Source organism: Peromyscus maniculatus, chromosome 8 (genome assembly GCF_049852395.1).
Source record: "Peromyscus maniculatus bairdii isolate BWxNUB_F1_BW_parent chromosome 8, HU_Pman_BW_mat_3.1, whole genome shotgun sequence".
Taxonomy (NCBI): Eukaryota; Metazoa; Chordata; class Mammalia; order Rodentia; family Cricetidae; genus Peromyscus; species Peromyscus maniculatus.
Window position 1 is genome coordinate 88,980,319 of NC_134859.1, and position 71,122 is coordinate 89,051,440.

At 51.1% G+C, this 71,122-nt stretch overlaps 1 protein-coding gene across 1 annotated transcript; it reads right to left on the reverse strand.

Annotated features, from left to right (window-relative positions):
- Positions 1 to 8,104: 8,104 nt before the first annotated feature.
- Meox1 (mesenchyme homeobox 1) lies at positions 8,105 to 31,358 on the reverse strand. The gene is made up of 3 exons (XM_006970626.4): positions 30,786 to 31,358; positions 10,982 to 11,154; positions 8,105 to 9,317 (listed from the first exon to the last, which is right to left on the reverse strand). Exons 1-3 carry the CDS (start codon positions 31,246 to 31,248, stop codon positions 9,195 to 9,197), a joined length of 759 nt encoding a protein of 252 aa, XP_006970688.1. The 5' UTR covers positions 31,249 to 31,358; the 3' UTR covers positions 8,105 to 9,194.
- Between the last annotated feature and the right edge of the window lie 39,764 nt (positions 31,359 to 71,122).

Genomic DNA, 71,122 nt, shown 5'->3' on the forward strand with positions numbered 1-71,122 from the left:
TGTCCTCTGGAAGAGCAGTCAGTATTCCTAACCACTGAGCCATCTCTCCAGCCCCCATTTTAAAAGACAAGTTCTCTCGCTGGACCTGGAGTTCACTGATTCGGCTATACTGGCTGGCCAGCGAGTCCCATAGATCCCTCTGTCTCCTCCTCCCCGGCACTACCATTACAAGTGCGTGCTGCTGTGCCTGGATTTTAAAGTGGGGGCTGGGGATTTGAACTCAGATCCTCAGGCTTGCACAGCAATCACTTTACCAGCTGAGCCGTCTCCCTGTCCCCTTCTTTGTTTTCCTTTTTCTCTCTTTTTTAGGTAGGATCTCACTGTGTGGCTCAGACCGGCCTTGAATTGACTGTGTAACACAAGCTGACCTTTGACTTGTGAGCCTCTTGCCCCTCCCCCCTCACTGCTGGAAGTACACAGACAAATCATTACACACTGCTTCAGCATTGGCTTTTTTTTGAGACTTTTTTTTCTCTGCTCCTCTTAGGGACCTCAAGCCTGTTTGTCAGACCATCTCTTCAGGACCCAACTTGCTGAAATGTCGTCGTCGTCGTCGTCGTCGTCGTCGTCGTCTGTCTGTCTGAGTTATTTGGTTTTCGGAGCCAGTGAGGTCTTGCCTGCCTCCTTCCAGACTCCCAGATATTTCTCGTTGGTCACTTCTGCCCTGGTTGGGGAAAGACAAGAGCCCTCGACCCCCAGCTCCCTGCCCCTCTACCCCCACCCCGAGAACTGGCTAGAGGCCAGGCCCAAGCTACTCAGGGTCATGAGAAGCCTTAGTTTGGATGAGGAAGCAAAGCCATGGCTTGGGATACTTAATGGTAGGAAGAGGAGGGCACTCAGACTGGATCTGTTGGACCCTAAAGCCATATACCGTATCATTTTTGCCCCCAAGTGACCCTGTCATCCTGGTTCTTCGTGGCAGAGACCTGCTCCTGGGAGAGAATTCTGGCTCCCTGGGGACAGGAAAAATTGATGACAATAAGGGCAGAGTCAAGTGAAGGGCTTGCTCAAAAGACCCACTCTTCCGGCAGCCAGGCCAGGAGAGCGAGCACATGAAACGGGAAGCATCCAAGTCCCGGCTCACAGTTTTATAGATCCGCAGGACTCCTTGCGAAGCCCGCATTGAGCAGCGCAGTAGCCGAATGGACGCAACCTCAAGCTCCATTTCTAGCACACGGACTCGACCCTGTGCAAGTCCCTCCCACTCTCAGCTTCTTGGCTTCTTAGCCTGAGATTACCAGCCCATCTCAAATGGGGGTGGCGGGGCGAGGGCGAAGGACCCTCCGTGGCTGCCATAGCAAGAACTCGTTTTCCTCTTTGCACTCACGGCACCCCTGGTGTCAACATTTTCATACCTTCAGAGTCTTTCATCATCCCTCCCGGAAGGCAGGGCTGCCTCTGCTTTCAGCTCAGCCGAGGGAAACTGAGGCTAATCCTTTAGGGTTCGAGTCTGAGGGAGAACTGAGGTCTCGTTACAGCATGCTTGCTGCCAGCTCTCTTTCTTCTGGTCCTGTGGGGAGAGGGGGTCTCCATGGGCAGCTCAGCAACCAGCTGTGGCCCAGATGTGGAGACCTGGCTGGCCACAAAGGAGGTGGGTGTGTGGGAACATCTCCCACTTCCTCCCTTGAAGATAAATGGTTCAGGGGCCACTGGAGGTGTCGAAGGCCACAGCTGCCCCAGGAGCTTTCCCAGGACGGGAGCTTTGCTCCAGCCCTGGAAACAGTTCCTACCTTGTGAGATGGATGTCTTAGAAGACAGAGTGAGAGGCCTGAGCGCCACCTCATCCTCTCACAGCATGGCTCTCTAAATAATTTTGTATAGGCCCCAATTCCTGTGTGTCTGCAGCTGGGTCTATGTAAAGGAATGGATGCTAAAAGTGGATGCCATCTTGCTCTGTACTTATTTTTTTGTATGTGTGTGTATATGATGTATGCGCATGTATGCATTCTCATGTACAACTGCAGGGTGCATGTAAGCTACAGCTTGTGTTATGGCATGCACGTGGCAGTCAGAGGACACGTTCAGGTGTTGGTCCTTGTTTGAGACAGAGTTTCTTTGTCATTTGTCACTGAGTATGCTGAGCTAGCCCCGGAATTTCCAGGGGTTTCCTTGTCTCTGCCCCTGACCTCACCATAGAGGCGCTGGGATTGTAGACATATACTACCTTTCCCAGACTTACATGGGTTCCAGGGATTCGAACTCAGGTCCTCATGATTGCATGGTAAGCTATCTCCCCACCCCCTTGGTCTACATTTTGATCATTTGGCCCAACATTTTTAACCCTTTTCTCTGACCATAGAATGAGCAGAAACACACAAACACAAAAAGCAGCCACGCAGTACACCTGTGTGTGCGTATACACAGTCACACATTCACATGTGCGTATGCACACACACACACACACACACACACACACACACACACACACACACCCCTCCAGGAGCAGCCATGAGCTCCCTCCAGCCCCTCAAGAGATGAGGGAAGGAAGCTGAGTGCCATATATCATTTCTCTCCAAACAAGCAATGTCCTTTTTGCCCGGAGTGGGATGGGGGTGGTCTGCAGCCATGACTGGCCTCGGGAAGGAGCCCCTCTGGCCCATATTTCACAGACACCCCAGACAGAAACTGCTGTCAGGAGCACTGTCTAATTTCCTCCCTGACTGCCGGCCCAGATCCCCCCACAAAGAGGGGCATTGTATCCCCCCTTGCACCCTTGGCATCTGCTCCGCAGAGATCCTCTGGGAGACTCGGGGAGGGGATTTGGGGGATGAAGGCACCACATCCTGTGCCACAACCTTTAGAAGGGTCACAAATTCTTGAGTTGAAAGAGCTTGGTCCTGGCTGAGGATCCTCCATCCTCCCCCATCCTCTCATAGTCCTCTTAGGTACCGCAAGGCTCCGACTAGAGCCCCGAAAGGCCCTTACCATTCATTTAAAATAGGCCAGGTCCCCACATTCTCCCAGAAGAGACATAAACTTCATACTTACTTCCTACATCTGCAGGGAGACTCGCTCACGCGGCGGGGCACACTCAGAGGTGTCTACACTACTGGCGAGATCTTTCATAAGATGATTATTCTGGGAAGAAGCGCAGGGTCCAAGAGGGTAGAGCTGTGGGAGGATGGAGGGGAGGAAAGGTGGACTGGAAAGAGACAACAGTGACTGAGTGAGCAGCGGACAGACTTTTTGGGAGGATGCTGCGACCTGGGCCTTCGCTCTCTCATTCTTACCAGGGGACATCACTGTAGAAGCTGCCTCTCCCTAGGTCTAAGTGAGGAGAGGAGCGAAGCTCATGCCCACAGAAAGCCCTCTCCCCGAGCCAGGTACTGTGCTAGGTTCTACAGACGTGACCCTGCCGTCCCGGGGCCGGGCTGACTCCGCTTGCGCTCACCCTTCTGCCTCTGTTCACTGTACCAAGGACTCGACAGAGTCAACACTAGAGACATACTCTTGTGAAGTGAACGAATCTCGTCCTCCTCTCACTGTTACTGAAGCATGACCTCCAAGTATCACAACTCCTACAGGCCTAGAGATAGGGAAACTGAGGCTCAGGGAAGGTAGATGACTTCATAAAGACCATACAGCTCATCTCTACAGAGCCTGTGCTGGTCCCTAAGCCAGTTAGTCTGGGGGCGTGTGTGTGTGTGTGTGTGTGTGTGTGTGTGTGTGTGTGTGTGTACACGCAAGGGGGGAGCCGAGGAGGAAGGCAATGAAGAATTTGGATTTCTTTGCCTACAGTGCAGAATGTGAAAGGGAAAAAAATAACTAAATCCAGCTTGCTCCCCGAGACAGCCACAGGCTCAGACACTAGCCTGCAGCTCTCCAGCCAGGTGCACTGGGTGCTTTAGAGAGGATTTGTGTTCCTGGAAAACTGGGTTTAAATCACCTTTAAGAGCACAAAGAAAACCATCCCTGTAGCCACCAGGGAACCTGCAATGTGATCCAGGAACCCTTCAGAAAATGTGGGTTTGTTTCCCTCAAACATGACATCTGTTTGGTGGGGGAAGCCAATGCCGGCCAGGAAGAGCTCCGACTCCATGGTGGGTGCCCTTCTCAGTCCCAGCTCAGCCTGCTGCCTTCCTAGTCACGCTGGAGTTAAGCCCGGCCACGGGCCCCAGCTCTGGGGACAGCCTGGAATTCTGAGCCAGCAGCTCCAGTTAGGAAATTAATAAAGACAAGCTCTCGCAGCCAGAACCATGGTGAGAGACGAGTTAGGTCATGTCTCTCTGTGTTCAATCGGATATGACTCCCAACCCTGATGTCACCTTTAAGTTATTAAGCATCACCCTTCCAGATGTGTGGAAACGGTTGACAAGCCTCTTATCAGGCATGCCCCTGAGGTTTGTTGGTGGCAGGGGTCAGGCCCTGGAAGCCGATTCTTTGCCAAATATAGGTCAGAGGTAAAAAGTCTTGTCCTAGATTCAGAGAGGGCTGGGAAGGTGAGTGATTGGCAAAGAATCTCGGTCTTATGACCACAGCAAGAGAGAGTTCTCCTGAGCTGTAGAATCAGGGTGGTGTCCCCTTGTCAAGGTCATGGCCTGCCAGATTTGTGATCCCTGAAGGCCTGGACTGTGTCTCATCATCTAACTAACCTTCAGGTCAGAGCTTCCAGTTAGTGGTCTATTTGTCTTGGAGCCAAGAAGCCAGGCAATACCACAATTTAACAGTTTCTCCATCCATTCAGCCACTCAGCCACTTACCCATCCATTTTTCCACCTATCCATCCTTCTGTCTGTTCATCCATTGGTTTATCTATCTACCCGTCTGTCCCTCCACCTGTTTGTCTATCCATCTGTCCATTCATATACAGTTTGTCCATCTATCATCTATTCATTTATCCATCTGTTTGTCTATCCATCTATTCGATTACTACATTTTGATGCAATATGTTTCAGGCATCTCACTACTAGCTAGGAATAAAATGGTCAGAGAAATACATTATCTCCCCCACCAATAGAAGAATGATAGATTGAAACGGTGGCCATAAATGCACAGACATGACACAGGAAGTCACAGATGAAGGGCCGCTGTGGATGGCATAGCAGCGTTAGCTTGGGATGTGCGTTTGAAATCATTTTGAAGGTGTGTAAAAATATGAATAGGTTCAGGGTTTGTGGGAAAATGGATTTGAGGACATCCAGGGGACAAAGGAACATGGGAGGTGGCCCAGGGAGTACACTTGCCTCATTAGTGATGGGAAGGGATGCTTAGCTGCCACATGCTCCTCTGCATGGCTGGAGAACACATAGCTCTTAATGGACAAGATTTCCATGCAAACGTAGAGATCCAAGTCACGTAAGATAAGCCAGGGCTTATCTTGATTGTCAACTTGCTGGGATCTGGAATCATCTAGAGAACACAAGGCACGTCTGTGAGCGAGTTTCCAAAGAGAACTGACTGAGGTGAGATGACCCACCCTAAGAACGGGCAGCCCCTTCAAAGATAGACCAGATATAAAAAGGCAGGGCGGGGCATGTTGCCTGGCTGAGCGTGTCTATTGCTGCTTCCGCCGCTGCCTCCGCCTCCGCCGCCGCCGCCGCCGCCGCCGCCACCGCCGCCATTCTCTCCTGACATCAGTTCAGTCTTTCATGAACTGAATGAATATTCTGTGCCTTCAGAGGAAGACTTTTGTGGACTGGGTAACTACGGGGTTCTCAGTCTCTCCAGCATACTGAGGCCATAGCTAGACTACTCCACTCCTTTAGTTTTAATCTGATAAATCCCATTTTCTCTCTGTCTCTGTCTCTGTCTGTCTCTGTCTGTCTCTCTCTCACACACACACACACACATACACACACACACACACACACACACACACACACACACACACACACGCACACGCACACGCACACGCACACATAATGGGTTCAGTTCCTCTAGAGAAACCTGCTTAGGTCACTTGGTTACTTGGGGTCTGGACAGGCAGAGAGGATTCACACGCGACACCGGTTTTCTTACGGGTAGAGGTGCTGTCAGAAAGGCCGAGGGTGGGCAGCATTCTGAAGCCCCGAGTCCCTTGAGGGGCTCTCATTTGGAAGTGGATTCTTCTCTTCCTTCACCACTCTCTCATCTCTCCGCCTCTCTCAGAAGGACAGACATACACTTGCTTGTCCCAGATGCTTTCCCAAGGACAAAAAAGTCATTATTAAAAAGGTACCATTTGCAAATTCTCAGTTGTTTGGATTCCTATGGTTTCACCAACTCTGGCCACAGTCAGTGGCTGCCATTACCGAGTCACCAGGGGCTGGGCAGTGGTGGCACAAGCCTTTAATTCCAGCACTTGGGAAGTAGAGGCAGGCACATCTCTGAGTTTGAGACAGCCTGGGCTACAGAGTGAGTTCCAGGAAAGGCTCCAAAGCTACACATAGAGACCCTGTCTCAAAAAACAAAGCAAAACAAAACAAAAAAAGAGTCACCAGGGGTGGCCTTGCTTCCCCGGCACATCTTTGCTATTAAGAGACAGCAGAGGGATTTTATTCTCTCTCTCTCTCTCTCTCTCTCTCTCTCTCTCTCTCTCTCTCTCTCTGTCTCTCTCTCTGTCTGTGTCTCTCTCTGAGGTTCTTAAGTAGCCCACCTAGCCTCAAACTCTTGATGTAGCTAAGGCTGGCCTTGAACTCCTGATCCTCTTATCCTCCTGCCTCAGCCTCCCAAGTGCTGGGATTACAGGGAAGTGCCAGCGTACCCAGTTGGTGGACAGTTTTACCAGCATGAAGAGCAATTGGCCCCAGCATTGACCAATCAGTTCACCCTGCGTTGATCGATCAAATGATGGGGAGGCGGACAGGTGCAGGGAGTGTGCAAAAGAACCCGGAGAGCATTTGTGTGATGTATATGCGAGCATTCATTTCACTGCCAGACTCAGTAGATTTAGTCACTGTGGGAGTTTTTGAGGAATTACAACTCTCACACTGAAGGATTTTTTTTCTGTTTCAGAAATGAATGTTGTTGGCTAATGTTGGGCATTGCCTTCTGACTGAAAAGCAGTTGGCCCACCTTCACACAATTATAATTTTTTAAATTACATTTATGTATGTATGTATGTATATGTGTGTGTGCATGGTGCCTGTGTGGAGGGCAGAGGTCAACTTGCAGGAGTCAGATCCCTCTTTCGATGTGGGTCTTGGGGACCAAACGCAGGTTGTCAGGCTGGGTGGCAAGGGCTTTTACTCACTGAGCCAGCTCACCAGTCCTGTTTCCAATTCTTCTCTGTGCTTGTTCAGGTGCATGCATGTGAACACGTGTGGGTGCACATGCATTTGTGTGCACATGCATGTGGAAGCCCCAGGATAACCTCTGGTGTCATTTTCTGGACACTGTCCATTTAAATTTTTTTAAATGTTTATATTACGTGTACGGGTGCTTTGCCTGCGTGTATGTATACACACCACTTCAGTGCCTGGAACTCAAGGAGGCCAGAGGAGGTGTCGGGTCCCCTGGAATTGGAGTCACAAATGGTTGTGAGCCATGATGTGGGTGTTGGAAATCAAATTTGGGTCCTCTGGAAGAGCAGCCAGTGTTCCTAACCACTGAGCCATCTCTCCGGCGCCACTTTTTTTTTCTTTCCTTCAACTAAGTCTCTCACTGTCTGGAAAATCATCAAGTAGGCTAGCTCGAGCTGTCTCCCCAGCCCCAGTTTGAACAGATGTTTAAATTACATTTATTTATTCAGAGAGAGGAGAGAGACAGAGACAGAGAGACACAGAGAGAGACACAGAGAGACAGAGACAGAGAGAGACAGAGAGACACACAGAGAGACAGAGACAGAGAGAGAGGGGAGAGAGAGAGAGAGAGAGAGAGAGAGAGAGAGAGAGAATATACACATTTGGGTGCGGTGCCCATAGACAGTACAAGACGATGTCAGATCCCCCTGGGAACTGAACTCTGACCTCTGAAAGATCAGCAAGTGCTCCTAGTCACTGAGCCATCCCTCCAGCCCGGCACCCACCTTTTGAAGAACCTGCGGGAGGGTACTTTGGTCTAAGTGACTTCTCTCCCTTCTCTCTTTCCTTTTCTAGACACATTCTGGGTAATCATTAGATGAGGATCAGCATTACACATGAGAGCCATGACTCCACATTCTATAAAGAAAAAGGCCAGAAACCTTGCATTTTTCATTGATTTATTTCTTTGAGAGTTTTTTTACAAATTGAATTGACCTTGCACAATTAGCTTGATGTAATCTTAGGGAAAAAAATCTGAAGTATGCTTTAGGGATAAATGATACATGCTCTAACCTGCCAATCCATTTGACAATCATTTTCCAAGCTTTTGTCTTTATGGAGGGGCGGGGGAGGGGGGAGGGGGAGGGACTTGGGTTGTTTTTTAAGCATCCATGACCAAATCTACATGCAAGAAATTAAAATACTTGCTGGCCTCCTTCTGCAACATCAGCAGGGACTGGGAGGCCCAGCATCTAATACTGAGGCACACAGGGGTCTCTTCCAAGGCTGCTGTTGCCGGAGGCTCTTTGCCCACCAAACCTTGAAGCAGCAGCAGCCTTAGAAGACGGGTGTGTGAACTGCACATGTGTGTGAACCTGGGAGTTCTCACAAAACTGCCTTTGGGGAACACACAGGATAGGCCAAAATGCATCCCAAGGAGGAAGGGGGATGGTTTTCCTGTCCTGGTTTGTAGAGAGTCCACAGGATGCTGCAGCCTGAGAACCTTCTACTCCAGAGGTCCACGTGTCTGGGTCGGTCCTCGTCCACCAGCTTTTATGCTATCTTCTCCATCCTCAGATACAGGAGCCACTTTCTAGCCTCCAGCTCAATGGTGTGAACATCTGGAGAGGGTTTTGCTTTCACAAGTCACCAGCTGGAACCAAGGAAGGGATTCTGCACAATCCAGATGGGGGCCAGACCCAGAGGAGACCTTGGTGGAGGAGAGGGATGGCAGGATGTGTGGGGAGCCGCCAAGAGACCCAGAAAAAGAGTGCCCCCGATGCTGTTTCTAGATCTTCCCAGACCAGCAGGTATAGCGGAGTCCAGGAGAGTGTGGGAGGCTGAAGCCCTGGGGGAGGGGTTACAACCTCTGGGGAATTCAAGGCTCACACACACTGGGTAATTCCACATCTAAGAGTCGTAAGGTGTGCAGAGGCTCCTCAGGGTCGGTCCGGAAGAGGTGATCGTGGGACTAGGTGGAGGGTGGAGGAAAGGGGGTTCAGTCTTCCTTGGCTTTTTGGTCTTTGGCGCATCTCACTCTGAAGTTGGAGAAGCTGCGGAGTCCCCGTCCTCTGGGTCCTGCTCATGAGGGGACACAGGCTGACCCCCCTTCACACGCTTCCACTTCATTCTCCGGTTCTGGAACCACACTTTGACCTGGGGGAGGAAGCAGAGGAGTAGGGTCACTCCAGGGTCACTCCGGGGCCAGGGTGACCCCTCACAGTGCTGTTGCTCATGCTGAGTGGGTCCAGGATCTGGAGCCCTCACCTGTTGCTCTCCATCCCCCAAGGATCCAGGGAGTGGGAGGGGAGGGAGAACAGGCAGATCTGCCCGGAAGGAGGCCTGCCTGGCCCTCCAGATGTCAGGTGGGGTGGCGGTGGGGAGTCTCTGAAAATCACTCTACATTGTCCTTTCTTCTACGCTCCCTGTCTGCTCCTCCACAATGGGCCCCCCAGTCTCTCAGTCTCTACTCCCCAAAGAACTGAGAACAGGACCGCCAGCCTCATCCTTCAGCACATTGATAAATCACCTTTGACTTTCCGTAGCTCTGATCAACACGTTTTAAAGGCTCTGACCTTCATTATCACATGACATTGGGTTTATGATCCTATTGCAGAGATGGAAACCCGGAGGTCACAGGGGCCAGGATGCGGCAGAGGCAAGATTTGATTCTAAGCGTCTGATTCCAAACCCAACATTCTTGCAGAGCACTCCAGCAGCTGAAGACTGCTATTAAATGTTGTTATTACCACTGTTATGGCACACAAAAGCAGGTGTGATGCTTCAAGGAAATGCCCAAGCCAAGGGCCAGAGAACTCTCCCTCAGTGTTCCAGGACCCAGTTGCAAATCTACTACACCTGAGAACTTAATTCAGATGCAGGTTCCCAGTCCCACTCATTATTACTGCAAAATTGTTCCCTGGAATCTGCATTTTGTTTTATCTTTTTAAAAAATTGGGTCTCATGTAGCCCAGGCTGGCCTCAAACTCACTATGTAGCTAAGGATGGCCTTGAATTTATGGTCCTCTGACCTCAGCCTCCCCAGTGTGCTGAGATTACAGACATGATACCATGCCCTGTTTGTGGTGTGGCGATTAACCCAGGGCTTCCTGCATGCTAAGCAAACACTACCAGTGAGCTACATCCCTAGCCCATCTTTCGATTTCTTTGAAGACAGTTCCTTAGGCTGTCCTCAGCTCACTATGTAGCCCTGGGTGGCCTTGAACTCACAATACTCCTGCCTCTACCTTTCAGGTGCTGAGTTTACAGGTGGGAGGCCCAACACCTGGCTTTCAGAATCCCCATTTAAACAGTTGCCTGGGTGAATCAGAGGCAAACACGGGTTCAAGTTTGGGGGAAATCAGATCTCAGATGTTCTTTTTTTTTTTTTTTTTTTTTTTTTTTTGGTTTTTCGAGACAGGGTTTCTCTGCGTAGCTTTGCGCCTTTCCTGGAGCTCACTTGGTAGCCCAGGCTGGCCTCGAACTCACAGAGATCCACCTGGCTCTGCCTCCCGAGTGCTGGGATTAAAGGCGTTCGCCACCACTGCCCGGCCACAGATCTCAGATGTTCTAATCCTTGTTCCCATGAGAAGTACCCCGGGGGACCTTCGGAAACCTGGGCTGCTCAGACTCCATCCCAGACCAATTACAGTCGTCTCCATGGGTGGGACTCAGCTAATTCTCCCCGGGATGGTTTATTGTCAGGTGCAGCTGTGGTTGAGAACCATGGCTGGGTAGAGGACAGGAAGGGGGTCCAGACAAGGGCGATGGGAAGGAGGTGAGCAGACAGCAGTGGAACACTGACAAGCCATGGGCCCCACCTGCCGCTCTGAAAGGTCCAGGTTGACTGCGATCTCATATCTTCGGAGCCTGGTCAGGTAGTTATGGTGGGCGAACTCAGCCTCCAGCTCCCGCAGCTGCTCCTTGGTGAAGGCGGTCCTTTCCTTCCGGGCCTTGCTGCCTCCTTCTGGCTTTCCTCCATTCTCCTGGTTGTCTGTGAAGAGAAGGCCCCAAATGGGGGAGACATGAGTGAGCCGAGGGGGGGCTCAGTTCCCTCCCATTAGTCCGCAAACAGCTGGGCAGCATTCTCTGGCATCTCTCATTTAAAATACACTGAAAAGCTCTGGTGTTCCTCATCCTTCTGGCATCTTGTCCTTAAGAGGGCCAAGAAGTGTTTTCAGTCCCAGGAGCACTCAGCAATCCCCCCACCCACCCAGATTTTTCCTTCCCAAGGCACCTGAAGGCTCTGTCCCGCTGTTTAAAGTCCCTGGCTCCAGCCTGCCTCCAGGAAGGCCTCAGTAGCCTGCAGCTTGAGGGGCCCTGCACTCCAAGACAAATTCTTTAAGTTCCCAGGGATGGAGGTGTGGCTGAGGGGTACCCTGCAGCCTTGCCAGGGCATTCTGGGTATTGGGTATTCTGGCCCTGGGGCCCATGCCTGGTCTGGTCAAGGCACTCAGCAGTGAGACAGGAAGGGGAGAGCTGCCGGCCACAGGACCTGCAGCAACAGCTTTGATGAAAATGTGTGTGAAACAGAAATCACTGTCCACCAGAAACTGCCGGCCATGGGACCTGCAGCAGCAGCAGCAGCTTCCACTGAAAACTTGTGTGAAATAGAAATCACTGTTACAGCCGAAACTCACACAAGTAGGATGGGAAACTCAGCAACCTTTGTGTGTGTGTGTGCACGTGTATGCGTGTGCATGGAGGCCAGTGGTCAACATTGGCTGTCTTTCTCTGTCACTCTCTATGTTCAGCTTTAAAACAGCAGATGTTTATTTAGTGTGTGGGAGGGAGTCAGAGGACAACTCTTGGGAGTTGGTCCTCTCCATTCACTGTGTGGTTCCAGAGGCTGAACGTAGACCATTGGGCTCTTCCATAAGTGCCTTATCCCCTGAGCCATCTCACTGGCCCTCTATCTTATTTTTGGAGACAGGGTCCTTCACTGAACCTGGAACTAACCAATTTGCCTAGACTGGTTGACCAGTAAGCCCCAGGAATCGGCCTGTCTCCTCTACCTGCTCAGTCCTAACATTACAGGCATTCATCACTTTGTCTAGAATTTTTGTTTGTTTGTTTCCGAGACAGGGTTTCTCTGTGTAACAGCTCTGGCTGTCCTGGAGCTCACTCTGTAGACCAGGCTGACCTCGAACTCACAGAGACCACCTGCCTTGTCCCCCAGAGTGCTTGGGATTAAAGGCATGAGCCACCACCATCTGGCCAGAATCTCCCCCCCCCCAAACATGGGTACTGGGACTTGAACTCAGGTCATTGTTCTTGTACAACAAGCACTTTGTCAACTGAACCGTCACCCACCCAGCCTCGCCCCCCCTCTGCCTCCACCCCCCCGCAGGGTCAAGGGTATACACCACTGCTTTAAGAGCAGATTGTTGGGGTGTCCCCAGGCCCCAGCAGCATCGCCATGACAGGGAAGCTGGTCTCACACACACTGGAGTCTGCCCTAGAAGGCCAAGTCTGGAGAACCTTCTGGAACCCTGGGGCTTCCGTTAGATACCGGGGCTCAGTCCTAACCCGTGACAGGGCCAGGAAACAGTGTCCACCTGCATTTGCCTCTTCCTCTCCACACTAACCCAACCGAGTGGTTTCAGCATTGACCATACTTCACAGACCAGACAGGAACAGCTTTGCCTAACGGCGAAGCAGGGGAGGCAGGGCTCAGACCCGGGCGGTTTGGTTCATACACCGTCCCGATATGAGATGTCTTTGAAGAGTTCACAAGCTGTGAAGTCTGGTGCAGCTAGGAGAGACCCACTCTAGGATGAAACGTCACTTTTTTTTTCAAGAGCAGGCGGCTGTGCCTCTCCCTTAGCAGCGGCAGTGGCAGAGAGGCCACAGGCAGGGGACTAACACACCCGCACAATTAACTAACAATTGACAACGTTGGACAGGCAACTGCCCCAGGAACTGTTCCTGCCTGGGGAGGGGCACGTAACTCATCGGGCTTTCTCTTCCATGCCTCTTTTTAGTCTTGGAGACCTGGGGTCAGGAAATACGCTTTCTGTGAGCTGAGCCCTATCTACGTTCATTCTCTCGAGAGAATCGGCCCCCACCTAGCTGAGGTCCTCGGTCCTGAGAGCCTTGAGCCTAAGCCTCCTGCAGGGTATGTGCGTGGAAGGATGCAGGCCCATGAGTCAGGCAAGGGAAATCGTTCAGATCCTCAGCTGGGAGGCCAGCTTGTGGAGATGGCTGGGGACCCCACTTGAACCCCGAGATCCAGTTTGCAACTCTGGTCCTGGCTGCTTCCCTTCTCAGGCAACCTGTTTGTACCTCAGTTTCTTCAGCTGTCTTCTCATCATCCTGCTGCCTGAGAGAAACGCTCAGGAGGGCGACTGGAAGGCCAGGGAGTGGGGTGGGGGAGGGTACTTGTGGCTCAACTCTCCATGGGGTCCGTGATGGGACGCCCCCCCTCCCAGGCTAGGGGAGGGGACGAGCCGGCCACCGGCTCTCTGCCCAGTGGCCGCCGGCTCAAGGCCGGGGAAGGCGGGCCCAGACCCCGCCCGGATGCCGGAGCGTGGGCTGGACGGGAAGGACGTGTAGTCCCGGGGCCGGTCCCCTAGGAGTCCTTCGGCCTTGGCGGCTGCCAGCGCCACTAACCCTCCTGGCGGCGGGCCCGGGAGGGTCGGTCACGCAGCGGATGCGAAGGCCTCCCCGGAGCACATCTGACCCGGTTGAGGCCAGGAAGCCCGGGAACCACTGAGATTCACGGTGTCCACAAACTCCTGTCCCGGGGGCCCCACGGTGTTTCCCAGCCCCTCCTTGTCACAGCTGCGGGAGCGGATAAGCCAGGGGACTTTTACTGCGGATTCAGTCTCCACTCTCTTCTTTTCCAAGAAATTGGAGAAAATAAAGCACCTAGTTGCAAAGCTAATTTTTTTTTTTAAAGACAGAATTTCATGTCGTTTGGGCTAGCCTCAAGCTTGATAGGCGGTGGAAGATGACCTTCAACAACTCATCTTCCTGCCTCCACTTCCCAAGTGGTGGGTCTGTAAGTCAAGGCACCACCAGGCCAGGCTTGCCAAGGCTAATATCAAAACAACACCGGAGTCTTCGGGAAGACCCGGATAAGCTAATGTGTGTGGGAATGCTCTTAAAACCTAAGTTACAGGGCAAATATCAAGATATTGATTGTTCCAATGTTTCAATCCCATGAGATGCCATTGAAAACTCTGGGATGGGATTAGTGACAGCTGGTTTTTTCTCTTCCATTCTTTCTTTTTTTTTTTTTCAGACAGAGTCAATTCATGATGTCCCGGGCTTTCCTCAAAATTATGATTCTCTTGCTTCAACCCTCTCTGTTCCGGAATTACACGCGCTGCCAGGTGTGGCTAACCACTGGCATGCTCTCTGCAACCAGATCCTCGATCCTCACCAAAACCCCACTGCCAGTGGCTCCTCTGATCACCCCTGTTTCTTGGCATGGTCGTGTGGATTAGCTTGGATCCTCTGGCTAACGCTCTCTCTCGGGGTTGTGACTACTGCCTGGTGGATAGGAGGCATCTGTTTAAACTACTCCTGGGTAGAGGGAGGAAGCTCAACAGAGGCCTAGGAGCTTACCCAACTGTGTTTACGTGAGAAAAGAGAGATCTGAATCCAGATCCACCTGACTAAAGTCACGGTTCTCAACCATGACGTCAGAGTCTCCATCTTCAGGCTGGATGCCCCCAGGCAGGGCCTGGAAATGGGACATAGCCTGTCTCCACCTCTATGGTTCCCCGGGGCCCCACTTTGGGGTTTCCATCCATATCCACCTGCCTCTTCTCCCAGGCCTGCCTCCGTGTGCAGAGCTGCCCTACCACACCTCACAGAACAACGCCTTATGCCCCTAAGTCCTGAACACAATCCTCTCTAGAAAGAAGAACTGGGAGAAAGGGAGGGGGCCCTCTGCAGCCGGCTGTGGACAGATTGCCATGGAGACAGCCTATCTCCTGCATCTCACTGTCCTGATTTGGATTGTGACATTTCAATACAACATTCCTCCTACAACAGGGACACTTGTGTCCCTCATCAACTTCCCAGAGTGGGACAAACTCTTGTCCCTATCGCAAATGATGAGATGGCCAGAAGTCGGAGAAGGAGCTGGGAAATGGGAGAGGGAATTTGTGTTGCAACAGTATGAAAAAGCCTGCAACATTTTATCAAGACAAGATAGTGAGGACTTCCCTGACTCTTCCTGCCTGAGATCCACACACAGTTCAGGTGCACAGTACTGCAATCAAGGAACTCACGCGCCCTGACCACAGAGTACATCGTTCATTTATTTTTTTAAGGTTATGTATGTGGGTGTTTTGCCTGTATGTATGTTTGTGCGCCGTGTGTGTGCCTGATGCCAGAGGAGGCCAGAAGAGGGCATGAGATGCCCTGGAACTGGAGTTACAGAAGGGTGTGAGCCTCCATATAGGTGCTAGGAAATGAGCCCTGGTCCTCTGGAAGAGCAGCCAGTGCTCATAAGCCCTAATCCATCTCTCCAGCCCCTATGAAGTGTGTCTCTACTGAGAGTCTCCTGCCCCTCCACTTTCTGGATCTGTCTCCCCGTGTATAAAGTGATAGGATTAGATGGGATCCTCATCCCCATGAAGAAGTGATGTCAGAGTTCTCTCCCAAGCCGTGAGCCCAACACCCTCCCCGGCTTCCCCTAATTCTTTTGCTTTTCCTCACTGGCCCGGAGGAACTGGAGGCCCTTCCAGCCTTGGACACTCTTGTTTTAGCTCGTCCCCCCTGTTCCCTTGAGTCACAGCTGATGGTCTGCTCATTGTTTGCCCACAAAGCCCCCTCTCATCTTTCCATGGCCCTCAGCCCAAAGATCAGAATGCCCCAGGGAGTTTCTCTTCCATGTGCAGAGCTCCTGTCCCTGGCCCAGGGGAGGGGAGTGGAGGGGAACTGTGTTGGCAGAGGCATCGGAAAACCCTTTGGAGAGCCTGGGTCTTGCCACCTGCAGGTACTGGCCTCAGAGAGGAGCTTCCTGACCTCAGCAGAGTCTCCCTGCAGTTCTCCAAGCCTCAGTTTCCTCATTTGCAAGGCAAGAATAGTTATACCCGTCATGAGCATAAGGCTGCTCGGAAGGCAAAATGAGACTGGTGACGTGTTAGCCCGTTGGATGGCGCTTGGCAAATGGCACACAGTTGAGCCTGACTGAAAGAACCGGCAGGAGACACCCTGTTGGACGTGATGTTTGAAAGATGATTCCACAGACCTAGAGAAGGAGATCAGAGGGTACCACATCCCCAGATCTGTGTACGAAGGATGCATGCCTGCCTGCCTACCTACCTGCCCATCCTCTCTGCCTTCCTTCCTTCCTTCCTCCCTCCCTCCCTCCCTCCCTCCCTCCCTCCCTCCCTTCCTTCCTTCCTTCCTTCCTTCCTTCCTTCCTCAAGACAGGGGATGGGCTGTCCCAGAACTCACTATGTATCTCAAACTGTCCTTACATTTATGTTGAACCTTCTGCCTCAGCTTCCCAAGAATGGGAATTACAGGCACGAGCTAAGGATGTCTTTTGAACATCTGTCTTTGCAGTGCATCTTTCCCGTTTTCACGTCTTTTCAGTAGGTCAGCAGCTGTGGCCACCCTCAGCTGCCTATTGCGTGAGCCTTCTATGGGACTCAGGCTTCCAGGCACCATGGCAGAGTAACCGTGCTCTGTTCGGGTCTGTGTAGGGAGGAGGTGAACACACTGATGACTTCCTCTGTGGTTAGTGAGGAGCTGCCCCCACCCCCGGTACTGCACAGCCCTCGGATCAAGCAGGACCACAAGGGGATACTCAATAGTGCCCAGAGAAATGCAGACAGGATGTATGTGTGATTGTGGTTCCCACTGGGGGCTTTTACATCATTTCGGCAGTAGCTGTCAGACCTGGCAGCGTTTCCTAAAGTTAGCGGACAGCCATATCAGGGTGACAGAGAGGCTCAGGCAGACTCAGTGGAACCCGCCTCTCTGGAGTGCTGTATCTCTGCTCTCCAACTCTACCGCACCGTTTTGCATCATTTCTAACAGGCCGGGCAGAACACATGGTGCTCTAGACTCAAACAGCATTTTGCGGTGAATAAAGCATTTCTTTCTATCAGACAGAAACGTCTGGGCTTTTAAATCAACACCTGGATCACAGAATGGTGGAGCAGGAAGAAAAGGGGACTCAGGGATGCCCTTACGTCCTTTGCTGATTTTACAGCTGAGCAGAGGGTTGGCAAGGGACCTGCCTGTAGACACACAGCAACCTAGTGGTCGAATGGGCCCAGAACTCAGGGCTCCTCCATAGGAGGTCGTTTACACAGAGATCAGCCTGCTTCCTGTTACAGCCTCTCACTAGGATTATTATTTTTTTCTTTTGTAGTGCTATGGACAGAACCCAGAGCTCATACACTAGGCAAGTACTTTCCCACTGAACCACATCCCAGCCTCTCCTGTTAGTTATTCTGTGTGGCAGGAAAGTACACATGAACCCATTGAACAGATAACGAGATTAAGACCCAGAGACCACATGGCTTGCTAAGGGACATGGGGTCAGTTTAAGGCAACAGCTATTTGTCACACTACCTCAGGGAATGATGAGTATATAGACTGTACTTCAAGGTGCTCTGGGAACAATGTCTGGGTCAGGACCTTGGTCTGTCTCACTGGGACACCCCAGGGAGGAGAGAGGAAGATCTATTTGGGGTGATACCTTGGCAAGCCCCTGAAAGAGGAGTCTGTGGTTTCCTGAGCTGTCTTGAGGCTGATACTTTGCACACTCCTCGGGTCTGACACCTTTAGCTGCAGAAGGAGAATGGAAAGTCCCCTGAGGCAGGCAGGAATCAGACACAGACAGAGAGAGGCCAGTTGGATGCTCACATCTGGGACCTGCCTGTCCCCTGAGCTCGGCTTGACCTTTTCACCAGGTGCTACACCATCCAGTGTCTAGACCCCACCATGGTCCTGCAGGTGCCAGGGAATTTACAGCAGGGAGGGGGCCCTGGGTCCTTCTGGAACAGGAATGTCAACCAGGGGAGTCTTCACTGAGAGTCCCTGCTGGGGTGGAGCAGTGAGGGTGGGCAGTATTGATGGAGAGAGGAGGACCAGGCCAGGAGGGGCCGGGGAATTATAGACGGGTCCAAGGTGCAGTGAGCTGAAAGCGGGGTGCATGAGGGGGAGGGGTGGAGAAGGAGGTGGGAGCATCAGCGTGTGTGTGTGTGTGTGTGTGTGTGTGTGTGTGTGTGTGTGTGTGAAAATGGATATGTGTGTGTCCACCCCTACACCCCCCCAAATATGTTTCTAGAGAGCAGGCCCAGGTCCTCACAATCTAGGTGAGCATTTTATCACTGAGCTACACCCCCAGTCTGGGGAACAGCCTTTGAGATAAACTGGGAAGGCACAGGCAGTGCTGGGCTTTGGGTTTTTAAGTTTTAGATGTCATCACTGGCTGTCACGGAAGAAAGTGTGGCCCTCAGGACCCAGGCCGCTATCCACACGGTTCCTTTACACGGAGAGGGAAGAGAACAGGAAAATACCATGAAGCAGTCAAGGATGGCGTGCATCTGGGCCAGAGGCAGAGAGATGGATAGGAAGGGCCGGTGTGGGGGCCAAGAGGAGGCTAGGGTAAGGCGCTGCCTCTGAGGCCTGCAGGGAACATAAGACCTGCTTCTCAATCAGCCACTCCTCCCTGCACCCAGGTGTCCCTGGTTTATTCAAGCCAGAGCGACAGGTCAGTGGGCAGGCAGCCCCTGAGTTCTACCCCGCCCAGACAGTGGGCAGCCCTAAGGTTGTCCTTTGGCTGGCCTTTTCATGGTCTAATGGTTCTTTGGACCGTCCCGTCTTAGATGATTGGTAGACTCTGCTACCTCAGCAGAAACTCACTCTTTCTAGAACTTTGCAACTATGCATGGTCAGGAGCCTGAGCAGGTGCAAGAATTGCGCTCAGGCCTCTGAGTTCAGACACGGTCGAGGCTGGAGGGCCTATCTGGACCCTGGTCTGTTTTTCAGAGGACGAGTAACTAAGAGACAAGGGACACTAGCAAAGTATAAAGTTGCTCTCTCCTCCCACACTGGCCACGCAGGGCTCTAGGGCTTCTCCTTGCTGGGGGTTCTGGGTTTGAGATGGAATAAGAGGAGCGGCAAAAGCTGTATGTCCCTCAGCACTCACCCTGCCCGGCACTGCACCAAGAACCCAGAGGGCCTGGCTGAGAGCAGATGGCAGTGACTCTCACAGAGCTCAGGTCACTGTCCATGGTCACCCAGGATGCAGCCTGTCTCAGGGAGAGACTGTGCAGAGAGAAGGGTGCTTTGGCTCATCTGAACCCCTGCCCCACGGGGGATCCTTCGGTCAGCTCAGCCCACATGTCTATGTACCTCGATTCTGGCCTGGTTTTGGGATTGAAGTTTGTTGCTTTTGAAAACACCCTTCTAAGTGAGGCTTTCAGAGTCCCGATGCACTTTAGATATGCATGGCACAGGATGGAAACCTTCCTGCCAGGCAGTGTGGCATGCTCTCAGAGAGAGGGCAAGACAATCAAGAGTGAATGAAGGAATGAAGGAGTGAATGAATGCTGGGCTTCAATTGAGTGGATGTTAAAATAGTGCCTCCTGTGTGCCGCGCGTCATCAGGAAGACTTCACAGAGGAATCTGACCTCCTTTTGGCCTTCTAGATCTTTCTATTTGAGGGAAGGTGTAGAGTCACAGGCATCTGGATGCAAGGCCACCTGGGGTTGATGACATCATGGAGCTAGGAATATGGCCCAGTTCAAGCCTGCAACAGGGGAGGTCAAGAAAGAATTCCTGCTGGGAGGAGTGGTGCACGACTTTAATCCCAGCACTAGGGAGGCAGAGCCAGGTGGATCTTTGTGGATTCCAGGCCAGCCTGGTCTACAGTGCAAGTTCCAGGACAATCAGGGCTACCCAATGAGACCCTATCTTGGAAAAAAAGAAAGGAAGGAAGGAAGAAAAAAAGAAGAGAGACAGATAGATAGATAGAGATGACCTCAACCCCATAAAGGCCCTACATGAAAAGTCCGCTGCTAGTGTCATACTCAGTGGTGAAAAATCTCAAGCTTCCCCTCCAAGATCAAGAATAAGGTAAAGATAGCCGGGTGGTGGTGGCGCATGCCTTTAATCCCAGCACTCAGGAGGCAGAGGCAGGTGGATCTCTGTAAGTTCGAGGCCAGCCTGGTCTACAGAGCAAGTTCCAGGACAGGCTCCAAAAGCTACTAAGGTGAAGAAACCCACCAGGCCACCTCCAGCACCCTGGCACCAGAAGTCCCAGACAGAGCCATCAGGCCAGAAAAGAAATGAAAGAGTGAAACGAGGGGCTGGAGAGATGACACAGCTGTGAAAAGCACTGGCTGCTTTTCAGAGGTCCTGGGTTCGGTTCCCAGCACCCACACGGTGGTTCACAACTAACTGTAACTCCAGATCCAGGGACTCCCTCTTCCGGCCTCCACGGACACTGCACATGGATAATACACACAGACAAAAACACCCATACACAAAAAGTAGAAAGTTTTAAATCTTTAAAAAAAAAAAAAAAAAAAAAAAAACCGAGCAAGGTAAAATTATCTTGACAGGTGCCACAGTCTTACATGTAGAAAATGTTACGGGTCCCACAAGCAAGAACTTAAGAGTTGATAAATTCATCAAAGTTGTAAAAGAGAATACAAGAAGTCACTTGTGTCTAAGTATATGAACAACCCAAAAGGTAAATTAAAGTAATAGCATTAAAAATACTTCAGAATAAGTTGAGCTAAAGAGACCAAAGGTCTCTATCCTGAAAGCCACAAGATGTTGCTGGAAGAAATTGAACATGAATAAACAAAAAGACATCATGTGCGCAGACTAAAAGACAATATTGCTAAAATGTCCACACTATGCAGAGCCCTACAGCAAATTCCATTTAAACCCTGTCAAAATCCCAATAACATTTTGGACCATAAACAAAATCTTCCTTTTTTTTTTTAACATGAACGTTTAAAAAAATAATGTATTTAACTTTATTTTTCTGTGTATTGGTGTGAGGGTGTCAGATCCTGTGGAACTGGAGTTACAGTTGTGAACTTCCATGTGAAGGCTGGGAATGGAACCTGGGTCCTCTGGAAGAGCAGCCAGTGCTCCTAACCTCTGCGTCATCTCTCCAGCCCCCAAAACTTAAATTCTTATGAAAACGCAATGTCAAAGGACTCCAAATGGTCATGATAATCTTCAGAAGGAAAGAAAAACTGGGAACCCTGGGCTCCTAATTTCAAAACATATTATTAAGTATGATAATCAACTGAAATACAGATGAAGGGGAAAGAGGAGAGAGGCCAGAAGTTCATTCTCAATAGGTGGCCAGGGCTGCACAACAGGAAATAATAGACAGATCTGCAACAAATGGTAATGGGAGACTGTACACACACACACACACACACACACACACACAGACACACACACAGAGAGAGAGAGAGACACACACACACAGACACACACACACACACAGACACACACACACAGACACACAAACACAGACACACACAGAGACACACACACAGACAGACACACACACAGACACACACACACACAGACACAGACACACACACACACACAGACACACAGACACAGACACACACACACACACACAAATGGTACTGAAATTCCACTAGAATCAGGAATAAAACAAAGCTGTCCACTCCCTCCATATCTATTCCATATAGTACTTGACATTCTAGCTAGAGCAACAAGATAACTGAAGGAGATCAAGGGGATACAAATTGGAAAGGAAGAAGTCAAAGTATCGCTATTTACAGATGATATGGTAGTATACATAAGCTACCCCAAAAATTCTGCCAGGGAATTCTGACAACTGATAAACACCTTTAGTGAGGTGGCCGAATACAATATTAACAACAACAACAAAAAAAAATCAGTAGCCCTGCTATATACAAATGATAAATGTGCACGCCTTTAATCTTAGCACTCAGGAGGCAGATGCAGGCAGATCTCTGTTCGAGGCCAACCTGGTCTACAGAGTGAGTTCCAGGACAGTCAAAGCTACATAGAGAAACCCTGTTTCGAAAAACCAACCAACCAACCAACCAATCAAACAAACAAAAAACAACAAAACAAACAAACAATAAATGGGCTGAGAAAGGACAGTTAAAACAATCCTGTACAATAATAGAATTTCTAGAGGTATCACCCTTCCTGACTATAGTAAAACAAACCACATGGTATTGGCTTAAATCAGACAGGTTGATCAATGGAATGTAATCGAAGACCCAGACATACATCCACACACCTATCCTGATTTTTGACAAAGAAGACAAAATTATACAGTAGAAAAAAGAAAGCATCTCCAACAAATGGTGCTGGTCTCACTGAATGTCGACATGTAGAAGAATGCTAATAGATCCATATCTATCGTCCTGCACAAAATTCAAGTCCAAGTGGATCACAGACCTCAACATAACTCCAGACACACTGAACCTGATGGAAGAGAAAGTGGGGAGTAGCCTCTAATGAACTGGCACAGGAGACAACCTCCTGAGCAGAACAGAAGAATCATAACAGTGCAGGCACTAAGATCAACAATTAATAAATGGGACCTCGTGAAATTGAGAAGTATCTGTAAGGCAATTGTCAATAAGATAAAACGGCAGCCTACAGAATGGGAAAAGATCTTCACCAGCCCCGCATCTGACAGAGGGCTGATCTTCAAAATATATAAAGAACTCAAGAATCTAGACATCAACAAACCAAATAATCCAATTTAAAAATGAGATACAGATCTAAACAGAGAATTCTCAACAGAGGAATCTCAAATGGCTGAGAAGCATTTGAAGAAATGTTCATCTTAGGGTCCTCCTTGTTAGCTAGCTTCCACAGTTCCAGAGAAGCTAGCTAACAAGGAGGACCCTAAGAGGGACACGTGGATCACCCTGGAAAGAGGAAGTAGATGAGATCTCCCAACTAAAATGATGGTGAAGCGGAGCAATAGAGGGTAGGGGATGGGGAATGAGAACATAAGGGAAGGGAATGGTCGAGCTGGAACAGGGACAGAATGGGAGAGCAATGAAAGAGATACCATGGTAGAGGGAGACATAGTGGGAATAGGGAGAAACCTGGTGCTAGATAAGTTCCCAGGAATCCACAAGGATGACCCCAGCTTAGACTACCAGCAATAGTAGAGAGGGTGCCTGAGCTGGCCTACCCCAGTAATCAGATTGGTGAATACCCTAACTGTCATCATAGAGTCTTCATTCAGTAACTGATGGAAGCAGATGCAGAGATCCACAGCCAAGCACCAGGTCAAGCTCTAGGAATCCAGTCAAAGACAGGGAAGAGGGATTCTATGAGCAAGGGGGGTCAAGATCATGATGGGGAAATCTACAGAGACAACTGAACCAAGCTAGTGGGAACTCATGAACTCTAGACCAACAGCTGTGGAGCCTGCATGGACTGACTTAGACCCTCTGCATATATGTTATAGTTGTGTAGCTTGGTCTTCTTGTGGGACTCCTAACAGTGGGAGCAGGGCTGACTCTTTTGCCTGCTTTAGGGACCCTTTCCTCCTACTGGGTTGCTTTGTCCAGCCTTAATACAAGGGAGGTACCTAGTCTTCCTGCAACTTGATATGCCATGTTTGATATCCATGGGAGGCCTGCCCTTTTCTGGAGAGAAACAGAGGAGGAGGAGGAGTTGATGTGGGGGACAGAAGGAAGGTGGGGGAGGGGAGGATCTGAGAGGAGAGGAGGGAAGGAAACTGTGGTCAGGCTGTAAAAAAATTTTTTTAATTACTACAGTGAAAGAAAAAAAAATGGTGCTGAGTCCTTACCTCACACCAAATAAAAATGAACAAGATGGGTTAAGACCTAAATGCAACTCCTAGAAATATAAAACTCCCTGGGGGAAGTAGAGGGCAAATCTTAATGACTTTGCATTTGGCCATGTCTTCTTTGGCATAACCCCCAAAACATAGGCAACGAAAGCAAAATAAACAAACAAACAAACAAAAAACCAGTGCTGTGGAATAATCCTTTTGTACACTGTGAAGATGTGTTGCTCTCACTGGTTTAATAAAGAGCCAACTGGCCAATAGCTAGGCAGGAAGAGGTTGGGCAGGAGAGCCAGACTGAGTGAACACTGGGAAGAAGAAGGACAGAGTTGCCAGTCAGATGCAGGGGAAATGGGACATGTACAAAATGAGGTAACAAACCATGAGCCATGTGACAGCAAGTAAAAGAATAAAAATGGGTTAGTCTAAGATGTAAGAGGCTGGTTAGCAACAAGCCTAAGCTATTGGTCAAACATTTATAATTAATAATAAATCTCTGTGTAGTTATTTGAGAGCTGGCTGATGGGACAGAAAAGTCCACCTACAAAACATGGTGAGGGAGGTGGCTTGGGGTAGAAGCACTTGCTGACAAGCCTGAGGACCCGAGTTCCATCCCCTGGACCTACACTGTCAAGGAGAGAACTGACTCCAGCAAGTTGTCCTCCAGCATCCACACTCATTCTGTGACATGCCTGTGCCTCCAGCCCCACCCCATGCACAGGGAGGGAGGTCTGCAAACAAACAAACCCAGAAAATCAGAAATGTTGGCTAAGATGTGAAGAAATCGAAACTCTCATGTGCACTATCGAGGGGACTGCAAAATGGCACACTTGCTATGACAAGCAGTCTGAAGGTCCTCAGAAAATTAAACATAGGGCTGGAGAGATGGCTCAGGAACTAAGAGTGCTCGCTATAGCCAGGCAGTGGTGGCGCACGCCTTTAATCCCAGCACTCGGGAGGCAGAGCCAGGCAGATCTCTGAGTTGGAGGCCAGCCTGGTCTACAGAGTAAGATCCAGGATAGACACCAAAACTACACAGAGAAATCCTGTCTCAAAACACCAAAACAAAAAACAAAACAAAACAAAACAAAAAGACTTGCTGCACAGCCATGAGGACTGAAGTCTGGACCCCAGCAGCCAGATAACAAGCTGAGCACTTTGCAAATGCCTGGAACTCTAGGTCTGAGGGAACCAACTCCTTCTTCTGGCTACCTTACACACAGGCACATGCATGCATGCATGCACAGGCGCACAAACACAGACACACACACACACACACACACACACACACACACACATCTTTTTTTTTTAATTAAACATAGAATAACCATATGACCCAACAGTTCCACTTGTGGGTATACATCTGAAATGAAAAAAAAAATAGTGAAAACACAAGATCAAAGAGATACATATACATGTTTCCTGAGGCATTACTCACAATCACCTAGTGATGGAGGTAAACGTCTATCGACAGATGAGCAGATAAGGGAAATATGACAAAAACACACAACGGAATATTACTCAGTCTTAAAAGGAAGACATCCTGGCCATGTGCTACAATGTCAATGAAACTTGAGGACTAACCGGTTCAGGAAGTATGGACCCGATATGAGTCCCGGCCACAGAGTGGAATAAGCCAGTAACAAAAAAAGACCACTGCTTCGTGAGTCCACGCATGGGGTACCTATAACTCCCAAGCTCTTTCTGAGAGGCAGGCCACTGCCAGGAGTTTGGGGCATCTGATCCAAAGGGAAGCTCCATTTTGCACGATGAAACTATTCTGGAAATCTGTCCTACAGCAGTGGATCTGTGGTTGGCTGCTGCAAAAGGACATCTCAAAACTGTAAAGATGCCGATTTTTCTGTTGTGTGTTTTGGACTTTGAAAAGATCGTCCACAAGGAAAGAAATCTCAGTCAAGTCCCTTTGTGAAGTTGCAACAGCCAGGAGATTGGCTCAGGCTCTAGAACCACAGGACAGTCTGAAGCGTCCCTGTTTGTTCTGAGACAGCTCTCTCTGCTTAGCTCAGGCTAGCCTCAACTTTGCCATCCTTCTATCATCCCAGTTCTGCTGGGGTTTCACGTGTGGCCACCCCACTCAGCGAAGTTGAAGCTTTCTGACTATTGTTCTCGTTGATATAATGCTGTGTACAGTTAGAGCCACGGCCGTTAAACAGGGAGAAAGTACGACCAGAAAGGGTGGCCTTTGAGCTGGAAATTAAAATATGTAGACGGGGGAAGGGGAACACCAGGGCAAAAGGGCCAAGTCAGGGAGGGAAGAGGAACAGGCAGGATGTGTGGGGAGGCCAGCACAAGGTGTGGCTCTGTAGGAAGGGAGGAGGAGAAGGAGGAGAGGGGGCGAGGGAGAAAGAGAGAAGACAGAGGAGGTGAAAAGAGAAAAAGAGGAGAGAACAGAAGAAATGGAGAGGGAGAGAGAGGAGAGAGAGAGAGAGAGAGAGAGAGAGAGAGAGAGAGAGAGAGAGAGAGAGAGAGAGAGGAGAGAGAGGAGAGAGAGGAGAGAGAGGAGAGAGAGGAGAGAGAGGAGAGAGAGGAGAGAGAGGAGAGAGAGGAGAGAGAGGAGAGAGAGGAGAGAGAGGAGAGAGAGGAGAGAGAGGAGAGAGAGAGAGAGAGAGAGAGAGAGAGAGAGAGAGAGAGAGAGAGAGAGAGAGAGAGAGAGAGAGAGAGAGAGAGGGTTTGGATAGATAGTTGTGCGGGGCGTTGGAGAGAAGACCTCAGAGGACAGAATTCGGTGCTGGAGTCTGACAAAGGCGCTGCTTGGCCGATTGAGGGGGCGTCGGGACCCGGGGCCCGAGTCCTGCTCCCAGGCAGCGGGGCAGCCGCGCTGGTCACACGCAACCTTCCCTTGAACCCGGTCAGGAAGTCACCGAGAAATCCCCCATTCCCATAAATTAAGGACGACTACAGTAGCAGCCTGACAGTTTACGGGGAAACCGCAGTGGCTTCGCAGCTGTCCCTGCCAGTAGGGATCTTTAACACCCCGGGCCCGGGCTGGGATGGGTAAGATAAGACTGCGCTGCGGGGTCTCCCGAGACCTCTTGGGGTGGGGGAGGGGCACCCGGCTCTCTTGATCGTCTTCCTCAGAGACTCAGCTTCTGCTTCCAAGGGAGCAAGGTCGGGGAGTAGCGGGTAGGGGTGCGCTGGAGATGGAGATGGGCGCAGAGTCCGAAGCTGGAGCCTCCTGGGCCAGCCAGTGTGAGACACAGTAACACCCGTCCCTACCCTTCCCCCCACAGCTCGGATTGAAGCGCTAATTGGTCACTACTGGAGTTTAGGACAAAAAGATTGCAAGAAGTTCACATATCCCACGGACCCAGGAATTTCTGAGACACTGTTATCTGTCATATTTAATTCTACTGTTCCCACCATTTTTTTTTTTAAAAGAGGGGGTCTTATGCATCCCAGGTTGGCCTGGAACTCTAACAAGCAAAGGACCGTTTTGAACTTCTGATTCTCCTGCCTCCACCTCCAGGCATTCACTATGACATCTTATTTATGAAGTATGGACCAAACCCCGAGGGACTCCAGGCATGCTTGGGTGCTCTACCCACTGAGCTCCACCACCAGCCCTCATCCTATGTTCTTAAGCAGCAGTTCTCAACTTTCCTAACGCTGTGACCCTTTAGTACAGTTCCTCATGCTGTGGTGACCTCCAACCATACAACTATTTTTCGTTGCTTCTTCATAACTGTAACTTTGCTACTGTGATGAATTGTAATGTAAATATCTTTGTTTTCCGATGGTCTTAGGTGACCCCTGCGAAAACGATTCTTCAACACCCAAAGTAGTCGAGATCCACAGGTTGAGTGAGAACCACTGTTCTATAGGCTGAGTTCAGGAAATATGGGCTCGACACCAGCCACAGCTGCTATGGAACTTTCATTATGCACCAGAAGCAATGTGAAATTTTCTGATCACTGTACTCAACCCATCCAGCTGCTCTAGGTGGTAAGTGACATCATTACATTCCCATTTCTCAGCTCTGGAAGTAGAGGCTGCAAGAAGGTAACAGCGTTCCCGAAGTTGCAATGACCCTGTCTTTCCATCTACCTGACCATGAAGCACAGTGGACAAGGCTAGTCGACTTTCCTGGGCTGACTCATGGGGACTGGGATGAGGCACCTTGAACCCCAGCAATTAAGATAAATAATGTTTGAGTACATTGGGAAGTAGAGACAGAGAATCAAGAGGTTCAAGGCTAGCCTCGGCTATATAGTGAGTTTGAGGCCAATCTGGCTTATTTGAGACCCTGTCTCAAATCAACAAAATAAAACAAAAACAATCAAAATTAAATATCTTGGGATGTAGCTCAGCAGTAGAACCCTTGCCAGACATGTACCAGGCTCTAGGTTGGGTTCCCAGGCCCCTTATGTTAATCCGTGATGAACAATAACAAAAGCATTAATTAGAGGATCGGGGCCTGACTTCAGACCCTGGGGTGGCTCAGGGGCTTTTCCGCGGGTTTGTCTCTTTTGAGATTTCCAGATTCTGCAGTCAGTTGTGAGCCTTGCCTGTGACATCCCCCCTGGTGAGGCCCTTGGGAAGCTGACCCTCCTGCCTCCTCCTTCCTCTGCAGTTAAATTCCAACACAGGCACCTGGGCAATAAAGATCTCCCTGCTGACCAGCCACATGGGATGGAGGGAAAGCCAGCTCACCATCCTGCTCTTGCGGTCTGTTTCCACTGCTGATCTGGGAGAGCCCCAAGTGGGGGATCCAAGGCCCCCCATGAGCGAGGGGGGGGGTCTTTCTGGGTCAGGGACTGACTTTCTGATGAGCCACGTGGATGCTCCCTGTCTAAAGCATTGTTATTGGCTACTTGCCAAAAGGGAAGAAGGTGGGTCCATTGGGTTTTGCTGAGACTTTGCGGAAGTCCAGAAATCTCCCAGCTGCTTTCCCCACAACCTTGGCCCTCAGTCTACTGGAAAGTGGCTAGATGCTTCTAGATGTCAACGGAACTGGAGGGGCAAGAGTGGCAGGTACTGCCAAGGAGAGAGCTGTAGCCCTAGGTGGGAGGGGCCGGCACCTGCTCTCTCCATCCCAACACTCACTCAGTTGAGTTAGTCAGAACGGTTGATCCCACCTGCCAGGTTTAACCACTGGGGCTCTGAAGGGCCCCTCCCCTTAGCCATGAGGATGCACTGTGGTCATGGCCACCCACTGTCAGTACATCCAGAAGGAGCTTCAAGCCTTGGGATCAAATGCCATGTGAAGACTGGGTGGGGAATCTCCTGAAGGTGTGGAGTTTGGAGTTTAGAATCCAGGGGCTCATTTTACTTCTTAGAGGACCAAGACTGGTTTGTCTGATTTCCCAGACAAGAGACTTTCATCCCCCAAATAGAAAAGTCCGGGCTAACCTGGGCTTCAAGATCTTCCTGCCTCAGTCTCCTGAGTCCTGGGATTACGGTTTTGTTCCACCAGGCCCTGTTCTTGTAGTGTTCTCTCAAACTCGGTCTCCTTTTTCACAGTGCGGAATGGGGATACCAACAAAACCTGCAGTCCCCATTCAAATGTGTGGGACTCAAAAACTGTCTGCAGCTCCCACCACTTGTAACTTCCTTCCTTCATCCCCCCCCCCACGCACCCCTCAGAACACAGCCTTCAGGTCTCCCCTTCCTCTTAGCCTGAGCTCTCTAGAGACAAGACCTCTTTTCTAGGATCTTGTGCTCAGGCAAAAGGTGGATACTCCTGATATGTACACTAGGTCAAAGGGGGCTTACGAAGAGAAACCCAGCAAGTTCTCCTTTGTCAATTAGTGCCCCCCACCCCCCACCCCACCTCTGATTAGGCCCCGAGAGGCCCTTTATATGTTCAGGTCAGTGAGTATTCGATATCAGGAGGGTAAGGGTGGTGGGGCAGTGCATTCTGGGCAAGGTGGGAGAGGAGGCAGGGATCCAGACAAAAGGTGACTAGGGGGTGGGAGGGCCTTATGGGAAGATGAGGAGAAGCTAGGCATGCTTTCTCCAGCCTCTGGGGGCTTCATTTATTATATCCCTGCCATAGCTGGCCTTGGCCCTCGCCTCCACCCACCTGCCTCTCTGACTTTTCCAAGGCTGCTGTGGCCCCCAAAGAGAAGCCCTTGCAGCGCAGACTTCTCTGAGGCCCCAGCAGGCCTTGTCAAGGTGAGCTGTCCGCTAAGTACAGGCACCACCTCTGTGCGGTGATACCTCTGGGCAGTTTACCGCAGACCCCACTCTCCCTCTGGCCCTCATCTCTCCCATCCCCGCCACAGCCCTGCTCCTCTGCCTCTGGGCTCCCGAGAGAGGGTCCTGGGTCTGGGTGGACACCCAGAGACCCAGCCTCACTCTTAACTCCCAAGCCTCAATCCTGGCCGAATGACAAGCTTCACTATGGCTCTGGGACCATTCGGAGGCTGCCCGAGTGTGGTCTCTGTGTGCAGAGGCAGAGGCAGCCTAGCTCAGCAAGAGTTCTCTGCAGACCTCACCAGTGTGAATCCGGAGACTCCATCCCTCACCAGTGTGAACCCGGAGACTCCATCCCTCACCAGTGTGAACCCGGAGACTCCATCCCTCACCAGTGTGAACCCGGAGACTCCATCCCGTGCACCCTCCAAACCCTCCTTGACCCATTAGTCATTTTCTCACACACATTCTTTGCAGAGACCCAGAAATACTGGAGGAAAAAAAATACCATCCCCACCACCAGAGAGTTCTAGAACTCCTACAGTATAAGCCGCCTTGTACATTTGAGTAAGTTAGACAATGCCTTTTGAAGTTTACAGTAAGGGTCCCTAGGCTCGGAGAGGGCAAACAGCTTGCTCAGGGTGACGCAGTAAAGGAAAGGTGAGTCCTTCCCACCACCTACCTGACCGCTCTTTTTTCCTTCTGGATGATTTCTTCTCCGACTCACTGGCAGTGCTCCCAAGTACCAGGTAGTCCTCACCCGATCCTCCGGTGCCGTCCACCAGGCCTGGGCTACCGGCCCCCATCTCTCTGGCGCTCCCAGCGGGGCCTGGGTTGAGCCTTTGCCCAGCTTCAGAGATGGGGAAGTGCCAGTCAGGGGTCTGTGGGAAAGCAGGATGTTGCTCATTGAAGATGCGCTCGGCCCGGGGCAGGCTGTGAGGAGTGGCTGCCAGGCAGGAAGCAGAGAAGTCGGGGTACGCTGCTGTCGCGGGGAAATCTGATTTTTGGTGGAAGGAAAACGGAGTCGGTGGATAATGGGACAGCCCTGGAGCGCTGCTGCCTTCCGAGTGGGGGTTTCGAAGGCAGCCCCAGACGGGGGCCGGGGGGTGGGGGTTCCTCACGCAGCTGTGGGCTACGGGATCCATCTGCTGCCTGCTGCCTGCCTCAGTCCGTTCAAAGGTTTGCACTGCACTTTCTCTGTTCAGAGTTTTGTAATTAAAAAAAAAATTAAACAGTAGAGGAAAATGTTGAATGGAAAATTTACCCCTGGAACCCAAACAAAAATTTTGCCTCCAAGTCCACAAACAGGTGGCCAGTAGCACACATGTGCATGCCCACACCTGTCTAGGCTTCGCGGCTGCCTTCCTGCCCCCTGACACACGCTGATTATCGGGGTCCCTTGTGCATGCATCTGTTGCCTAGGGCACTAAACATTTTGACTGTCCTACCTCTGACCCACCCACACTGACAAGCTCTCTTCGCAGGACCCTGAGTGAATGCCTGCAGCGGGCTGGACCCGGTTGCCCAGACACACTTTTAAATCCTGCGGTGGGGAGAGAGTGACAAATTTCTGAGGTGAAATGTGAGAGAGGAGAGGGAGGGGTCAACCCACTCACACAAGGTCCCCTCCAACCAAAATCCGAGCAGGCAACATTATCATCAGAAACCTTATACCCACAGCTAATGGCATTTGCAGACGTAGACTTTTAAAGAAACATTGTTTTATTTTTTTTTTTAAGGAGAGAGAGAGAGCGCGTGCGTGTGTGCATAGTACATACACACACACACACACACACACACACACACACACACACACACACACATCCATGCTCTTTTGAGTGCCTCCTGTAACACAATAAAGTTATTTTTATTGCCTTGTTAACAAAATTCCCCAAGTCTTGGTTTAGAAAAAGCCTTCAGTGGAATCCAGAATCCACCAAATGCCACATTCTGGGGAGGGAAGGGGGAACTGGGTGCAAAGGACAAGCTTGGTGAGTGCGGCGTTGGTTTAAAGAGTTTCTACCTCTCCCTGGGGGAACAGAAAAGGGAGAGGAATTATAAATTATAAGTAATTCCCCCCCCCCTCTTTTTTTGGTGAGTCTTGGCAGCCAAGTGGTGTGGTCTGGGGTGTAAAGAAAGATATACTCTAGAACAACAACAAATAAAAAGAGAGAGAGAGAGGAAAAAAAAAAGAAAGAAAAAGAAAACAAATTACTGTCTGTCCAAAGTGCGGTTCTCACCTTCTCAGTAACGAGAGGAGAGAAAAACAAAGCACCTGTCTCTCGGCAGCCACCTCTAACCTCCAACCGAGAATGTGAAGAAGTTAGCCACACTCTTCTCTAGCGAGCCTGCCTGCGAGTGATTTGTCTCCACAGCCAAGGCTCTTAAGTCCTTGAAGTTTCTGGGGGTTGTTCCCACCTGTTGCCTGTCCCCGCCCTTAGCCTCTCCCACCTGCTTCCCTTTCTCAATCCCTGCAGGCATCTTTGGAACCTTGGGCATGAACACAGGAACCTGGGGACCTCCATCCCCTGAGAGTTCCCCCCAAAGGGAGTTCCCATGGGTCTTCCTGGCTCGTGTGTGTGTGTGTGTGTGTGTGTGTGTGTGTGTGTGTGTGTGTGTGTGTGGTATGTGAGAGGGTGACCAGCCCAGGAGCCATCTCACCCTGCTTGCCAATCTAGAGCAGCGGTTCTCAACCTTCCTAACAGTGCCACCCTTCCACACAGTTCCTCGTGTTGTGCTGACCCCCAACCATAAAATTACTTTCGTTGTTACTTCATAACTCTAACTTTGCTACTGTTACGAATCTTAATGTAAATACCTGTGTTTTCCCGTGATCTCAGGTGACCCCTGTGAAAGACTCTTTTGACCCCCAAAGGGATCGAGACCCATAGTTTGAGAACCACTGGTCTACACTGTGGGGATACCTGGCTGGCTTCTTAGTCTCTGGAGATTCGACCTTGTTTTGCAGAGATTTCCACCAGCTCAGCGCAGCGGGCTCTCTGCAAGGCTGGTCTTAGACACCAGGACTCCAGGAGAGGAGGAGCAGGTACCAGTTAAGTCTCTGAGACAGCACTCTTCACCTCTCTGGGCCTCACCAGCTGATTTAGTCCCAAACCCACAGTGTGGTGCCCACCCCCACCCCAGCACCCCATCTGCAGCAGCGCCCTTAGCAAGCACTGTTCTAACCATCAGGGAAGGAGGACCGTGTACCAGGCCACATTATAGGGAAGGGCTTCAGGACCCGGGCAGCCTGCTCTGGCAGTACCCGCCTACTTGCCTGGGGATTTTACTTTCCTAAATTAACATATTTGTAAGCGAGGTGTGTGTGTGTGTATCTTTTTTTTTTTTAGATGAATTTCTAAATGATCTTATTAAATAAAAAAAAAAAAAAAACACGGAGCCAAATATAGAGGTGAAAGCCTTAGATCAGGGAAATAGAGAAAGCCACTGGCCAATCTGACCTCACCAGCTCTGCAGCTTCCAAATGCTGTGTGTGTCTCTTTGCATGTGCATGTAGAGGCCAGGTGTCTTTTTTTGATTGCTCTACACCTATTTATTTATTTATTTATTTCTAAGAATAAATTTCCTAGAAATTTATTTATTTCTAAGACAGGGGTCTCACTCTGTAACTCTGGCTGTCCTCGAACTCACTCAGTAGACCAGGCTGGCCTTGAACTCACAGAGCTCCGTCTGTCTCTGCCAATGCCTTGTGATTGACCTGTCTCTGCCCCCGACACCAAGGCTAGGGTTTCACGGCGGCACTGCCACCACGGTGCCCAGCTTTTCCACCAGTGCTGGAGGCTCAAACTTGAGTCCTCTTACATGTGAAGCACCCGTTTTACCCACGGAGCCTGTATTTTGTTTTTAAGGGTTTCATAGGTAGCTCAGACTAACCTGGAATTCACTTGGTAGCCCAGGCTGGCCTCAAATTCACAGTCCACCTGTCTCAGCATTCTAAGTGCTGAGTTTGGAGTTGTGTGTCCCCAGCCTGGGTCACCTGAAATTTTGAATGAAATTTTTTGTGAAAGGCAGAGTGGGCAAGAGATATGGCCAAGGCTCCTATGTCTGCTTGTTAACCTGGCAATTCTAAAGGGAGGCATGGGCAGGAGAGTTCACCCTCAAGAGGCCCCGTATCATGGAAGGAGCCCACAGGAGGGGCGGGCAGAAGGAAGATGGGGCTGTCAGCTCCTTAGGAAGCCCTGGGGGCCTGACCTGGCAGCCTGTAACCAGATCCCTGTTGGGCTGTCCTTCTCACATCTGGCTCAGGGTCCCCATCCCAGGGAGGCCCCCTTGGCCCTTTGCCCTGGGAAGGGGTGGGCACTGGGTCATGGTGGGGTGGGTGGAGAGGTCAGGAAGGGCATGGGGCGGGCACACAGCAGGATGCTCTGTGCTGGGAACACAGGGCCGGGCATCCCGGTGCCCCAGCAGCTGCCGGTGTCTGTCAGCCCCCCTGGGGGAACCACAAGGCCACCACCTCTACATCTTCCTGACAGGCCCCTCTTCTGAGGCCAGGAAAAAATAACAGCCCCCCTCCTGCAGTCACCCATTTGTCAGATGAAGGCTGGGCACTGCGCCTTTAACCTCCTCAAAGTCAGCAGTTCCCTGTCAAGGCCTGTGGGGCCAGGAGACAAAGATGGATGGAGGTGACCGTTTGCAGAGAAGGCTGCAGCCGAGAGGAGCGGTCCAGAAGGGAGGGGCCCCTGGCTTCTGGTGTTGCTGGAGGTAACAGAGAGGGAGAGGAAAGGCGAACGTCGGGGGTCCGGGGGGGTCCCAGGGACCCGGGAGGTCTTCCAGCCGGGCCACACCTGAGCCATCCCTCAGAATACTAGGAATTTCCTCCATTGCTCGGTACATAATTATGTTCCTTGACCAGACAGGCCTGCTTCTGAGCTGGCCGCCTCAGCCACCTGTGTCTGGAGATGCTGAAGGTAGGCGGGAGGCCCCCATTCAAGACATCTATTCTTGCCATCCCAGGGCTCTGTGGTCAGAAGAGAAACAGCGTTTTTCTCAGTGGTGAATGACATTGACGGGACATAGGGCTATATGAACGTAAGTGAGCTGATACCTGGGCCAAGAGTAGGCCGCCAGAGAAGGCCAAGGCATAAGGAAAGTACAGGCCTTCCCTTGCTTTAACTACGTGGAAGCCCCATCTGATCGAAAGATGCCTACCTTAGCCCCGAATTATTATTATCTCCCCTCTGTGTGTGTTTGTATATGTGTATGTTGGTTTGTGCGTGTGTGTGTGTGTGTGTGTGTGTGTGTGTGTGTGTGTGTGTGAAGTGTGTGTGCATGTGAAAGCCAACCTCTAATGTCGGTGTTTTGAACTAGGTCTCACTGACCTGGAGCTCACTACTTCAGCTGAGATGACTGATCAACAAGCCCCAGGGATGGGTTTGTCTCTACCTTCCCCGTGGCTGGATTTGGAACACACCACCACACAGCTTTTTACATGGGTTCTGGAGCCAAACTTACAGGCACTGTGCCCACTGAGTTATCTCCCCAGCCCACAAAATTCCTTCTTCTATAACACACATAACAGAAGCATGGTTTTGGGAATCAGGAGGGTGTGGGTTCAAATCCCAGCTCTGCCATTAATAAGTTGAATGGCGTTGAGCAGCTTATTTGATCACATGGGCCTCAGTTTTCCTTTCTGTAAAATGGAAATAAATTTCTTCCTCATTGAGTTGCAAAGGGAGGTCACTTATGAAAACTCTTGTGGCAGCCCTATACATGATTATGGCATCTCATCTTACTCACTGTTCTATTGCTGTGAAGAGACACAATGACCAAGGGGCAACTCTTATTAAAGAAAACATTTAATTGGGGACTTCCTTACAGTTTCAGAGGTTTAGTCTATTATCACCACGGCAGGAAGCAGGGTGCTGGAGAAGGAGCTGAGAGCTACATCCTGATCTGATGACAGAGAGAGAGAGAGAGAGAGAGAGAGAGAGAGAGAGAGAGATGAGAGATTCTGGGTGTGGCATGGGTTTTTGAAACGTCAAAGCCCACCCCAGTGACGCATTTCCTCCAACAAGGCCACACCTCCTAATCCTTTTAATCCCTTCAAAGAGTGCCACTCCCTGGTGGCTAAGCGTCCAAATAGGAGCCTATGGGGGACATTCTTATTCAAACCACCACAAATCCCATGATAAAACTAAGATGGCTGCCCTAAGGACAATGCCAGATGTGAAATACTCCAGAGTCACATGAGAGGGTGTCAGTGGTGAGCCGAGGGAGTCCCTGTCCCCACTGTGACCCTCAGCAGCCTGAAGAACTCTCCCAATCTCCTAGGGATTAGCTTGGGCTGTATTGAGGTTCGGCACTGAGAGGAATTTCAGGACTAGCCTTTGTAAAGCAGGGCTGGGAGTTGGGATTTTATTAAAAATGTTTTTTTAATATAGGCTGAAGCACGAGGCCGAAGAGGAAGGAAGACATGCCTGAGAGCACCAGGGGAGTATGTTTCCCCGGGAGAGAGTGAGAGAAAGTAAGACGTGCCAGGATGTCTTTTCCAAGAAAGAGTAAACAATGATTGTCTTAGTCTCTGCCTCAGTTTACATCCCAAAAGGTTACTAAGAAACCCTTCCTCCTCCTTGATAGGAGATAGATGAAGTGGCCCCAGAGATGCCTTGGATGGAATTATCGGCAGATGAGGCAAAAATCGGAAGCCACTGTGATTGGACAAGGGCTTTAATGGGTGCTTTCCCTGTAATGGGGGTTTCCGGTGAGATTCTTGGAAAGCAACAGCTTCTGGCTGGGAAGAAAGCCTGCGAGTGGTTAGGGATCATGCTGGGGTTCCTGCCTCTCTTCTGGTAAGATGCTCCCACGGGATTCCAGGGTGAGGAACGTCTTCCTTTCTTCTCATTGCCCCCAAACTTTCCCTGCCTTTTTAACCTGCATCAAGGGGACAGCATGACTGTTGGCACCCACTCCCACATGAGAGCATGCCAATCACACAAGCTGGCACATTCTGAGCAGGCCACCTGCGGTGTCCCCCATCCCCCGACAGGATCTCACTATATATCTCTGACTGTCCTGAAGCTCATTGTGGAGACCAGGCTGGCCACAAACCCACAGACATCCTCCTGCCTCTGCCTCGCAAGTGCTGGAATTAAAGGTGCATACCATGTCCAGGTCCCAAGCGGGATCCTGAGGGATGGGATAGGAGACAGAACCAATTTGAGTGTAGCAGAATGACTGTGTTTAGGTCCAGAAATCTGGAAAACTCAGACGACCCAAGGGGGAGGGCACAGAGATGATTACTTTGCCAAATCCTCAGGTGGCAATCCAGGCTGCAGTTGCAACATCTCCTAGTCTCAGTGAGCCGGCACTGCGTCTTTTTGAAGGTTGGTTGGGTTGTTTTAACTGCATGTATGTCTGCATACTATATGTATGGTGCTTGTAGAGGTCAGAAGAGGGCATCAGATCCCTTGGAACTAGAGTTACAGATGGTTGTGAACCACCATGCTGGTGCTGGGACCCAAACTCAGGTCCTCCGCAAGAGCGAAAAGTGCTCTTAGCCACTGAGCCATCTCTCCAGACCCGGGTATCTTTCTGCCTTAATCTACCTCCTGACCGGTGTTCTGTACACACAGGTGGCTGTTCACATTCATGTCATATTTGGGGTGCTCCGAGGAAGGGGGCAAGACTGGCACCCTCTTTGTATCTCTGCCCACTGCAAGGAGCCTTTCTGGAAGTCTTGTTCAACCTTGGCATCTTGTTGCATTGACCAGACCTGTGCACTTGGCCATGGAGAATTCCAAAGTGGATGGAGAAGCTGGAACCCAACAAACCTTCCCTCTTCCTCCCCACCAGAACTGTTCTTGAGGAAAGGGGGTAAGATGAGCTGCCAGATAGAATAGAGAATACTCCATTAAGTGTATGCCATCAAATTCTTGGGTTGTTCTTAGACTTAAGGAGGAAAAAAACCCTAATGTGTATCTGAAATTCAAATTTAATTGGACGCTTTTCTTTTTCTTCTTGGTCTCCCCATTTTTGTTAAGATCTGACTCCTGTTTCACATGGGAAAGGCTCTGGCATTGGTTTTTGAGGCAGGACATCACATTTGGACAGAAGGCTCTAGAAGGAAACTTTCAATGGGGTCATCCAGGGGGAGGTGTGGTGATTGGACGGTCCTTAACGATGGGATGTCTATGTGCTGGAAGAGTCCTGGGTGCTCCCAGGAAAGTAAGAGAGGCTGAGGGTGGAGGGGAGGGAGGAAAGATGTCCCAGGTAGGGAGTAAGGATGCTTGCAGTACCCTGGGCAGGAAACACCGGGGGTGGGGGCCCAGGCCTCAGCAGGAGCCTGGGATACTGGCCACTCCCTTCCCCAGGCCTCCCTTTCCAACTCTTTCCAGGCAATGCAGCCATTATGTGGGGAAACGGTTAAGTAGATAGCACAGCAAGCCAGCGATTTATGTGGTGTGGGAACAGCTCCGCTTTCCTCCACTGTTTACCCAGCAGTATTTTTCAAACCAGAAATCAGCATGCGGGGAACCGCAGCTGTGAATTATGGGCTCTGGCTGGAAGGGTCAAGAGGACACCTTTTCCAGAGGTGCTGGCCACCAGACTGCCCCCTTCCAGCTCTGTCCAGGTGGGAAGGGTGGCCCTGGCCAGGTCCTAAGAGGAGATCCAGCATCCCTGGATTAAATCCCTGGTTAAGGCTATAATGATCGTTTTGTGTAGACACTGAGAACCCACACGAGAGCTCAAACCACCTGAGAGGGTACGGGAGATGGGGACCCTCAACCATGTGGCATTGCCAACTTTGCCTTGCATGAACGTGTGCTCAGTTTTACCAGGCCTTTCCATTTTTCAAAAGAAGCCAAAAATTCTGGACTTTTAATGTAAGCAGTCTTTCAATTGTTTTTACGTTTATTTATTTAGTATGTGTGTGCTTGCACACACAAGCATTCACACACATGCACACATGCCACGGTACACAACTTTCAGGAGTCAGTTCTCTCCTTCCACATGTGGGCTCTAGGAATCGAACTCAGGCCATCGGGCTCGGGGCAGTCGCCGGTACCTGCAGAGCCATCTTGTCAGCCCTCAAATGTAAATGCTGAAATGAATTTAAAGCACTGCTGATCGTGTCCGAGGCCTACGGGGAGCCAAGAGTAGTGAGTGGTGCACACCTTTCAATCCCAGCACCCAGGAGACAGTAGCAGGCAGATCTCTGTGAGTTCGAGACCAGCCTGGTCTACACAGCAAGTTGCAGGCCAGGCAAACAAACAAACAAAACAAAAACTTAAAGAGGCTTATGGGGCTGGCTGAGCATGGCGGTTCATGTCTATAATCTTAGTACTTAGGTAGCTGGGGCAGAAGGACTATGAGTTGTGGGTCATCATCCTGGGCTACAAAGCAGAGCCTGTCGTCTCAAGAAACAAAACAAAAAGCTTGTGAGAAAAGACCATCAAATCAAAATCCCTGGTCTTGTCTGTCTCCCTGCTTCCTGGAGCCTCCCACGGACCACCGGGAAAACTGTAGGTCCAAGAACCTACCCCTGTTCCCGGGGCTTTCCCTAGGGGCTCTCACCAAGCAGTTTCTCAATAGGCCCAAGCTGCTCTCATTTGCATGGACGCGACATTTACTAACCCAGCACAACCCACTTGTGTTTGGCATTGACCATGCGGGAGCATAGCCTGGGAGGACCCTCGCTTTTACTGGTGAGGACATAAAGGCTCAGGGCTCAGACAATTTGGTTATAAAGTTACAAGAACCTTTGAAGAGGTTGGGGCCAGGACCTCTAATTACAGATGTAGGTCATTCTGCACCCAAACTCTGTTATCCCATACAAAAGCCAGGCTCCTGGGTAAGAGGGCAGGGTACAGCCTGAGCCAAATCAAAACTCCTGGATGGGAGCTGCACATGAACGAAACACTCGGTAAACAGCACAGTGGCTGTAATTTAAAGCTAACTGAAGATCCACAGGTTATAGTTCTTGGAGGGGAAGGATACGGTGGAAAGTACTGGAAAGAGCGGTGCCCCTGGGCAAGGCTTGATGGCTCTCTGCTGGCTCCAGAGGGCTTGTCGGATGCTCTAGGAACATCCTGGGAACAGCGGTTCCCAACCTTCCCAATGCTGTGACCCCATAATACAGTTCCTCATGCTGTGGTGATTTCCCTGACCATAAAATTATTATCGTTACCACTTTATAATGTTGCTGTCATGAATCATACTGTAAATATCTAATAGACACATTGTCTGCTGTGCGACCCCTGTGAAAAGGTCCTTCAACCCATAGCTTGAGAACCACTGCTCTAAGGGCACTGTAGGAATCCTGTCTGCCTCCTGTTATCTTATAGCGCTGTGAAGCGGCTCGCCCCCAGCCCCTCCTGGCTGGCTGTGGAGAGGGCACAGTAGCAGAAAGCCATGGAAGTACTGGCGCCTCCACCCCCTCTTTGTCCATTGCAGAGCGGCGGTATCGGAGGAGCAGTGGCCTGGGAGGGCTGGGGACAGTCAGTCTTAACGAGCTTCCTTTGCTCCTGAAAGCTGCTTCTGTACTCAAGATCCAAGCTTCTCCTAACCCAAGGGCCTCGGACTGCACAGTGTCAGAGTAGCGGACATCATAGCAGGTTGGAGATTCATTCAGTTGTGGAGAAATATGAGGCCCAGAGAGGCTAGGACATTGTCTAAGAGATGGGATGTAAAGAATTTGGGTTTCTGAGTTCCTGACTTTCTTCTTGGAGTCCTACATAGAAGCAGAAGAAGATTCAGGGGGAACTTAAGACTCACACACCATCACACACACACACACACACCTTTCAGGGTCTTTGGCTACAGAGTGAAGGTCAGTTCTCCCAGCCTGGTGAGTGGGATCGGTAGAATCTTGCAGAGAGTACCCTTTAGTTCAGGGCAGGGAAGAGTCAGGGCAGCTGAGACCCCATGTGGGGTTTATGGTTTCTTGAGTGTCAGAGTGATAAAAAATGTGGTTATTTCCAGCTTGCAGCCTCCCAGAGTCTGTCTTGTTCTAATTGAAGAAATAAACAATCTCTGTAAGGCATGGTTAGCTTAGGACAGAGGCGTGTGGGATATCTGCCAGGGAGAACCGCAGCCTAGAAGGACTTTGTGTTTAAAGTAGACTACCCAGGGGAGAGAGGGAGCTGGCCTCGCCTGAGCCCAGAGAGGGCATGGGTGCACATGCCAGTGTCTAGAGCAGAGGACCTCCTCCTTGGACCCTGTGAGTCCCTGCATGAAGTCCACATATATGGATCATAGAATAGAGATGGGTTCAGGGCATCAGCACACTTGAATATTCACAACAAATACTCTTGACATGTTACTGCTGTGTGTACCTGTTCCCCACATGGCAGGGCCTCTGTCATCTGGACGAAAATACCAAAGTGTGCGCGCGCACACACACACACACACACACACACACACTTCCCTGGTGTCTTCAGTCTGAGGTTATCGCTAGTGCTGAATGTGTGTACTTATATTTTCTTTGCCCCCTCCTCTTTGGTTCTGGGATCCAACCTAGGGTTTTTCAAGAATTCAGGAATCACTCTACCTCTGACTTACACTCCCAACACTTGGTTTTCTGAGCAGAGTCTTGCTGTGGAAATTTCATTCCCTCAGATGTGAAGTCCTGCCTTAGCCGCCCAAGCGCTGACATTACTACATTATGGCTCATTTTCGAACAATGGCACTGGACTGTCAACTTAACCCACACCCTAACTCTCACTTTCGGTACCTATCTAGTGAATATTCTAGTTCTTACACCTTCAGGTCATCTGTTGCCCTGGTCAAAAGTTCCTGCCCTAGAGTCTCTCTGTAGAAGCTATAACTTATTCCGGTGAGAAGAGGAAGAAAACAGGGTCTCCCTGTGGGGCGACATTTTCGCTAAGCAGCTGCGGAGCATGAGTCCGGGGGCGCCATCTGGTGGTCATGATCGGAACCACAACAGGCCTGCAGCAGGCCCAGCTCAGACCTCATTTCAGGGGGACTACCGAATTATTCTGCCTCTAGAACGGTGTCCGATGGGAGGGGCCCGACGGAGGTGTTAAGTAGGCCGCTACTGACCCTCACCACTGCTTGCACACACGGAACAGAAAACAGAGTTGCTAGCAGAATGCTGAACCCTGCCCCTTCGGAAGAGCCTAAGTGGAAGAAGCCATGTGGAACTCCGGTGAACTTGAGAGTTGTCCTGGACATGAGCCCACGATGTCCCCTTCCGGTGTCAGAGCTGGAAGACATGGCTTGAATCTTCACACACACAGGCTAAGAAAGGACCTGGAGCAGGACCTGGTAGACAGGTGCCTGTAACACAGAAAAAGCACAGGGCATGTCTAAGACGAAACACAGTAACAGGTTTATCTATTATAACTGCCTCAGTGTAACCAAAGGCGAGGGAGGTGGGCATCAAGTTCAGCAGTGTCTTCCCATAACCCCACCCCCCACCCCCACCGCGATGGCTTTGAAGCCGCCACTGACTTCCAGGTTGGCTTGGGTAAGGAGCCTTGAGCACTGAAAGCCTGAGTCCCTATGCTAGTGTGTGTGTGTGTGTGTGTGTGTGTGTGTGTGTGTGTGTGTGTGTGTGTGTGCTCGAGCACTAGAGGTCAACTTTGGGTGTTATTCCTTAAGAGCAATCCACCTTGGGTTTTTTGTTTGTTTGTTTTTGTTTTGTTTTGTTTTAGATATGGTCTCCCTCACTGAGTCCTGGGGCTCATTGCTTGGGCTACACTGGCTGACCAATGATTTTAGGGTACTCTGGCTGTCCAGAAAGTCCCAGGGATCCACCTGTTTCTACCTCCCCAGCTCTGGGATTACAGGAAGACACCGCCATGCCTTGCTCTGTAATGTGGGTTCTGGGGATCGAACCCGGGCCCTTTATAACAATCATCAGACTGTTGAGCATTCTGAGTCAAGGCTGGGGTTCCTGGTAGAGTTCTTCCACTCAGCTCAGAGTCTAACCAAGCAGCCATTTATCAGTCTTTGGAGTGGCTAATGTGTCAAGGACAGAATGACTAGGCCGCCAGACTGGACTGGAGTCAAGTGCTTCTGACTCTCGTTATGAAGGCAATTTTTAATGTATTCACTTATTCTTTTAAAAATATGTTAATCCTATCAGCTGGTGGGAGTAGAAAAAACAATACTAACAGTTGACTCCCTCCATTTCACAGACATTATCCTATCTGCCACAAGGCTCTGGGAAGTGTTACCCCCAATTGTGTCTGGAAGTCTATGGGCACCCCCTGAACTCATGGGTCAGATGTAGTCAACACCAACATCGCACCCTCCACCACCCACCCCTTACAGACTTGCTCTGTGTCTGCCTGAGAAGCTGTTTGAGGGGGTCCCTGTCTGCCTCTGCCTGGGGAGAAGGCAGTCTCAGGACTCACAAACTGTTCTTTCCGGAGGGTTCTGAGCCATATCATCCCCCCTAACCTATGTTATACTTGGTCACAAGGGCCCTGCGGCCAGATCGCACACTGAGATGATGTGGTGGTTGATGTTAACTGTCAACAGCATCTAGACTCACCTAGAAGGCAGGCCTCCAGTCACACCTGTGAGGAACTATCTAGAGTAAGCTTAGCCCCTGAGAGTGTTTGGGGGTGTTTACTTAGGTAAATTGACATGGGAGGATCTATTTTAACTGTGGGCACCATTCTGTGAGTGGGGATCCTGGGCTGTCACAGAATGCAGAAAACAAGCTGATCACGTCACGACTGTGGATGGTGTGGGACCAGCCCCTCCCATCTCTCTCTGCCCTGACTTCCCCAACGTGATGGGTTGCATCTTGAGCTGTGAGATGAAATAAAGTCTTTCTCCCTCTCCTTACTTTAGTCAGAGTATTTTATCACAGTAACAGAAAAGTAACGAAGAACTATGAGAATATAGAAACACAGAACCAGGTACCCAGTGGTGGAAGAACAGGGCGCCAGTATCTCTTCCACTGTGACCCTGGAAGAACCAGCCTTATACTCCATGGGGTGGGATCTGCTTTGGCAGCTCTGCAGGAGAATCAGGTGTGGATGAGGCTATTGTTCAGAGGGGGCCCAAGTTCTCTTCTAGGCTGGCCTGGGCAGGTCTAGGGATGGATCTGGGAGACAAGACTCAGGAGTCCCTGGGAAGAGAAAAGCATCTGAGCCGGCGGTGAGCTGGGTGGCAGTGGTGGCACACACCTTTAATCCCAGCACTCGGGAGGCAGAGCCAGGTGGATCTCTGTGAGTTCAAGGCCAGCCTGGTCTACAGAATGAGATCCAGGACAGGCACCAAAACTACATGGAGAAACCCTGTCTTGAAAAGAAAGAAAGAAAGAGAGAGAGAAAGAAAGAAAGAAGGAAGGAAGAAGGAAGGAAAGCACATGAGTAGTGTGTGTGTGTGTGTGTGTGTGTGTGTGTGTGTGTGTGTGTGCATGCTCATGTGAACACAAGGATGCACTGGGACATTCAGAGCGATGAGCACCAGGAACAGGACAGCTTAGGTAGCAGGGAAGGTTCTGGAGGCAGGGAAAGTAGAGAATACAGAAAGGGCCACCGCGAGCCAGGAGGCAGATGCAGAATGTTAGCTGGGTCAGAGGACAGCCACAGGGACCACACTTGTTGGAGGAAGAATGGTGATGAGCATCAGTGTTGGGACCTGGGATGAGAGTGAGGGCTGGGGAGAACCAGCCAGGGAGGGGGCGCAGGAGGAAGGCAGAGAGAGAGAGAGATGCCCTGGGGTAGGCTGCAGGTCCGGGAGGGGAGCTAGCTGGGCAGAGAGAACGCTCCCCAGAGTCCCAGGACTATGTTCTTATAAAGCTCCCTGGGGGAATTTTGCTGCAGAGGTTATGGGTTCAACAGGTCTCTAGGATTTGCTGTGAGTCACTGTCATGGGACCCTGTAGGTCTAGGGTTTCATAAATCCAAGCAGGAGTGCACGCTCACATCTGAGCCAGCAGCCCAGGGTGGCTCAGTATTGTCATTGCGTAAGTTGCCAACTCAGCAATCAGTTCCAAGGCAGACGGCAGAGCTGGAGGCAGTGACCCCTCCCCCTCTCCGAGGAAAGCGGTCTTGCCTGGTGGGTCTCCTAGCAGTGACCTCTAACACATCTTACTCTGTTTTTCCTTTCTCTCTGTCTCTGTCTGTCTGTCTGTCTGACTCTGTGTCTGTCTCTCTCTCTCTGTCTCTCTCTCTCACACACACACCGTTTCCCCCTCCATTCGGTAGTCTGGAACTCACCATATAGCTCCGGCTGGCCTTGAACTGGTGGGAATCCTCCTGCCTTAGCCTCCGGAGGGCTGAGATGACAGGTGGGGGCCACCTTTCTTTCTTCACACACTATGAGAAGAAGCATAAAGATCTGGCTCTACCCCCCACTGCCTTGGTTAAGCCTCATGTTACCTGAGAGTCCCCAAGTCCCGGAAGCCCCCAAACTGAATATAGCCATCACAACACCTGTGAGTTGTGAAACTATATAGGAGCCATGGCAGTTCAGGGTAAGGGGTCATAATAGTCACCTTGCTGGTGCTTCCCTGGGTGGGTGGGTGGGTGGGTGGGTTGGTGGGGCAAGATGGCCTGGTGCCTCCCTGGAGGCTCAGATGCTGGCACAGCCCAAGCAGAGGTTATCTGGGGTCAAGTTGGGGCACCTGGGGTGACCTTGAGGGCTTACTTATCTTCCCTCCACTAAAGAGAGACCCTATAACAGCCTCTTCAAAGTCCTTCGGGGTTCTAAGGTGTTGCTTCCTGTCTGGTCATCTGCCTCTGAACTACAGCTTTGGCAGCAGAGAGAACCGCTCAGCCCAGGAGCGCTGTGGCAATATGACGGAGGCCGAGAAAGATGGACAAGCTTTGGAGATCTAGGAGGGAGGTCTCCCATCTCTGCTGTGTCTGAACCCCAAGCCCGGGTAAGAAACCTGGAGGCTTTTATTTTTTCTAAAGAATCTGGGTGAGGGCTGGAGAGGCAGCTCAGTGTTCAGAGCACTTCTTGCTCTTGCAGAGGACCCAGGTTCAACTCCCAAAACCCACATGGTGGCTCACAACCATCGCTAACTCCAGTCCCAGGGGATTTGATGCCCTTTTTTACCTCCATGGGCACTAGGCACACACGTGGTGTACAAACATACATGCAAGCAAAATATTCACACATGAAGTAAAATGAACAAATCTTTTTAGAAGAAGCTGGGTGTGTGGTGTTCAACTCTTTCCCATATTTTCCATCAAAGATATTTCTGAGTTATTAATCCACCAGACATTACCAGTGCCTGCAGGGTGGCTGGCCTTGGCACCTTGGCTACTGCGGGCAGACTTATAGGTATGGTCCCCTTAGGGTTTTTTTTTTTTATTTTTTTTTATTTTTATTTTTTAATGAAAAGGGAAGCCCTGCCTCTTGATGAACTCTGGGGCCACTATTCCTGTGGTTTTACAACTGGGACTAGAACCCTGGCAGCAGTGAGCAACACACAGACACACAGACACATACAGACATACACACACACACACACACACACACACACACACACACCTGGCAGCAGTGAGCAACACACAGACACACAGACACATACAGACATACAGATACACACACACACACACACACACACACACACACACACACACACACTCACACACACACCCCTGGGAGCTAGGCCTAAGAGCAGCGCTGACTAGGTAGGGCATGTTCAGTTTCTGGATGCGGGAGGAACCAACAACCAACGCCGAATGCCCACAGATCTTGGCAGTTTGTGAGAGATAAGCCCCTGGTCTCAAGGGTCCATCCTCGGTCGCCAGGAGCTCAGCTCCACCAGGCTGACTTGGTTCATGCTGAGCGTCTTCCTGCCGGGACCTCTGCGGGTCGCTGGTGCCCCCTGCCGGTCAAGCTCAGTATGACATCCTTGCGCGGCCTCTGGTGCCACCACCCAGCACTGAACCACAGCTAGCTCAGCGCCGCCGTCCCCGCCCCCCCCCCCCCCCCCCCCCGGGCACCCACACCCGCTGGGGCGAGAAGCTACGGGAACCTCGAAGGCCTGCTTTGTCACTAGGAGTGACATACACACCCCCATCCCCAGACCTGAGGGGGTCGGGTTTCTACTGTTGCTGGTTTGAGCTCAGCTTTTAACAGACCAGCAGGATATGTCAGGAAGAAAGAAAAAACGGCCAAGCTGGTGTGCGCTGGGACCTGGGCAGAGAAGAAAGCAGGGCATTCTGGTGAGGTCCTGGATTCAGTGATCAGGCCTGGGGGACCTACCCCAGGAAGGGCAGGTGAGTGGACAGTGAGAAGGACCAGGGAAGAGAGTGTACCCGAGTCACCACTGGCCGTGACAGCCTGATCAAGGCCTGTGCTAGGGTCATGCCATTTTTATCTCTTAGTTGGTTCCCAGGATGGGACCTTCTGCTCTCTCCCACCCATCTACCTTTTCCTGGGATGCCCAGGAAGGCATGAGAAAGAGGCTCCACACTTGTCAAAGGACACACAGGCTGGTGACTGTTCTTCCCAGGACCTCTGGAGTGTTTTATACAGGGACTGAATCCCTCAGGTCACTTTCATCCAAGCTGCTGTTCAAGGGGTGCCCCCCCGACCAGGGAGGCCCCAGGGGTGAAGGGAGCAGCTGGATAAGAGGCTAAGAAAGTGACAAGGGGAGGGAGGAGAAGGGGGGGGGATTTCGTAGTTCCATGTAGGTGGGTACATGGCTCCAAGACATGCCACACCAGAATTGCCTTCCTGCCAGTCCTCGGCACCTTGTACCCCACTGGCCCCAGAAAGTTTCTTACAGAGAAGAAAGTGGCCAGTGGGCTGTGAAAGATACTTCAGAGGGAAGATACTAGTCCTGGGTGTTAACATGATTTAGGAGATACACAGGTCAGCCCTTCATGACTGAGAGCCATCCTGGAATGGATCTCAGTGGCTATTTCTAGGCAAAGCCATCTGATGAGATGAAATAGCTCAATTGCTGACCATTAAGTCAGGAAGGCCATGGCCGTTGTAAATCTCTGTCTCACAGCAGCCTTGGTCCGCATGGAGTACATAGTGCTGCCGGGGCCGGCCACCTTTGTGGGAAGGACACACACACACACACACACACACACACACACACACACACACACGGCAGTTCTGTCCCTAAGGACCCTCACAGGCTGCCGTGGCAAAGGCTGGCCCTGCCCCTTACCTGTATGACCCCTTTTGGCAAGTAAGTTCATTTTTCTGAATCTGCATTTGCTCACCTAAACCCAGCAATCTTAGGACTGGGGAGATTGCTTGGTTAGTAAAAGGCTTGCCTTGTAAACATGGGGACCTAAGTCCGACTCCCAGAACTCACATAAGAAAAAGTAACAAAAACATAGCCAGGCATGGTAGCACATGCTTATAACCCCAGTGTTGGGGAGGTGGAGAGAGGTGGATCCCTGTGCCTCCATGTCCAACCAGCCTAGCCTAATTGTTGAGAGACCCCAGCTCAAAATAGACAGACAGACAGATAGATAGATGATAGAGGTAGATAGATAGATAGATAGATAGATAGGTAGATAGATAGATAGATAGATAGATAGATAGATAGATAGATAGATAGATGATAGATAGATTGACAGATAAAATGTGAGCAATGCCTGAGGAAAAAAATACCTAAGGTTGTTCTCTGGCCTCTATATACATGGACATATACGTACAAGAGAACACACACACACACACACACACACACACACACACACACACACACACACACACAAGAAATTATGTCTCCCTGGCAAGGTGGCTTGGGGTGAGGTGAAATTATCATAGAGTTTGACCTCATGTCCTTTCTCAAAAGTTGTGGCTCCAATTCTGTCTCTTTCTGAAATGCCTTTCCCTGGCCAGTCCCACCCAACGGCCTCCTCCCTAGCGATCGTCCACATTACCCCAGCATAGCCCATCTCCTGCCCTCTGAAGTGACCACACATGGTTCCTTCTGACCTGGGGGCTTTGTGACTTAGAAGTGAGACATCTCTAAGGATCACAAAACAGCTGTCTGCTTTGTGTGTGAGGAAATTGCAGCCAAAGACAGGGGTACAGAAGTCATTGGGGGCAATTCCAACTGGGGGATATGGGATTATGGGACTGGGAATTCTTAGAATTGAGTTTCTCTCCTAGACCCATAAGAAGAGGACTCTGGACCGTCCCTCCAGGACACTGTGCCTGCAATTCCACCTGTAACCACTAGGTGGTGTGGGGTTGTCAGGACATCATGATAGGAGCCCCTGCAAGGGAATGCCTGGTATCTCAGCACCCAGCCTTCCTCCAGTGCCAGGCCAGTCAGGCAGGAGCTTCCGTCCTGTTCTTTCATAATGTGGTCGTTGTGACGTCTGTGGTGGCACTAACTGAAAGGCAATGCCCTGGACAGATTCTTCCATTAAGCCCTGGAAGGTGGCAGTTGCTTCTCCTCCCTTCATAGCCCGGGAAACTGAGCCTCAGAGAATCCTTCCCAAGATCCCAGAGCCGACAGAGGCAGCCCAGGCCTAGGTCCTCGGACCCTAAGAATAGGCCTCTCTTTGGATCCCAAAGCTGGGGTGGAGTGTGGGACGCAGTTCTACATCTCCCCCAGGGAATTGGAGAGGAAAACAAATTGCAATCTCAAACTGTCTTCCCAGACAAAATTAGGGTGTATGCGTGGGTTGGGGGTCTACCCAGTGGTGTGGTCAGGCCACGGGTGATGGTGCTTCTAAGGGTTAGAATGTCTCTCCTGTTTCTTCTCTTGGGCCCAGAGCTCAGAACTGTGTGGGCCTCTCCTACCTCCCCTGGCGTCCCTGCCCCCTCCCATCTGCCACAGGCAGGCGACACCTGTATTATTGCTAAGGGTTAAAAAGCCTCCAAATCAATAAAACCCATTAATGAGTGTTGGTACCTCGAAGGCTACAGATAAATCCCCTCTGGCCCATGAGTTCAGTCCCATAAAACAGCGCTCCCCTCTCCATCCCGGCATCCATCTGAAGGAAAATGTGGAGAAATTTTAAAAAGGTGACTAACTAATTGCCTGTAAAATAAAAGGCAGATGGAAGCTTTTATTACAGTCAGAGGAAGTCGGGAATATTAAGGTAAAATGTCAAATAACAATTGATTTTCCTTAGACATAAAGGGACGATTTATGGCTTCCTAGTTAGTACAAATGAGAAATTATTTGAAGTTCTAAAAAGTATGAGGAGAAATAAAGATTAAAGAGAAGATGAAATCATAGAGATTTTTTTTTTCTGGGAGGTGACTTCAGTGTCCCCAGAGACTAGAGTAGATGTGGGGTTGGGGGGACACACAGTGCCAAGACAGATCGGGTTTGGCTCGGCCGGACAAGAGTCACCCTGGGGTATCTAAGGAGTCTGTGGTCTGCTTTCTGTTTGAATTTGGAAAAGGGAGCTTTGGTAGTCGGGACATTCAGACTAAGGAATCTGGGACGAGGGGAGCTGGGATTCTTGGAGATGGGGATACAGATCTTTCTCCCCAACAAGAAGATATTGGGGGCCTATGTGAGGGAAGAGGGATTTGGTTTCCCCCGAGGCACATCCTTTCAGTCAGCTGGGCGCCATCTTGCTGGTCCCTTAGACAGCCATGGTCATGTATCTACCCCTTCAAGCCACAGAGCCACCTGAGGTCCCACGGTAGCTTGGCCTGCTCTGTGCCAGCCTGCTCTCTGATTTCAGTTAGAGAAGAGGAAAAGGGACTCACTCCCTGGCTGCCGGACCCTGTACTGAGGCTGGTCTGGGCCTTGGTCTCTGAAATCCAATCTGAGAAAGGAGCCGAGGGGACATCGTTGGCTTTGCAGATTCTCGCAACCACACAGGAAATGTGAGGAAATAAGAGGTGGGAAGGGAGAGACGGGGGGATCCATGTGGGAACAGGCGCTCAGGACCCAGTGTGGAATCTGCACTCCAGAGTGACCACACCCTAAGTCACTGATAGAGGCTGCTGAGGGGGCGTGAATCCCCCGACGCTTTCGGGGGCCCACAGCGGGTCAGAAGTGAGGTCTGAGATGGGGGAGACTGTAAGATGGTGGGGGCGTGGGTATGTGGGGAGGACACATAGAGTGTGTCTGTGTGGGTGAATATGTATGTCTGCTAACCCCCTAGATTTCTCCCACAAGTGCATTAGAGGCTCCAAGTTCCCCCCAAAGAGAAGGGCTGGAGCCTGGCAAGTCTGCATAACATCCTCATCATCAAGAGGTTGGAAGAAATGGGGTTTACTCCAGAGCAGCCCATAGTCAAGAGGTTGGAGGAAGTGGGATTCACTCCAGAGCAACCTGACTCTAAGATGTATTCCAGGGTCCTGGCATAGCCTTCCTAGAGTAAGACACATATGAGGCTCCAGGTTCCTGGGTCACCCGAGAGCAGGCTGATAGGAGAGGTGGATGTCTGAGTATGTGCTTGGAACCCCCAAGTGGGCTAGGCATACCAGTGGCCAGACATCAAGAAGGGCTCCCTCCCGCAGTCACCCTGGGGGTTCATGAGTCTTGTCACTATCCCCAAGAGCCCAACAAAGGAAAAAGAACTCTACAGGCTGGTGCAGGCCCAAAGTAGACATGATTAAGGAGAGGCATCTGCACTGTGGCTCCCTGGGCCGTGAAAGGTGACCCTGCCTCAGCATTTACTGAGTCCCAAGGAGATGCTGGTGGGGACATGCCTGGGACACAGGGTCCTGTGTCCTTAGCTATTTGGGTTAAGAAAAGTGTTTGAGAGGTGGTGAAAAAACTTGATCAGCTCTGTTCCATCAGCCACTTCCCAAATAACCACTCAGTGACTTATTGTTAATTATAACTGTTCAGTCAATAGCCCAGGCTTGTTACTAACTAGCTCTTACAACTTAAATTAACCCATTTCTATTAGTCTATGTGCTGGCCTGAGGCTTGTGGCTTTTACCTCTCCTGCATGTCCTGTCTCCATTCCGTCTGGCTGGCGACTCCTCTGACTTCACCCTTCTTCTTCCCAGCATTCTCTCTGCCCTGAAAATCCTGCCTAGCCATCAGCCAATCGGCTTTTTATTAACAACGAGAGCAACATATTTACAAAGATTGTTCCACAGCAGAGAGGAGATGGGGGAGACGAGGGAGCAATGAGGATGAGAGCAGGGTGGCTTTCTCCCTGAGACAGGTGGGTCAGGCTTCAGAATAGCTTCAGGGACCTCAGAGACCAAGGAACCCACAGAAGACCCTATATAGCCTACCAAGAGAGGTGAGTCCCTGGTGAGGAAAAAGCAGCAGGCAGGTGACGACCATGGACTTATGCGCTCTGGTTCAGATAAGCATCCTGAAGACAAGAATAGCCTGGGCTAACCTGAAGGAAGAGGGTCCTTCTTTAGGCATATGTGCAGACCAGGTGTGGCTTTCTATGACTCAGTTTCCCTCCCAAACACTATTAATTTCTTTTTTCCCTTTCCTTTTCTTTCTTTTTTTAATGTGTAGCCCAGGCTGGCCTCGTACTCATGATTCTCCTGCCTCCGCCTCCTTCAGCAAATCCTACCAGAGTGCACCATCACAACCGGCCGCTCCATTAATTTCCTACTAGCACAGTAATGGATGGCCACAGATTTTTAAAGCAACAGACATTACTCATGTAGAGGCAGCTGGTTTTTCAGGCAGGGCAGTGGCAGGCTGCCTCCTGACCCAGGCTCCAGGGGAGAGCCCATTTCTTGCCTCCTCGGACTCCCTCTTCTTGGGGCCCCACACCATGTGTTTTTGGTTCTTCGCCATTTTCCCACGGGCCCCCTCTGTCCTTTATGAGATCCTTTGATACTGTGGGTAATCCCTTTTTTCCATAGCTGTGTTTTGGGTGGGGGAGGTCTTGAGACAGGTCCTTACTATGTAGCCCAAGCTGACCCGGAACTCAAAAACCTCCTGCTTCAACTTCCCAAGTGCTGGGATTACAGGTGTGTGCTTCCTTTCACACCTGGCTTAACAGGCTGCATTGAGCCACACTGAGAAGGCCTCTCTTGCCATCTAAGGTACCAGATTCACCTCAAGATGATTAGTAGGTTAGGTTGTAGACATCTTTTGGGGGGTCCTTATCTCACATCAACATCCAAGGCCTTAAGTAGGGTCCACCCCATCTCTGAGCCTTGGGTTCCCTAGCTGTGCGGTGAAGCTGTCTCCTCCAGCTCCTTCACTCGGAGTTTCTCTGTGGGAGGGCTATCTCGGGGTAGTGGGGAGTTTTCATCCTATATTACAAGTGGTGTGGGCTCCCTGTGTATGTGGAGTGTGTATTTAATCTTCTATATTTTGGATGGGTTCCTAATCCAATAAATGCTTAGGAAATTTCTATAGAACAGATTAATTTTTACTAGAAAAAAAATATAATTGGCCGATGTTAAGGCTACTGCCCTGACAGATCTGCCTTGGCCATCTATCTGAGAAATCGAAAGACCTGATCGGCTCACTCATAAATATGCCGTCTTCCCGTGGGCCCTGAGAGCACTCCACGGAGGCTTCCCGCGGTGATTTATTCTTCATTAATAAGCTCTATGCTGTATTAGGATCAGATTTACGACTCTGCCTTGCTAATATTTCTGACATTTCATCTGAAAAGAATTCCAAATGAAACCGTGAAACATCACTGCTTCTCACCAGTGCTCCGACACTGCAGAGTCCAGGGAGCTGCTGGGACGAGGTGGTCCAGGAAAGAGACAAAGGGTGTTTGGCTTGGCCCTGGGGGCCCTGGCTAGGTCTACAAGCAGCTCAACAGGTGAGCAGCTTGGGGTAGAAGACAGCAGACCATAAGCACAGCAAGGATGGTGGCAATGGGACCAGCTGTGTTGATTAGTGGCCGACTGGGGTACCAGATAAAGGGATTCATTCATTCCTTCACTCATTCATTCATTCCATGTGGTTTACTAATGCATGTCGCTTGGTGCTTGGGACACAGCAAAGAACAAAGATGAAGATCTCAACTCGTGCATACAATGCTCAGGCCCAGGGACAGGGCGACCGTAGAAAGGAGAACCACAAAGAAAGAAAATAGGCTGTTCACGGGCACAAAGGGCCAGACTCAAACCAAAGCAAGACAAGCCAGTGTGACGGCACACACCTGTAAGCCCAGCACTGAGGAGGTCGATACAGGAGGATTACTGTGAGTTCAAGAGTGGCCTGGGTGACATAGTGAGCCCCACCAAAGGGAAGAAGGGCATGGTAGTACACACCACTACAACTGGGGCATGGCCTCAACTCCTCTGCTCAGCGCACTGACACTCTGCCTCTCCTAAGCCCTGTGACGACACAAAGGGACCTGTGTCCCACGGGCCAGCTTACAGAGGTCGATCTCAGCCAGTGGTCTCTGTTCTCCCCCTGGCTTGCATACCACACTCACTGAGGGACCTTAAAAAGACTGTCACCTGGGTCCCCCTGCTGGAAGGTCTGATTCAGTCGGTCTGGATGCAGCCTTAGACTCAAACTTGGGGTCCGTCAGGTACTCCAAGGCCAGGTTCAGGCATGAAAGGCAGACAGTCTGGTGTGGACTCCAGCACAGTCCCTCTGGCTTCCGTTTTCAGTGTGATGACGATCTGTTTCGTGCTTTCAGAGAGGAGCTTAAGCCAGGCAGGTCACCTGGAAACTCCACAGCTGATTCCCATGGAGGGCTGCAGGCCCCTCTACCCCCAGCTGGCCCTCCTGACCTCAGAGTAGCTCCAATCATTTTTCTCCCAGGCCACAGCCCTTAAGGCCACATGCTTAGTGACACAGAACTCGAATATAGAACTCTCCTCCTCCTCCTCCTCCTCCTCCTCCTCCTCCTCCTCCTCCTCCTCTCCTTCTTCTTCTCCTTCTCCTTCTTCTTCTACTTCTTCATTTAGGTTTTTTGAGATAGAGTTTCTCTGTGTAGCCCTGGCTGTCCTGGATCTCACTCTGTAGCCCAGGCTGGCCTCGAACTCACAGAGATCCGCCTGCCTCTGCCTCCCAAGTGCTGGGATTAAAGGTGTGCGTCACCTACACCCCCACACTCAGTGGAGGGGGACTTCTGATACCACCACAGCTCATCAGCCCCCCAAAGAAAATTCCAGGCTCCTGAATGACACCTAGTCTGTGACCTACAGCATTGGATCGCCATAGAACCAGCACCCACCCCACCCCACCCCACCCCACCCCACCCCGGGTGCTGACACTAAGCATGCAAAGGGAACAGAGCATGGGCCAGACTAAGGACCTGTGGTTTGTCCTGGGAGACCCTGTGGTCACAGGGAAGACCATGGAGTCAGTGCTGTTACTTTGAAGTGAAAAGTGTGCCTGGAGGTCACAGTAGCCAAAGTGACCTCTTAAAAACCAATTTCATTTATTTTGTGGGTACACGGGTGTTAGAGCATGCCTGGGAAAGTCCTTGTTCTCTCCTTCCGCTAGGTAGGTCACCAGGCTTAGAAGCTGGCACCTTTGCCCACTGGGCCACCTCTGCCCGTCAATGGTCATTTCTGTCTTCTTGCTCAGCACCAAGGGTGATGGGCAGAAGGAGGCTAGGTGGCCACCCTCATTCTGCTCACAGTGGGGCTCCACGGAGAGACAGCTGCACTGGCGTCCACTCCATCCCCACCCAGAAAGAGACAAAAGGTAAGTAAAGGTTAGGGGCCAGAAGGGAAGCAGGGAGAGGCTATCTACAGAAGTCCAGGTAGGCTTCCTGGAGGAGGAGGGCAAGGTTGAGGGAGTGAGGTCTGAGGCAGGGTTTGGGGGTGTTACGAAGGGACACAGATAGGGGATGTAGGAGAGGCTACCAGCGGGCTGGTTCCAAGCCAAGGTGAGCTCTGGCACCAGATTCAGGCAGGCCCTTGAACGCCAGCTGTGGGGTCACAATAGCTCCCTAAGCAGCAGAAAATCTTGAGACTCCAAGGAGGGACCAGGGCAGGAGAGGGAGGTGGTGGCCGGTCACAAGGCCAGTCCTGGCAGACACCTCAGAGGCTCCTGTCTGGCTGCACGGGATGGAGATGATCAAAGTTGTCCGAGCCTCATTCAGGCTCATTCATTCATTCATCAGCTCGGGAACACTTCTGGAAGGGTGGAAAGGACCAGGAGAGGCCAGGAATGGGGGAAGTGCTGGAAACCTCAGTCCTGGCACTTTGCTGCTCTTTGGAGGACTCTCAGAAGTGGTGGGGGCAAGAACGAGAGAGGCCAGCAGGCTGCCCTCGCGTGACAACCAGACCCATCGGATACCAGCGTGGACCCAGAGAAGGGACGAATCAGAGAAACAGCAAGATTAGAAAAATGCACGGGAGATGTGTGCAAATCTCACTTTGCAGAAGTGGGAACCAAAGTCCAGAGAATCTGTGTGACTGGTCCGAGGTCACACAGCTTGGAGGAGCTGAGATGTAACCTGCGTCTACCTGGATCTGAGCCCATGTTTCTGCCTTGTTCTGCTCCCTCTTCCCAGTGGGTTTGGGTTTCATCGGGTGCTTCTCAGCTACCAAAGGGGCCTTTCCAGACAGTGACATGTAGACATGCGTGTGGCTTTGCATGCCTGCTCCAAAGCTGCTTGCTCACTGGGATGGGCACTTGAAAATGGAGTCCTTGGTGCTTATTAATTCAGGGCCTCTCCTCCTCAACACTGCCATTTTGGACCAAATAATTATCATTGTTGTGTGCATGTGTGTAGGTTAGAGGACACCTTGGTGGGCATTGTATCTCTCCTTCTCCTGTGTGGGTCCTGGGTGTCCAGTGCAGGTCATCAGCCAGAACCATCTTGCTGGTCTCCAAATTTCTTCTTTCCTAATTCCTAATTTCTGGAGGATTGGTTTCATCAGTTGTCTAGAAAAGCCCAGCAGTTTAGATAATTGGTGCTAGGAAGCTCTGAGAAATATTCCAGTGCCTCTCATTTCTATGCTCGGGGTTCTTAGGCATGGTAGAATTGTTTGGGCCTAAAAATCACAGACCTCTTATGTCTCTGAGGTCCTGATTCTCTAGGTGGGTGTCAGGCCTGGCACCTGAGTGCTTCTAACATCTAACACACAACAGCAGACCACATCTAAGTCTAACACCTGGTCATCCAGCCTCCCAGGGAATTAGGGCCAAGGTGCCACTGTGCAGTTCCACAAATGACCACCAGGTGGCAATCTCCAGCCACAGTTCTCGCAAGGGACTCCTGCAGGAAGGTGGCCTTCTGTAGTAGAGGCTTTTGCTGGTGAGCCAGCATTTCACATCCTGGCTCCTAGTCCCACACAGACTCCGTACCGATGTGCACGTCCCCCTTTCTTTGTCTCTGTCTTCAAGCCATTCCTTTCAGCAGCCGAGAGCTGGGGGCTACCAATGAAGCCAGTATAGCTGTGACTGTTACTCAATGACTAGCACCCAAAGGGACTTCAGAGGGTTGGGCACTGGGCGGGGTGGGGTGGTGGGGGTGGGGGTGTGTCTCAAATTAAAAACAAAATGGTGGGTGTGATCTTGGACAAGCTCCCTAACCTCTCTGCCTCGATGTCTTCATTTGTAAAAGGGATAACAATGTCTTGCTTGTGTAGTTGTTAAAAAGAGACAAGTGCGCCGGGCGGTGGTGGCGCACGCCTTTAATCCCAGCACTCGGGAGGCAGAGCCAGGCGGATCTCTGTGAGTTCGAGGCCAGCCTGGGCTACCAAGTGAGCTCCAGGAAAGGCTCAAAGCTACACAGAAAAACCCTGTCTCGAAAAACCAAAAAAAAAAAAAAGAGACAAGTGCACGTCACAGATGTTTCGTGAACAAGCTTGTGTTTTACACTAGGGCAGACAGGGACTTGATGAAGGTGAGCGGCTTGCCCAAGTCACGTTGGGAGAGAGTGGTGGGTTTGTGTCTCATTTCCTGTTTCCTGACCCTGAACATACGAGTGGGGGGGGGCATTCATGCGGAGGTCAGAAGTCAACCTCAGGCGTTGTTCTCAGAACTGTTCATCTTGGTTTTGCCTGGTGTGTGTGTGTGTGTGTGTGTGTGTGTGTGTGTGTGTGTGTGTACACGCATGCGTGTGTTTGTATGTGCAGGTGGGCACGCGTGTGTCGTGACCTAAGTGTGGAGGTCCGAGGACCCCTTCGGATGTCAGTCCTTGTCTTCCATCTTGTCTAGACAGTCTCTCTTGTTCACTGTGTCGCACACCCTGAGATGTCATTTCCCGTCTCCCTTTGGGGGTGTGCCCTGGAGTGCAGCTCCTACCTGGGTACTAGAGGTTCACACTCAGATGGTCAGGCCTGTACAACAAACATTTTACCCACCGAACTGTCTCCTCAGCCGCGGCCATGTTTCTGAGGTTCGATTGTGCAAGCTCGCAGGTCCAGCTCTGTCCTTGGGTGCTAGGGTGGAGCTCAAATCCTCGTGCCTTCGAGGCACGTGTTCCGTGGACAAAGCTATTTCCTCCAGTCCTCTTGCTGTTCAGTGTTCTGGTTTACTTCCATAGGGAAAAATCAAAACTCCAGCAGACAGGACAAATCACAGTGAAGTGCAGCTTTTTCTGCAGAGAGCCCTCCCCGCGGGCAGAAAGGCCTGCTGCTGGATTGGGCTCAGAGAGCCTTCCTCTGACTTCGGAGGTGACAATAAATGTCTACCCTGAACCATGGTCTTGGCCTCTCTGCAGCCAGATGAGATCACATTGGAACACCAGAAGAACCGTGACTAGTCCTGTGTCAAGCCTTAGGGGGGCCAGAGAGCTGTGGGATCCATCTCCCACCCCACAGGGAGCTGCTCTCCTAAGGAAGTCGAGGCTCCAACACTCCAGCCCAAACTGGGATGCGGGGGGGCTCAGAAGTCTGCTTTAGGTGTTGGAAAAATCTTTTCCTCATTTGTAAATAAAGGGGATTAAGTGACATTATTGGGAATGTTCTTCTGACTCCCAGGATCCCTGTGTATCTCTATCAGCTATGGCCAAGAGCATCCAAGGGAAGGCCAACACGGGACGAAACCACTGTGAGTAAAGGATAATATTTACTTCCCATGCTCACATTCATCAAGGCGCCTTGGCATCCGTGCCCTCGTGGAAACACCGGCCGGGACAGAGAGCCCCAGCTGTCCTCTGGAACGGATCTGCCTGCCACTTGTACCCTACCCCCCCCCCCACACACACACAAGGCTGGTCTCATTTGCCGTCTTCATTTTTAGACACATTCCAAACTTTTTAGCAAATTACAATGTTTGCCAACTGGCCGTCTGGGGCCCAGGAGAGAGTATTTATAGCACGCTGGGACGCTGCCATCCCAGAGAAGCCTGGTAAGAAACTAGACCAGTGCTGTGTCCAGGGGTGGCATTCTGTGGCCTGGGGGAGAATGGGGTTCCAGGGGCAGAGAGCCAAGATGGACCTGGGGTCTTTGGAACATCAGAGGCTGTCTTCTGCTGCTTCCAGGATCCCATGATGCATCTGTGCAAGCTCAGTCAAGGTCAAGACTCACCACAGGTCAGCTCTTGATCACGGGGGTCATCCCCACATTTCCGTTCATTTCCTCCATCTCATGTTCCTTGAGGCCTGCATTCCTTGGAGGGTCAAGTCACCATGGCCAGCCTTGATTTTCCCTGTCAATACAGAGGGTGGTTGTACGCTCCATGTGCCTCTAGCCATGTTCATGAAACTCCAGTCATTCCTATCATGCAGCAGGTGCATAATAAATGTGTTTGTGTTCCCATCCTGCTCAGTGCTGGGTGCTGTGGCACTCAAGGGGGGAAACCAGAAATACATACGGTCCTTCTTTTCCAGATACTCTGTCCCAGGTTGGGATCCAGGATGCAGATGAGGCACATCCCCGGAATAGCAACAGGCTATCCACCATCATGCCAATGTTGCTGTGTACAAACAAATGCTATAGCATTGGAAGGCCCTCATGGCTTCCTGAGGGACAAACGTGCAATGTCCCTTCACTCCAGAAAGTGATGCGGGTCAGGGAAGCCAAGAGGCTTGTGCGAGGTCACACAGACAGCTGGGAAAGAGCTGGGACTCCCGGCCCCTTTCCTAGGATTCGGTTCACCATTTTGATTGGCTCTCTGGGACCTACAATTCTGAGCCTCCCAGGTCCGTCCCATGCCCCACTTTCCATTAAGATCTCTTCTCAACCGGAGAGATGGCTCGGTCTTAAAGATACTTTCCGTGGAAGCCCAGTGACTCAACAACAGCGACCTGAGTGACCTGAGCTCACGGCGACCTGAGCTCACGCCCTGGACCCCACAGAGGAAGCAGAAACCTGATGCCATAATATTGTTTTCTGACCTCCACACCAGTTGTCACGTGCACACACAGACAATTAAAAAACAAACAAACAAACAAAACCCCAACAAAACAGAACAACCCCAAAACCAAAAGGCCCTAGAAGATCTCTGGGCTCTCGTTATCCCCACTTCCACTGGGTACTGAGGCCACCTCAGCAGCCTCTCCCCATCTTATGTTACGTCATTTTCTTTGTTGCTTTGCTCTCTGCATTTTCTGTGATCAGAAGGCACTGCATTTTTCATTAAAAGCCAAATCTTTGGCTGAGGATATGGCTCCGTTGGTGGAACACTTGACTAGCATACATGAGGTGTGCATGAAGTGCATGTGAAGTGTGCATGAGGCATGCATGAGGCATGCATGAGGTATGCATGAAGCGTGCATGAGGTATGCATGAAGCACACATGAGGCATGCATGAGAGGTGCATGAGGCTCTGGGTTTGAGCCCCAGCACTGTATAAGACTCAGTGTGATAAAGCACACACCTGTAATCCCAGCACTCAGCAAGTGGAGGCCAGAGGCTGGGTCATCCGCAGCTACTTAAAGAGTTTGAGGCCTTGAGGCCAGCCTGGGCTACATAAGACCCTATCTCAAAAACAAGACAAAACAAGGCACAAAGCAAGATAGTCAATGGTCACTGAGGCTTAAGTGGCCCAGCCTTGAGGGAGGGATGGGGAGAGGGACAAAGCGTGGGTGGAGGGGCTACCCAGCGGACTTCAGGGACTAACTCTGCTGACTGTCTCCTAGCACCCTGGACAGGGTTTTGCACATAGCCCACCCCATTTATTTTTATTTTACTTATTATTTTTGAGACAGGGTCTCACTATGTAGTTCTGGCTGGCCTGGAACTTAGAGATCTGCCTCTTTCTGCCCCCTGGGTGTTGATATTAAAGGCGTGCACCACCATACCCAACCCTTGTTATTTTGTTATTTGAAATAGGCTCTTGCTATGTAGCCTAGGCTAGCCTTGAACTCACGACTCTCCTGTCTCTGCCTCCCAAGTAGGGGACTACAGATGTGCACCACCAAGCCCCTCAGTAAAGAACTCTAGACTGAACGGCTCCACCTGAGCACACACCTAGAATGAAGCGAAGGTTCAGTGGGGAGGGGCGGGGTCCCCACTGGCAGGAGTGAGGGTCTTTAGGACCTGGGGGCAGGTAGGGGTACCTGCAGCATAGGCAGCCAAGGACAGAACGTCAGGGCTCAGAGCCCTTTAAGGGGACCCGAGGGACAGCTGGGAGAACAGAGCTGAGGCCCAGAGAGGCTCAGAGCAGGTAAGATGAGGAGGAGAGGCAGAGTTGGGATGTCAGGGAGGTGGGGGGAGTCCGGACAGGGAGGTTCCCAGAGATGGGGAGAGAAAATAGGGAAATGAATGAGAACAGAGAGAAAGCCCCTAGTTTGTGAGCTTGAATGTGGCTGACACTGGTGCTCTGGGAACAGATCCCAAACCTGGGAGCTCGGCCAAACCTTTTCTCACACACTCTGGCTCTTTCCTCAGGCAGCAGGCAATGGGTTTTTCTAATAAAGTTCCAAGTCCTTCCCGCAGGATCAGTCACCATGCCCATCACCCCCCAATACCCTCCCCCCCCCCGCCCCCTGTTGGCTCCTGCTCTGGCCACACACAAGCTTCCTCAGGGTCTTTGCACTGGCTGTTTCCTTTGCCTGGAATTCTGTGCCATGGATAGCGTGGATGATCGGGCTTCCAGATCTGTGCTTCCAGGGAGGGGCCTAGCTGGCAGGCTGCTCCAGCCACAGCACACTCAAAGCTTCTCTCCCCTTCTGCTTGCTCCACCTCCCTCCTCCTATCACCAGCCAGCAGCGTGCATTTCTGATTGGCTTGTCTCAGTCAGCTGAGACAAAACAGTGCCGGGTAACAACCACCCCCAAGATCGAAGGCTACAAATGGCAAACACTGGCTTTTCTCACCGGCAAGTCCATGGGTGGTCAGGGAAGGGCAGCTCCAGGTTGGGGCAGGCTTGAACTCTATTCCTGTGTCTCTGCAGTCTCTTTGGGCCAGCTGCCCCCTAGCCACCGACTTCTCAAGGAAACTGGTGGGAATCTCAAAGTCAAAGTTTAGGGGGCAGGATTAGAAGATTATCACACACCACTAACATCCTAAGTAGACCAGTGTCTCTCGCGGCCGCGTTCCGTACTGAGAGCGGGTGTGGACTGTTGTGGAATATTCTGTGTGAAGATGTGTCACTGGGATTGGTTTAACAAAGAGCTGAATGGCCATTAGCTGGGCAGGAAGAGGTTAGTTAGGTGGGACTTCTGGAGACAGAGAGCTCTGGGAGGAAGAAAGGAGGAGTCGCCAGCCGGACGCAGAGGGATCAGACATGCAGGAGGAGAGGTAAAAGCCATGAGTCATGTGACAACACGTAGAAAAATAGAAATGGGTTAATTCAAGTTACGAGAGCTAGTGGGACAAGCCTAAGCTATAGGCCGAGCTTTCATAGTTAATAACAAGTCTCCATGTCAGTATTTGGGAGCCGGCTGGTGGGACAGAGAAAGACTCGTTACAGTGGACTCCACGCTGTCGTGTAGGGAAGAAGAAGAGAAGGGTTAGGAACGCCCCTGACAGAATACAAACAATGCCATCTCCCAGTAGAACACAAATGCCATGGGGCTGGGGCTGGTCCGGACCCGGCTTTATCCCCTCACCTAAAAGAGAAGAATTCTTGCTGTACCCTAAAGCGCACTAATCATTTGCCGAGTGCCCTGCGAACTCCCCTGTCATTGTTCTATGACGACAGGCTGTGCCTTTCCTTACAGCCCTGGGCCTGGAAGCCTGGGGGCCTCCCACCTCCCTACTACGACTCTCTTGTACCCTGAACTCTGGCAAAATATGGGGGGCCCTCCCTTGCTCCTTTGAGACCCTCAAGTTCAAAAGCCCCATGGCATCCTGTCCACCTGCACTCCCGCCCTCAGGGACCCCCCGCCCCGAAGCAGCCACCAGGGGTCTGGGGGCTCAAGCTTGACCTTGCTTTGCGACCTGACCACTGCGTTTCACTGCCCCATCTGAGCATGGGCTCTCAGCATGCACCCAACTGCAGGGTCCTGTTGCAGGGGCCGGGGGTGACCGTTATCTGGACCCCTGACGGTTGGAGAGCCGGCCAGGCTGCGTTGGAAAAGGAAGAGGTGACCACGAAGCGTAGTGTTAGCCAGTTGATGAGAGCTGAGAAGGATTTGAATTGTCAGATGGCGTTGACCTTAAATACCCACAAGAAAAAGGCCTTGAATGACTTAGGGGGATGAAGAAGGTTGTAATTGTTGCAACTTTCAGGAAAATAGGTGCTGAGCATGATAATGTAGCTGAAGACACCCACACACACCAGGGGAGAAGCTGAGACCCCCGGGGCAGAATGTCAGCGAGAATCTAGGGGACAGGATTGCTGGTGTTTATATCCTTGCAACTTTCCTGTACAGTTGCAACTTCTAAATAATAATATTTAATAAGAAAATCCAAACTGCAGCAACCCGAGTTCGAATCCTCAGAGCCACCTAAAGCCAGACTCAGTAGCATGTGTCTATAATCTCAGAGCTTTCACAGCAAGATGGGAGGTGGAGACAACAGGAGTCTCTGGAAGCCAGCCTGGCATGTGTAGCCATGAATAACAAGCAGACCTTCTCTCTCTCTCACTCTCTCTCTCTCTCTCTCTCTCTCTCTCTCTCTCTCTCTCTGGCTTTTCGAGACAGGGTTTCTCTGTGTAGCTTTGCACCTTTCCTGGATCTCTCTCTGCAGCCCAGGCTGGCCTCGAACTCACAGAGATCCACCTGCCTCTGCCTCCCAAGTGCAAACAGGGTAAGAGGGGAGGGGCAACACCTGAGGTTGTCCTCTGACCTCCACATGCGTGTATCCACACTATCATACACACACACACACACACACACACACACACATATACCATACACACCATACACACACACATACACACACACACACCATACACACACATACACACACACACACCATACACACAGAATTTAAAAAAAAACAATTGGTGGGTGAAGCCCTTGGTGTCCCCACCCAGAGAACAGAGCCCCCTGCGTTCCCATGCAGAGTTTTCTGCATCCTATCCCCTCACCCCAGGACCACGGCTTTGTTTACTAACCATCTAGAGATGAGTTGTGGCCCCTGATTTCACTGGTTATAAATGTACTTATCGGTCACCCCAGGGCAGTTTGTGATGACTGTGGCCGGCGGTGACCAGTACCACCATCCAGCTCACCACAGCCTCGGGCAGAGAGGGAGGTGGGGGCCAGATGGAGGGCTGTGGAAATGTTGGGGGCAGGAAGACCGCTCTGCTACCTTCCTGTTTGTCCGGGACAGCGGCAGCAGGCAAATGGACCACTGCTCAGGCCTGTCTTGTGGCACCAGAGTCCGACACTCTTCCGGACTCTCGAGGCCTTCCATTCCTCAAGCAAGCTCTCTGGCCAAATCTGTTTCAGGGCTTTATTTAAACAAACTCATTTCTCTGCAAAACAAATCCATTATTGTTACACCTAGGCTTTACAGATGGGGAACCAAAGTGGCTTCCTCCAAGTCACCGATGAGTGCAGGAGCAAGCGCTCTTAGTATGCCGGTGACAGTCATTTAAATGAGTAGCTACTGGGCACGTTTAATTGAAACCTCTTGGTTAAAAACCAAGTAGCATGACTCTGAGCTGTCTGACAAAAAGCTGTGGCCTGTGATGCCGGGAGCCACGCTGGATCCATTCAGTAGTCACACCCTCTCCCTAACAGGAGTTAGGGAATAAGAGTGTTCAAAATGACACCTAGCAAGCCTCTGAGGCCACAGCAGGGTTCCCTGGCTCCCGAAAGCCTGCCCTGCCGCCGCCGCCGCCGCCAAACTCACGTCTAGGTCCTCCGCCCTGCACCCCTCCCCCACGCCGTACCCTGGGATTGGTCCAGGGCTGCCGCCTGCCAAGCCCCGCTCCCCCTGAGACCATGTTCCCATCACTGGGGTGGCCTGGGCAGCTGCCAGCCAAGAGTGTTAATTACTATGGAGTTGCAGGGGACCCAGCTAGTCCCCCCCACACACATCCCCATTTCTATGTGGGAACTGAACAGACCCACCCCTGGGTAAAGGGGTGTCAGCAGGCACCTGTCCACCCCGTGCTGGGTTCCCAGGCCCCTAGAGCCCCTTGTAATAGTGGCCATTTGCCCTGTAATCAGTGGGTGACCGGGTTTTTAATCTTGGAGACCCCTCAGATACCAGCTGGGAAGTGGGATTTGTCAAGCAGGGAGGGAAGGTCTGTCTGTGAATGTCAGAGCCCACTTCAGCACAAAGGGGGTCTCCTGGAGCAGCTCCCCACCCCCCTAATCTCGCCTGACCTCAAAGCCACTCTGCAGCGTGTAGGGGGAGCCTCGAGCATGCCCACCCACAGTTGCCTGAATCTGGAGCGGGAGCGCCAACCCAGGTACCTAGCAAATGGAAGCGTTTCTTAGCTTGACCTTCTTCCCCCTCCCCTGAAACTTCGTTTTTACCCGCTGCCTGTCAGCAGCTGTCCGGCAAAGACCACCGCTCAGGCTGCTGAACCAGGTCTTCGCCCTCCCGGGTAAAGAGATCAAAAGCTGTGGACTCTGTTATGTGGCCTCCGGGCAAACTGCTCTTCTCAGGGCCTCTGTACGGGAGGCCAGGCTGACTCGGCACTTGCTGCAAGCCCAGCGTGTGTTCTGGCCTTGAAATGCCTGCTCTGACCCAGGCTGTGATAATGACCCTGTGACCTCAATCTTCCCATTCCCAGTTGACACAGGAGAAGTTGCAGTCTGGGAGGGAGAGCTGGGGCGGGGGCGTGAAGCCAGGCCTCCCGTGTAGACCTTTCTTCCTAGGCTGCCACCACCTCTGAGTGATTACAAGAACCCCTGCGGTCTAAAGTGACGGAGCAGAGATCCTGTAGGCAGATCCTCACGTCTCCTCCTTTGCAGTCGCCACCTGTGAGTGGCTCCCCGATATTATTGCTGCAGACTAGCGTGTGTGCGCCCCCAGGGTGGAGCCTCCAGCCTGGGAGTCTTTCCGTAGACTGTCTTGCAGTGTGCCGCCTCTTCTGAGAGCTCATCTGGTGCACCCGATGACCTCCTGCGGGTAAGACTTCATAGCTCGCACCGAAGTGCGCGCCTCCAGAGGGGTGGCGCCCTCTGCTGGACTCTTCTTTCCTCGCACTTAAAACTATGCCGGGAACAAGCCGCCCAGGATAGGATCCCTCATCCCCAAACCCCAAATCCGCAATGCTCTGAGATCAAAAGCCCTTTCTGAATCGGATGTGACCGTTCATGCTCCTAACCCCAGCATTTGCGGGGCTGATCCGGGAGGAACGCTACGAGTCTGAGCTACACCCTGAGTTTCAGGCCCAGAGAGACCCTGTCTCAAAACAAAGCGAACAAACACCGCACCAAACGAAAACAAACAGGCAAACACAAAATTGCATGTTTGTAGGGGGTGGAGGTCGGGGAGGGGGGCATCACGTGACACTCAAGAAGTTTTTTTCAGTTTCAAAGCACTTTAGAGTTAGTTAGGATTTTTAGATTAGAGAAGGCGGTAAGTAAAGTGGTAGGCCAAAAAAAATAAAATAATATCAGAAAAGCTGTAAAATCGAAAATATTTCTGGGTCCCCAACACTTTGGGTAAGGGATATTCAACATATACTCTGTGTAGATATACTGAGTGAACAGATGAATGAAACTGTGATCACAGCAGCCGCAAATTCTTTCTAAAACCACCCGCCCCCCCCAAAAAAAAACAAAGACCAAGGATGTGGCCCCATTGTTAGTGAACTTTCCTAACGCGCACGAAGTCCAAAGCCCTGGGCTCCATCCCTGGCACCACATAAACCTGTAACTCCAGCTGTTGTGATATGGAGGCAGGAGAATCAATTCAAGACCATCCTTGACTACCTACCGAGTTAGAAGCCAGTTTGTGCTACATGGGATTCTGACTTAAGATATACCCATTTTTTTTTTTTTTTTTTTTTTTTTTTTTTTGGTTTTTCGAGACAGGGTTTCTCTGTGTAGCTTTGCGCCTTTCCTGGAGCTCACTTGGTAGCCCAGGCTGGCCTCGAACTCACAGAGATCCGCCTGGCTCTGCCTCCCGAGCGCTGGGATTAAAGGCGTGCGCCACCAACGCCCGGCTCAAGATATACCCATTTTACAGACTAACAGACAGAGTCACAGAAGGTCACAAATGGCCCCAGATCCTACAGTCTGGCTTTACATTTCTGCGTGCCTCACTGCAGAACTTATCCAGGGTTCCCTGGGTTCAAAGAACTCTGTGACTCAAGGACAGGTAAACAGCTTGTCCGGGTGCTGACATCCTCAGACCCTCTACCGTGGACACAGTTGGCCTGTCCTCTGTCTCTTGCTATAACCAAGGGGAGCAATGCTGGGATCCCACAAAATCCCCCAGGCCAGAGACCCACACCCTTTACCTTTCAGGGGAGGTGACCCCAAATTTCAGACACTTGAAAATAAAAGCCATATTAAAAAACATATAAAAAATAAAACCGCTTGTTCTGCCTTAAAATATCGTGAGCTAGAGAAGCAGTTAGCCTCAGTGTTGCATTTTATTATGGGATAGAATTCAAATTGGGCTGGTTTGGGTTCTGCACACCTCCACACATTGTTTGGGGAGTTAAGGGATCAGTTGTATTGGTAATTATGGTTTAGCATTCAATTACCCACCCCCCAGTTGAAAACCGTTAAATTGTCTGTGACAGGGCTTAAATTTAGCCTAGTCTCATGTCCTATGAAGACTTCACGAGTCAATACAAGCCATCCGGAAACCACAAGGTCCCTGCGCCGGGTGGTAATGACCAGTTGGGTTGAGGTTTTTTATCTGGGACAGCGGGACAAGGGACAAGCTGACCTGCAGGGCATTCGGGGGGGCGGGGAGCACCTACAGCACACAGTTCCTAGAGCCTGCCTGACCTGGCTGGCCCTGAACCCAGGCCTCAGCAGGCATCCAGGAAAATGCTGAGGCTTCAGCTGATGGGTGACAGCCGACCTGGAGTCTCAACAAGGAAGCAGCCCTGGGGTCGTGAGTGACATGTGAGGCTTGGGGACGTTGCCACTGGACACATCTGTACCTGAGTCCCTGAGCTGCATCAGTGAGTGAACCGGGAAGGGGCACCAGGTGTCTATTTGGTTATCTGTCCATTTACCTGTATCTATCTACCCATCCATTCATCCTTCTATGTATCTGGCAGTGCTGGAGCTGAACCCAGGGCCTTGAGAACGAACCACACCCCAGCCCTCACTTTGCTTTCTGTTTTGAGATCTCACCGAGCTGCCCAGTGAGTCTGCAGCTCACTGCCTCAGCAGCCCCAGGCCCTGGGGTACAAACCTCTGACACCAGACCCGGCTCACTTCATTCCTTTCAGCCTCTGTCTCCTCATCTGTTAGACAGGGACATCACATGCCTCACCTACATGTTATTCACCGTGAAGGCAGCAGACTAAGAACAGTGATGACAGGTGTCTGTGGTACCCACGGAGGGCATCAGGCACATGCGTTCATCTGAGTGGCGCTGAAGAACCCATGCGTCCGTCAGGTAGAGTTCTGTATGGAGAGGGTGTTGGAGAGGCAGCCGTGGATCCCTACTCTGGCCAACTGAAGACAACTGCTTGTGTTGGGAGGGCGTGAGGCCTAGTAGGCACCCACAGGGTGTACTCTGCTCATCCTGCTCTCCAGGCACCCATGGAGCCAACAAGCTCACCACAATATTCCCAGTCTCTGGAGCCCCTGGCCCCAGGACCCACTGTAATCACAGACCTGCCTTGGCACTTCCATGAAACAGAAAGAGGAGAGTCTGCCCAAGGGCAGATACGAGGATTTCCTGTTCTTCAAGACGATGCAGGGGTTGAAGGTGTAGATCAGTTGGCACCGTGTGTGCCTACCATACGTGAAGCTCTGTGTTTGATCCCCAGCATAAGGGTGACATTCCAGTGGGAATTCAGGCCGGGCGGCCGGAAACTCAAAGTCATCCTCACCTACATAACAAATCTGGGACTAGCCTGGGCTACATGAGACCTCTCAAATAAATAAATAAAATATTATAAAGTCAGTGAGCTGCAAGATGTCGGGGTGCCGGGGGATGGATACTGGGTGCTTTACCCACAGTGCATGGTCGATATTACCGCTGTGTCTAGACCAGGAGGCCAAGGGTCAGCACTGACAGGCACTTTCTGAAATCCACACAGCTACTGAGCCGCAGAGAAAGCTGAGATTGAAGTCCGAATGTCCTTCTGTCTCAGCCTCGGAATTTCTATGGTAGTGTCAGGTACCAGCATCTGGGATTGCAGACTCCCAACTACAGGGACCAGCAGACAATGTAGGGAGTATGTCTGTCCAGTCTAACTGTCCAGATTCATGAGTAGGGGCTTGTGACCCTGAAGAATTCGGAAGTCATCGTGTGCTCTGAGGCTGGGGACAAGTTTCTGTTTCTGTGGTTTCTCAACTCTAATTGTGGCCCCTCCCCCTCTCCTCAGCATTCCACATTCTCCAAAGCCGGAACCAAATTCCACTTTATCTAAGAAGTCTTCCTGAGCCTCCCTCCCCCTTCCCCAGTGTCAGGGGGCTCAGGCTTCTCCTTCCTGTGAACCGTGGTCTCTGCTGCCCTGACCCTGGCTGGACTCTGCTTCCGTAACTACCGCGAGGGCACAGCGCTGGTCCAGGGGATGACCATGGGGTGTGTGCTGAGCGAATCAGAACCACTTTCCCCTTAACAGACTGCGTGCTCACTCCAGGCCCCACACTGACTCTTAGCCCCACTTAGTCCCCTTGGGTTGGGTTGGTCCCCGCTGTGGGAGAGGAGAACTCTGGGTACCAAGACTGTCCTAACTAGGCACTGTCCTGTGGGGGAAGGGAAACAAAGAGAGGGAGAAGGAAGCCTGCATGAAGGGCAGTCCAGGGGGGGATAAAGGCCAGGGGAGGAGCAGGGAAGCCTCTTTCTTCTCTGGCTCAGAGTCCTAGATCTACTAACTTACTAGCTGTGTGGCCTTGGGCAAGTTACTTAGCCCCTCTGATCCTCAGTTTCCAAATTCTCCAAACAGAGCTTGAAATGGGGCCAGGTAGCATACACCTGCAATCCTAGCACTCAGGAGGTAGAGACAGGAGGATGACACCTTCTCTTTCCTATGTGTGTGTGTGTGTGTGTGTGTGTGTGTGTGTGTGTGTGTGTGTGTAGTTACAACTATATATATATATTATTGGAAGACTGGATGAGTGTAAAAGATCTCACAGTCTCAGCCTTTAGGAAGTTCAGGAGACACATTAACTGCTTGTGGGGGTTTGAATAGGTATGGCCTCCATAGACTCATGAGTTTGAATGCTTGGCCCATAGAAAGTGGCACTATTAGGAGGTATGGCCTTGCTGGAGTAGGTGTGGCCTTGTTGAAGGAAGTGTGTCACCGTGGGGGCAGGTCTCATGTGCTCAAGCTACACCCAGTGTGGCAAACAGTTCACTTCCTGTTGCTTGGGGATCAAGAAGTAGCACTCTCAGCTCCTTCTCCAGCACCACGTCTGCCTGCATGCCGCCACATCCCCCCATGATGATAATGGACTAATGGTCTGGAACTGTAAGCCAGCCCAATTAAATGTTTTCCTTTATAAGAGTTGCTGTGGTCATGGTGTCTCTTCACAGCAATAGAAAGCCTAACTAAGACACTGCCTGTATCGTATTCCTCAGTGCTCCGTGTCACTGGCACAGACTGCAGGAGCCTCTTCCGGCCTCCTTCTGCACTCTGTGTCCCAGCCATGCCGAGCATCCATGATGGCCTGCCTGCCCTACTCCGATTGCCACGGCTGTCACAGAATCCGAGACACTGGCTGCACCAGCTGTCTGGGGCTTGCTGGGATAAAACATCATGACCAAGGCAGCCTATAGAAAAAAGAGTCACTGGGCGTTGTGGCATACATCTTTAATATCAGCACTCCAAAGGCAGAGGCAGGAGGATCTCTAAGTTCAAGGCCAGCCAGTTCTACAAAGC

Coding starts and splice junctions, on each gene's coding strand:
- Meox1 (XM_006970626.4), bottom strand. CDS start 31,248: ATGGATCCCGTAGCCCACAGCTGCGTGAGGAACCCCCACCCCCCGGCC. Junction 11,155..30,785: donor AAGGAAAAAAGAGCGGTCAG/GTAGGTGGTGGG, acceptor TTCTCTTCACAG/ACAACCAGGAGAATGGAGGA. Junction 9,318..10,981: donor TGGACCTTTCAGAGCGGCAG/GTGGGGCCCATG, acceptor TTCCTCCCCCAG/GTCAAAGTGTGGTTCCAGAA.